The 72,089-nt window shown below is 40.2% G+C and overlaps 1 protein-coding gene across 4 annotated transcripts; it reads right to left on the reverse strand.

Annotated features, from left to right (window-relative positions):
• Positions 1-18,657: 18,657 nt before the first annotated feature.
• On the reverse strand, positions 18,658-57,385 carry LYPLAL1 (lysophospholipase like 1). 4 transcript variants are annotated; one of them, XM_038396156.2, is made up of 7 exons: positions 57,083-57,385; positions 51,920-52,019; positions 45,169-45,267; positions 44,904-44,984; positions 34,007-34,176; positions 19,497-19,612; positions 18,658-18,912 (listed from the first exon to the last, which is right to left on the reverse strand). In XM_038396156.2, the coding sequence occupies exons 1-7, from the start codon at positions 57,156-57,158 to the stop codon at positions 18,673-18,675; spliced, it is 882 nt and encodes a 293-aa protein (XP_038252084.1). In that variant the 5' UTR covers positions 57,159-57,385; the 3' UTR covers positions 18,658-18,672. The 4 variants fall into 4 exon arrangements, with proteins under 4 accessions (XP_038252084.1, XP_043367679.1, XP_038252083.1 ...); XM_043511744.1 differs by lacking the exon at positions 57,083-57,385 and adding an exon at positions 55,851-55,905; XM_038396155.2 differs by lacking the exons at positions 44,904-44,984; positions 45,169-45,267 and having other exon boundaries at positions 57,083-57,377.
• Between the last annotated feature and the right edge of the window lie 14,704 nt (positions 57,386-72,089).

Genomic DNA, 72,089 nt, shown 5'->3' on the forward strand with positions numbered 1-72,089 from the left:
CTCAGCCTTGCTTCATGGACATTAAAAAATGTTTACCTTTTCCAGGCAATTACTTAACTTTCCCAATTATCAAGGAAAATGACCTCATTGTAGGGAGTAAATGTGCTTTAGGTGATCTTCATGGAGGTTACAAAAATACAGGGTTTTTAAAAAAAAAAAAAAAAAGAAATGGGACAGGATTGAAATACTTGACCTGGTGGTTATGATCAAAATGCAGTATTATTAATCTGACCTTCTATAGTGCATTTCATCCAAATCGCTCAAAGCACATTTACAACCAAGTAACTGTGTCTCACAACACCCTGGTGTAATAAGCACAATACTATCCACTTTACTGATGGGTAAACCAGTGGCAACGAGCAGTTAAGGGAATCAATTGAGCTTCCATACAGAGTGAGTGAAAAGTGGACCCTTTGGGTATGTCTACACAGCATTTTGGAGCCCGCAGGAGTGAGTGTCCCAGAATGGGCATACTGGGGCTCACACTAGCACTCTAAAAATAGCTGCGTAGACAGCTTTGAAGCACCCTACCACCTAAGCTTGAACCGCAACTTCAAAGCACTGTCTATGCAGCTATTTTTAGAGTCCCCGCTACTCCAAATCTGTGAATCCAGGCTGGGAGTCTCGCTCCCATGGGCTCCAAAATGTCATCATACAGTCCTACCAGTCTCCTGCTGTAATCCTTAGCCAACACTCGCTCTGGCGCTGCCAAGTACCCAGAGGAATATCTGGGGGTTGTTTGCATGCTGCTGCCATCTCATCCCATGTTGTCTCACCAGCATTTCCAACCATTCCATATGGATGTTATATAACGTGGGACCTTGGAAGTCAAGGGTGATCAACAAAGCCAAGGTCCAACAAGATGACCGGGGGTGTAATTACTTTGTCTCTGGCCATATGCTGATCTATCAGAGCAGTAAGTGCTGTCCCAAAGGCTGGGTGATTCTTCCCGATTTGCAGGGAGCAACAGCCAATTTGTGGAGTGTCTTCCTGGCTAGTGCGGGAGTCTAAATGTTATTTCTAGGGTGATGGGTATGTCTTTTCTGATTCATGGAGTGAAATCCAGATGAGCAGGTACCTGTGAGGGATCAGAACTGGGACCAAATCATGAGGTCAGGGAGTTAAGAGAGTAGGTGTAGCCGAATAGTAATCTGGCTCTTGCCTGCTCCCTTCTACTTTCCACCCAGATGCCTTCCCCCTAGAAAGTTGAATTTCTGCAATTAGGAAACAAAACAAAAACAGTTGGAGACAAGTATGGTGAGGCTGAAAGGATACAGTAAATGCCACATCTGAATGAATGAATGAAACACACACATGAATTTTCCTTTGTGTTTCCTTTCCCCTCCTCCTAGAATTACAATCTATAACACCTCTCCTTAAAATATTAAAAGGACAGGGAAAAGTGGCTCCAAAAGAATGTTATGTTTGGCTTTTAGAGAGAATTGATTAATATGCTAAATTGTCCTAATAAATTGTTAAATACATTTGCATTGAATTCATAAATCACATTTGCAGTGAATTCATAAATCAATGTGTGTAAGGCACTGAAATCATAACTGGCACTACTGTTTTGGCTCAGTTTCCAGTTTTACACCAGGGACTTATTTTCCATTTTTTTCCTCTAAGTTGCTGTAATCGTGTGCTGCAGTAGAACCTAAACTGAACGACATGCACAATAAATGTGCTCCCTCACTGAGACCATACACACATTATAAAATGTAAAATGTTTATACAACCAAGAAGAGAAAAACAACTCAACTGGTCAGATTTATCTGCTCCTTATTGGCTTAACAACAAAGAGTATGTATGTCTTAGGAAGAAGTTTGTGAAGTTTTGCCTATCTGAGAGGCAAAAATTAACTTATCCCCCTCCATCTCCCAAACACCCAGATCTTAAAGATGCCTAACTTTTTGCATCTAAAGTAATGTGAAACGAATGCAAGAGGAGCCACTGGAGTGAGTGGACACTGCACCCTGACCCATGTGCCTTAGGCCAGGAAATAAAGTTCAGTCTCTTACCAGCACTCATGTGTTTTACACGTTTATCACAGCTTGGGCCTTCTGTAACATAAACCGAGAAATCTTCAAAAACCAAAAGCTCAGCATGCAGCTATTACCAGAAGAGAGCTTGTTGAAACAGCAGAGCGGGATTCCATATTATTTATTGTCTCTCATATTTCCATATCAAATACACATAGTTAAAAGTCAAAAGTTGATCTTTCAAAGTTTCACCATTGGGATCTGAATATGCTCATGAGAATTTAACTGGATTTTAGTGGTGATGAACAAAGAGCAAGGGAATCCAGAACCAAAGCTGGAGTGGTACTAACAGTAAATATTTTTTAAAAAATCACCGAGGTAACAACAGTGAGCTAACATCCTGAAAAAAAGGACAAACAAAGTTTAAGGCACTAGTCTGCCACTAGACTTCCTGTGTGGCCTTTGGCAAGTCACTGAATCTTTGTGTCTGTTTCACATCTCTGACACAGGCATAATAGGAACACTCTATTTGCTTTCGCTATTTAGATGATAAGTTTCTCAGAGCAGGAACTCTCTCTTTTTGTGTGTGTTTGTACAGTGCCCAGCACAATGGGACCTGATCTTGCCTGGGTACTCTTGGCACTAATATAATGCACATAATAAATAATAATATTAACGATCCAGTTCTGCTTATTCCCTTTCATCTACCATTGCACTTTAGCTGAAGTAAACAGAGGGATCCTCAAAAATAAAAAGCAGTTTTAAGTACTATTTTACTCTCCCTCCACCCCATACTTTAGAACACATTTAAGCACTAGAATTTTCCTGATATACCCAACAAACACTAAATTCAGAGCATTTGATTTTATAATCCAATGTTCTATACAATGAGTGACTGAAAACTTGGGAACCATGAAGTAATACATCTTTTGATTTGGAAAATTTGACTAACTTTGAATGCACATTAAGAAATGCATACTATTGAGTAGTGTTTTTTTTGCTTTGCTATGAAAATAGCGCTTTCTCCATTAATAACCTATGCTTTTGAAAAAAAGAGATGTTACAGTGCTAGACTTCTGTTTTTAACTGTATTGGGTTTTGGTTGTGTGTGTGTCTGTGTGTGTTTTGTTTTTAAACATTTCTCATAGTATTTCTCTGCAAATGAAACAGACATCTCAACAGAAGAGTCTTAATTGCATTTTCCATATAGCGAGGAAAATAAACCATTATACAATGAGTAACTGGGACCTTGTTTGGTCACCTGAGACACTTGCTTTTCTGCTGTTATGATTCTAAACATTTCGACTCATTTTTAAATGTTCCATGTTTATGATAATTCTAGTAAAATAAACATATTCTCTTGGTCGTGTGGTAAGGGTGCTAAGCCGGGACTCAGGAGACTGGGTTCAATTCTCTGCTTTGCCACAGAGTTACTGTATGACCGTAGGCAAGTCACTTAGTCTGTGCCTCAGTTTCCAATCTATAAATCAGTAGTTCTCAAACTTTTTTACTTGTGACCCCTTTCACAAAGCAGGCCTCTGAGTGCGATCCCATTTATAAATTAAAAACACTTTTTTTATATTTAACACCATTATCAATGCTGGAGGCAAAGTGAGATTTGGGGTGGAGGTTGACAGCTCACAACCCCCCATGTAATATCGTCATGACCCCCTAAGGGGTCCTGACCCCCAGTTTGAGAACCCCTGCTATAAATTGAGCATAACGCTTCCCTACTGCATAGGGGGGTATTGAAGATAAATACATTCAATTTTTTAAGATACTCAGATGCTGTTGTAATGGGTATAAATACCGTAGATAGATAGATATTGATTTCCACTGTTTATGAAGAAATCCATAAAGCACACAATTTGAAAGAGCATATTTTCAGTAGGGTCTCCCTAACTGTGCCTGCACGAGCATCTATTTGCAAGCACAAAGGATGAAATCCACCACTATGCCAAGGACCAGCACAAGCCTATGGACCTCTTTAATCTCAGTGAAGTCCTATTTTGAGGGCTGGAGTGAAAATTATGTTGTGCATACATCTTGCGCTGGTCCTCTGCATAAGGATGAAATTCCACCCAGGACTACATATCGCATACACTATGTTGTAGTTCCCGACATGCAGGTGAGTCCATTCCTGATTGCAGTGGGCACAGACAGGAAGACTCCATAAGATGTTTGAAGCCAACATTTCATATACATCTTACATGTATTAGCTGTAACAAAAACAAAATGTGTCAGGTGTGTAATAGTTTTGGCAGGTGAAAAAATATTTTTATCATGGTAAGAATTAGATGATTAGATCTGGTGCCCAGGTTGGCTAATCGTCATAAGAGTTTTGGAAATTTTTAATAAAACGTTAGAGGTTTTTTAACAGTTGCTTGAAGGAAAGATACTTTGGACTTGTCATTTACAGAGGATTTTAATAAAATTAGCTCAGTCTTCAAAAGCCAGATTCTGCTACCCTTAATCACAAAGAGAAGCAACTTCCTCTGAAACTAACCCCCATTGACTTCAGTAGGACTGCTACTCATGGAGGAAGCTGTTACTGAATAAAGACATGGGCAGCAGAATTTATTACCAACTACAGAATTTTAACAGCTAGGAAAACACAAAACCATAGTTCTCTTTTACCCAAGCCACAAAACACCTTAGATGTGGATGTGGTTGTGCAAATAATAAAACTTTTCAAGTTCAGAGGATTTTAGAAATGGGAAAACAAGGCAGAGAAGTGATTAAAACCAAGAGGGAGCCTGTGTCAGAGCTGGGATGAGCAACTGAGGAGATACTGCCCCGCAGGCTGGGGCTCAATTTGCTGGAGAATGTTCTCTCTCTCCTCCCTCTCCCCCTCTCTTTTTGGTTCTATCACTTATGTGAGGAACACAATAGGCCAACTGAATGGTATTGCGAATCGTGCCCTAAGAAGTAAAGCAGCTAAACAGATCATTTGCAATTAAGTCACTTACAGAATGGCTATACACAACCCACATGTTGAGCTCTGGCTTCCTGCCGCCTGCCCCAGTTCGAAAAATGACTCCAGGAACACTTCTAGAACAAACCTTGTCCTCTTGCCGACTTCTGTGTAGCCTTTGTTTTTACATTCATTTCTAAGTGAAATTACTCCTGGTTGGAATCCAGTAGCACAAAACAAGACAGTCCATTTAATCACATTGCTGCGCTATTTCTTCTGACTTGGGAAAGGAAAATCAGCATTACCAAGAAATGCTCCCTCTTAAAGCTAACACTGTGGTCTCTTGTGAAAGTGCCTGGTTGGTATGGAAGTGTGGGATGGAGTTTGGAAGAATGCTTAAATTCTGGAGCACAATGCAATTGCATCTGTTGCCATTTTATGGGTTTCAAAAGTCACACAACGGAGTGAGCTCTGGACTTATTTAGTGTAGATTTCTCTCATGTTTAGTAACCTCTCCCTGATCAGTATTACGTTTCCTTTCCCCTACAATGGTTTGTATGAGCATCTCCTTCGGGAGATCTATTGACTGAACAAGACTTTAACTGCCTAGTCTATAGGAAAAAGTCCAATGGCAACATAGCAAGTCAGGAAACACTGGACACATCCAGCAGAAGTTACTGGGGGGAAAATTAAATGCCTGTAAAGAAAGTGTTGTAATTTAGTTTTATTCTAGGTCTAAAAGTGGAAAAATTTAAAACTCAGTTGCTCACTGCATTACAGCGGCGCTGTTCAGGGTCTGCCAACATTTCCATTATGAACTGCAATTTTTAGGGGTTTATAACACCACCAGAAAAGCTCTTTGGGATGAAACTGGAAATAAAAGCTCTCTGCCTGAAAACTAATTCCCCCACACACACTCCAGCAAAAACTGTTGCTGTTGGTTTTTTGGGGGGGAAAAGGGGGTATACAGAAAAATTAAATTGGCTTATTTTTAAGCCAAGTACGTGAAAAATAATAAGTGAGGATGTAGTGTCTGATATTGGTTTAGCAAAGTTTTTTAAAGCAACCTATGTCAGTTTGCTGTGTCCTTTTTACTACTACATTTAATGGCTTACCTGAGAGACTGCTACTCCCTCTCCCCTCCACCCCCTCCCCAAACACTGTTACGGTCTGGTCAGCAGAAATGCTAATGCTAGACCCCATCCCTTAATATAACAGAGGGGATAATGGGCAAGACATTCTCCCCATAAGAGGAACAGATTTCTAGAACACCCTACTGTCTCTTTCAGGGCAAGCTGCAGGGCTGATTTGTTTCACTGGGGCTATGTCTACACTACAGCTTATGTTGGCAGCCTTAGCCTCAGCCTTTGAAGAGACAGGGAGGAGTTGAAGTATAAGATGATGAGTGGAGATGGTTCAGGCGTGAGCTGACTGAATGGTGTACTTGGTTTGGTAATTTTATTATTTGTATTGTTGTAGTGCCTAGTAGCCCCGGTGATGGACGAACCCCATTGTGCAAGATTCTGTACAAACACAGAACAAAGAGACCCCGCAAAGAGCTTACAACTTAACTATAAAAGAGACAACAGGTGGATACAGACAGATATATGAAGTACAAGGAAATGGAGACAATATTGGTCAGCATGGTAGACAGGAGGTTAGTGACTATGGACATTTTATTATTATAAATCAAAAGAAAAAATATATAAAAAGTAGGAGAACCAAGAGCCAGATTTTGCTAAGCTTCACCTGCTCTGCGTCACTGACAACACAGAGGTGTAAAATCATCTTAACGGGCGGTTTAAGCAGAGATTGCATCACCAAAGAAGCACAAACCAGCTGAAGTTTACCAATAAATCTGGCCCCAAGTGTTTTCCTGGTAGAGGTCTAAAATTTATTCTTCCCTTACCATTCCTTGTCCATGCCTTTGGCCATCTCTCATTTTGACTAGCTCAACCTCTTTCTGACCTCATTGTCAAGACCTTCCAAAAAAGTTGAAAAAAAATCATCTGCTGCTTGGATCGTGTCACTCCTCTAATCAAATCCCTTCACTGGCTTCCTCTCTTTATGCATTAAGTTCAAGACGTTTGGCCCAAACTGTTTCCAAATGCATGAATAAGAGATTCTCTTATCCAAAAAACATCATAAGCTCACTTAGCCTGACCTTTTGAATTCATCTGGTTACAGTACCTGGTGCACAGTTCTCTTGAAGTTGGATAGTCATTTTGCTGTAAACACCAACACTATTTTTAAAAAATTGCTGCACTTAAGTTCCAAGCACTGGAACAAATTCTGATACCCTTACTCAGACTGAATAGTACCTGAGTTCCCCAGCAGTCCCACTGAAATCAATGGAACCACTGTGGAGTAAAGTGCTACTCCATGAGAGTTAGAATAACAATCCACAAAGGGATCAGATTTTGTTAAAAATGAAAGAATTTTTGCAATCTAATTTACATTTCCAGAAGTGTTCAAAAATCATGAGTCAGCCCCACAAAATCTTGAGACTGCCTTTAAAATCAGGGAGATTTTTTTTTTAAAAGAGACTGCATTTTGGGTTTTCTATTTGCTCCTGGTTTTGTCATATTTTCAAGCTTTTCTCCACAGTCACGATGGCTAGTAGTTTTTTTTTTAAATGAAAGCTGAGATTCTTACATATTCATGTGATGTCAGAAACTAGGGCTTTAAGAAACACATTAAATATTGCTAGTCTTGCTTTAAAATTATGAGAGCTGTTAACAAGGCTGTCATAGTTCAGGGCAACTGCACCTGCATTCCCCCTCCATGTTGCAGCAATGGCATCCCCACTCTTATGCTTCTGGTCCTCAGTCATGGCCTCTCTTTGGTGGAGACGCATCTCTCTCCCTTCTGACCAGGGCATTTCCAGTCTGCACTGTTCCCTGACTGAACTGTGATATCCCCAGCAAAAGACAGGCTACCTAAGCAAGCTTCTTTTATCTTCTCTTCAGAGATGGTACACAGTGTAATTGCCACAGTTATAAATTACCACATAGCTCTTTCTAAGCAAGCCCATTTTATTCTTTGGTAGCAATACTACAGAGAAAACATTCCAAAAACAACAAAAGAACCTGCACACATGCTAATAAGTCTACCAGAGATCACATCAACTCCAACCTACATGGGCTCTGGCCAGTAAGCAGTCCTTTAAAACCCCACACAGGTGTTTTCATGTGGCTTCAAGTTCATAACACCCTTTGCCCAGAACAAAAACCATTATGACTCTGAGTCACTCATTTATCCAGGTAAGGACTTTGAAGAGACCAGGAATAGGTAACCAGCCAGAAAATGGTTTTCTGCTCAAGGCTCAGCTTTAAAAGAATGGATTCAGAGATGGGTCATTTGAATTCCCCTTACCACAAGTATTTCCTAGAAAATCCCCTTCATATGTATTCTCCCAAGAAGTCCTTTGAAGTATCTTACACTTCCTAGATTGCATTAATTGTGTCTTCCTCCTAAGGAAGTTCTATACAATTCCACAACACTACATAAACATTTCCATTACTAATACAATGGATTCCTAAAGCACTTAATTTAGTAAATTTTAACTTAATTTCGTAAGAGTTGGCCATGATATTGTCATATTTGTCACAACTGCATTGCACCATTTATGTTGCTTGCCTACTTTTTTCTATTTCACTCAGCATGGACTGTAAAACATGACTGACCATCTTTCATTCCCCCTTTCCCTCACGAAGACTACTCACGAAAATAAGGTTAAGCGTCTGTATATGTATTTGCAGGACCAGGGACTATATTAGTATTATTTTGTTTCACATGTAATGCTGTCTGAGGTTACTTTACCCTATAAAAATGTTTGGTTAAAGACTGCTGAATGTCATCTTCCCCTCATTCCTTCCTGCCAAGGCAAAAGAGCAATCTGTCAGAGCTGGTTTAAAATAGAGCATTTTCTGTAAACATTTTTGTAAAAAGTGAATTTTTTGTGTATTTGATGTAAGAAAAAAAATCCCCCCCTTCCTCCGCGTACAGTGGCAAAATGGAAAAAAGGAAGTTGAAAGGAGAAAGGACAGGGGGAGGGAGAGAAATAAAAAAAATAATCTGATTTTGTTTTTTAAAAACAAGGACAAAGTGTTTTTTCCGAGGAAAAACTACAATTTGATAAAAACCAAATATTCTCTGGCAAAATTTCCATTTTGTCAAAAAGCTATTTTTTCACTGAAATATTGTTTTGATTAAACAAATTTCAACCAACTCTACTTGTCACATTTCAAAACCTCATGCAATAAGGGCAGCCAGCCTGAAAGCCTGGAATGGAATTCAGCACATCTTAGTGGAGATTTCAATGAAGCCACAAGGGGAAAACATTTAAAGATCCATATGTTTGTTTGGCATGAAACCAAGTTACATTAAATGCTACCATTATTCAGCAACACAAATTTACTCACATTGTGTTCACATGAGGACTAATTTCTTTGCTAGGAGTATTGCTGATGTTTATATAAGTTTATTCTAATGAAAACAATACTTTCCAAACTATGAACAAATACCATACTGATAGCTTTACAGTGGCTTAACCAAAGTATTGGTAGTGCTTCAAAATGGGAATTTATACAATATGCATACTCCCCAATGCTGCACATGCTAAGTGTAATAAGAAGCGCCACTAAATCTCTTATAACCCAAGTAGATTGTACCTAATCTCTACGTTGGCCATGAAAAGTTCTTGGGGTCAGGGGAATTACAAACAATTGTAACCTTGGGAGCCTGCTAGGTCTGAAAATGCTTTTTAAGAAAATCTAATGTGTGTGTCCAGTTCTCTTATGCACTGGACCGTGATGTGAAACTGCCTCATCTATCATGATACTCTCCAGAAATCACTCACTCACTGCCTGTATGGACTAAACATCAACACTCCAAATTTCAGATGTGGAAGTTAAGGGCATTTATATAATCCAGAAAGCCACATGCCACAACCTATCTTGCCAATAAGGCTGCCAAATACTTTCACATATACAAATACATTAGTGATTGAATTGTACTATAAAAACAATAGCACATCTTACGGATTCTACTTGCTAATTCCACGTGGTCTGGTATTAATCAGATGCCTTCAAAAATTATTTTCTTCGTGGGGAAAGTGCTGTTCTTCCAAGAAAGTCACCTTCAGTGTTTCAGATGTGTACATTTTTCCTTACAGAAGCATCTTTTTAAAACACATTTGAGAAAGAGCCAAAGATGATTTAATGATGCACTTACTCAGACCTCTGCAAATTGTCTGTTTTTTGGGTCAGACTTCTGCATACAAATGTGTTTTGGCATTTGTAACCGTGGTATTATCAGTCTTTTCTTTTCAACAAGACAGTTCTGACTTCTGGTTGTGAGTCACACTAACTTATAAGGACAAATGGAATCAGAGAATTCATCATTTCCAAAGAAATGTATGTCAGCACAATATTAAAAGATACTGGCAGCCTCTTGCTTTTCCTTCGATCAGGTCAACTCCCACTGAAGTAATTTGAAGTAAGCGGGTAATGTGGCTACCCGCGTTGTCACTGAATGTATCACAGATAGGTTTATCCTTATTGGCCTTATAGGGTATAGCTACACTGCAGTAAAACACCTGTGGCTGGTCCATGTCAGCTAACTCAGGCTTGTGGGGCTCAGGCTGCAGGGCTGTTAAATTGTAATGTGGACATTCATGCTTGGGCTGGAGCCTGGGCCTGATTGTCTATGCTTCAATTTTATAGCCTTGCAGCCCAAGCATGCGAGCCCAAAGTCAGCTGACATGGGGCAGCCACAGGTGTTTTATTGCAGTGTAGATATACCCATAGTGTCTCACAACATGGCAAAGCCACTGCAGTTCCAAAGCACAGATGAAAAGGGGTGGATGCCAGGAGCCTATGCCGAGGGGTGATCTGTGCTATGCAGACTGCAGAATATGGCTACATATCGTCAGCAAGTGTGCCTGGGCCCAGTAGCTTTTTTCAGGATCTGGTTAGTATGGAGGATCTGCTTCTAAATGAGGCCTCCAAACCTTTCGTTTCTCCCCCAACATGCAGGAAACCAGGAGAGCCAGAGAGGTACTTCCAGCCCCCCAAGATAGAGTAGGGGCTGTGAAATGCTCTGGTCCCACTGCACAGCCTGGGAGAGAACAATTCTGCCTCACTTCATACCCCACTGCGTTACCCAATACTCAGATGAGTGAGGGTTTGATCCTTCTTCCGTACAAGTAAATGGAAAAATTCCTATTAACTTTAATGGTGAAGGATCAAGCCTCTATTGAGACTGGGGGCAGGATTTGGAGCAGTAGGGGCTTGATTTATATAGTTATATATTAGGAATAAGGCTACGATTTTGGTCACTGAATCCGTGACTTCCAGAGACCTCCATGACTTGAGCCTGCAGTGCTTAGGAGCTGCAGGGTCCCCCTCACCACCTGGGAACTGTGGGGGCCTCGAGCTCCCAGACGCAGCAGGCTACAGGTGCCCCGCAAGTCCTGGCTGCTTTGAGTTCCTAGAGTTCCAAACCGGGGCCCCTGCGGGTGGTGTAGTGACCCTGCAGCTCCCCATTTTGTCATGCATATTTTTAGTTAAAGTCACAGAAACCCATGACCTTCTTTATTGCCTGTGACCCATCCATGACTTGCTAAAAATAGCCTTAGTTAGGAACAATTCTATCACAGTCAACAAAGTCGTATCAATGAGAGAAAAGGAAGCGGGCTCAGTGTCAGCTAATGGACAACACAACTCAGTTATATTCATCATTCATTGATCATTTTGGCATTCAGTTAATAAAGGGCAAAGTTCTCTCAGAAAGTGATCTGAAGGTGGGCATTGGTGTTTTTGTTGTTTTTTTAATATAAATGAGGTTTGTTCTTGAACTATATTAACCAGCAAATGAATGATTTAACTTAAATTTAATAATAACCAAAACCAAACATAGAAGCAATGCCCTTGTCAAACTGCAGAAACCCCCTTATAACACTTAAAAAAACAACAATCAAAACCCAAATCTAATAGGTGGGAAAATTAGAGTTCTAACTATACAACACATACTAAATCACTTCATTTGCATTTTTGACATAACTGTGAGTACTGTCCACAAATATGATCAAGATTACTTTGGGTGTCACTGATCCACATAACTAAGGCCTTGGCTACCTACATAGGGAATTTTACAAAAAAATTCCCATTAGTGCTAGTACTATTTCAGCTGGGACAACATCAGAGAGTACTATAGGCTCTGACTGAAGTCAGTGGGACTACTCACATTCTTAACGTTAGACGTGCTTAAATATCTTGCTGAATAGGGGCCCTAGTGTAGATGCATGACCAGTCAATAGAGCAGCGGGTTTAAGTAGCAAAAACTGGCCTGGCTTATCTAGACTGTGGCTCCCTCTGGTTCCAGGTAGCTAGAGAAGGAATGTGCAGGGCTCATGTGGATGTCTCAAACTTTGTGTGACAAGTATATCTTTTCACTACTAGTCAACTCACACTACAGTCTGATTGTCTGAAGCTCCAGGATTAAGACAGCAATCAATAGCTCCACTCCTCTGCCACAATGGAACTCTCTGCAGTGAGTAAAGCTCGACTGTTCAGGAGACAAGGTTTTCTCAGGGGCTGGTCTGATCCTGTAAAATGTACTCCTCCAAGAACTAAGGACCATTACAAACCTCACCACCTTCTGAGGCGAGTGCAAGGACCTTTTTTTTGACATTTTCTTCTCCAACAAACATATAGCAATAGGTATATTTATATTTAAAAAACCCAGAATATACACACTACCAAAACAAGACACTCCACAGCACATGCTTCTTCCTTTGGGGAGAGGATGAGAGAACAAACAACACATGACGGATGTGCAGTCATGCACTACTTAATGCTTATAGGCTTAATGCACTACTGGAAGGCACTCAGATACTACGACGACACGCCTGGTCTATATAGAACAGAACATGCAGCATGGTTACCATCTTACACTTTGCCAAGTGCCTTCAACTACATTAACAAGTGTACCAGTAGGTGATCAACTGTCCTGTGTCTTATATTAGGTTACTTCTCCTTATTCTTGCATTTAATTTAAAATAAAAAACCGTTTCAAGGAGCTTATGCTATATATTCTGCCACCACAAAATACAGCCCCTGTACAAAGCAGTAAAAAGGTCTAATACTTTCACTTATTTTAACTCTAGTCACTGCTTTTTAAATTTTTATTATTTTTAATCCCAGGTTACCTGGATTATTTGGATCTGCTCTTCCATGCCTGGTCCCAGGACCCTGGCTGCCTTTCCAGATGCCATTTGTGGTCCAATAGGGATGTTTAATTCTGACTGTCTCATTTTCTCACAATCAGTACTAAGAGCCAGCAACCAATGTAGGCTGGGATTTCAAAGGAGCCTATCGGAGTTAAATTTCCAAATCCTATCCCATTTCAGTAGGATTTGGGCACATATTTCACTTTGGCTCCTTTGAAAATCCCTGCTGTCATTTCCCCAAGTTTATTTTTATTCATCTTCTCTCTCCTTACCCTACCCCTTCTCTTTAAAATGCTGTGTGGGAGAAGCTCAGAGTTGTGAGTCAAATGCATCCGATGAAGTGAGCTGTAGCTCACAAAAGCTTATGCTCAAATAAATGTGTTAGTCTCTAAGGTGCCACAAGTACTCCTTTTCTTTAAAAGGGAAGCAGACACTTGCTGTTCCAATCCAGCCAATGTTAGCAGCACTTGAGAATAGCTAGGGCATCAGATAAGGGAGTTACAGCTAAAATACACAGACTTAAAAAAAAGTTATATCTATTTTCCTTCACCTAGAAAAAGGGGGGTTAGAGGGTTGTTTTTTGTTTTATTTAGTGACTCAGTCCTGGTTTTGCATCATTGGGCTTTGGTGTCTGGCTTGGACAGAAAAGCGTAATTGCCTAATCAGAGCCTGGCTTTGAACCACCAGTATACCCTGCACCAGACTGTAATCATTTATAAATGCAAGCATCCTGCATGGTAGTGCTTCTCCTGTGGCAAGCTGTCTCAAACACCTAGATTGTAGTGCAGTCGGTTGGGCTACTCCAGGTGCTCATCCCCTCAATCTGTCAGGGAAATCTTAGCATATTAGCACAGTGTATATTAATTGGCACTGCTTTTCCCTCTGTCCTGTACTAAGGGGGACCCACTGGATGCATAGTTCCTGCCAGAGTTGTGCTATCTGTGGGTGGACATGAGGGAGTGGGACGGGCAGTAGCATACACAAGGGGCATCTGTGCAGATGTTAGGGAATCTGCAAATTGAAAACAGAACTATCAGATTCTTCTGGGGTCAAACTACCCAGAAACTGCATGAACTAGTACTTGTAGAGTTTCCTTTCGAGTCCGCATGTGAAGCCATAGCTAGCCATCTTATTAATGTAGGTTAACCCAAGTTCATCTCAGAAAAGGGAAGGTTCAATTTCTCTTCAGATGGGACATTTTCTAAAACCTCTCCCAGCTGTCCTCCTTTGCTTTCCTGGAGCATGATCTTTGACCAGAAAACAGATATCTACTACCTTCCTTCATCCATGTCTTAACAGTTTTCTGGCTAACGATTCCAACAGGTCCCCACTTCCACGCTTTGCCATTTGGATCTCATCTTTGTACATGGAAGTTCTGTTCATCCACTTGGCTCCCTTCATCTGCACAGACTTGTTAAATTGTTTTAAAGATGATTTACTACCAAACCTTGAGTGTTATGATTTAACAGGAGGAGAGATTAATGTAAGTGCAGAACTCATAATTTTGATATTAAAAATAAGGTTACCAGTCATTTTTGGCTTCCCAGGTTGATCAGCTGATTTCAGTTTATTTGTAACTGTCTCTGGCTCCAAGTGTCTGCAGTAACATGCTAATTAGTCAGGAAGGATTGCAGTTCATAGCACCAATCTATTCACACATTTTAAACCTCTTTTAAATACAAATTTATAATTACAGAAGATTAAAAACAAAACACACACTTGTGCTTTGTTTCCAAACAGCACAGAAAACATTTATGAGCCCAAGAGAATAAGCCTAGTTTAAACTAATTTTCTTTTGCTCACTGAATTATGAACCTTACTAAAATAGCGGCAAGCTCCAGCAGGTATCAGGAACCTGAACAGTTAAATCCATTCAGTCATTTTTTCATATTTTCCAAATGGCCTTCAAGCCCAAAAGTGAAATGACAGACTATCTAACTTTGAAAAAAGTGGTATTTGGAAGGACTGCTGAGAACATATGTTACATGCTGGCTAATTGTGTCCTATTCTTCTTCAGTGACTGATCCACGTAAGAGGATAAGATCCTGCTACTGTTAAAAGCTCATGGTGTTACACCTGTGCTTGGTAGCTGACGGTTCTGCTTTTTATCCCTTCTTATGACCTATGCTAGTGGGTCATTAAATATATTTTCTCTCCCCACACCCCCATCAGGAGGAAGCACCTGAAAAAACTGATGTGAACATGCACCCACAGAATAATAAAAATCTAGTTTCCCAAATATTTCCCTGCTATATCCCCATTGCCTTCAAAGTGCACTTGGCCCATTGACATGTGAACATTTTCAGATGAAAGGCAGTAATACATGCATATTTGAAAGTCAAGGATTGGGAATTGGAACTGCTGGATTCCATTCCTGCTATGAATTATTATGTTTCATTTATTTTGATTTAAAGTTTAAAATGAGCCATGTGTACAAAGCTCTAGGTACTCTAACACATACTATACCACTACCACCACCACATTAATTATTCAAAAAGCAACTCTTGACAGTCCACCCGTCTGTCATTCAGGGAAGCACAGCCTTAAACTCCACCCAGAGACCAATAGGCAGCCAGAGGAGATCCCAGAGTAGTGGTTTCATATGCTCCAGTGAGATGACCCTCTCAGCAAGTGAGCCACATTGCTTTCAGCCTCTGAATGGTTTTAAGGTGTAGCTGTATGTAAAGTTAAAGTTAAACACACATATACAGGCTTGTACTGCACTTCACAGAAAGCATTGAGGTTTGTGTTAAAATGAGATGTCTTTAGCTTCAGCACTGATGCTTGTTATGTACTATCATTGTGGTGAAATTTAGGGGTCTAGTTTTGGAACAGCTGTTAAAGCCGTATTTTTTTTGTTTTATTTTAGGTATAGGGAATAATAGAGTGAAAGATGCCATAATGGTTCTTAAATATAGTGTTTTTGAAAAAAAAATCATTCTTTGGGAAGAGCGTCTGTAGAGACTTATATTTTTGTCAACAATTGTATTTTGGAGCCTGCAGGATCACATTTTAAACTAAATGAGGACACTTGAGTCCTCAGTGTGCATTTAAAAGAGCTGTAAATAACGACTGTGGTATAAAGAAACCTTGTGTCCCTGTTATTTATATTCAGCCCTGTGTCAGTGTTTGATAAATCTATTCTTATTTCATTTTTTTCCTTTGTATTTTTCACTTTGCCCCAATTTCCCCTCCCCAAATTCAATAACTTTATTGGCATGACAAGGTATTTGTGTTGCCAAAGTTAATACATCCAAGTCTCTTGCTTAATCTCCTCCTTCCCCCTTTGTTGAAGAGCAGATTTAGGACACTGTTGTATGCTCTGTCACAGTAATCACTGCCAGTATTGGCTATGACTTCAGTGGGGTCAGCCAACTCCACGGGGATGAGAGGTTTCTTTTTACCCTTGTGTGTTTAGCTCTAAGCTAGCTTTCACCTATCTTGAAGAGTAAGTGAAGGAAAAAAAGTGTCAGCATTAAAGTACAAGGCATGTAATTGGCAGTAGCAAGTAACAACTTCCTGCTGCTAAAAATATTTTGCGTTATTTCATTTCACTGGCATTAGCAAGTCAGCAGTCTGTTCTGAAAAACAGGACATTAAATGGCACACAAACTTTACTATTTGAAATAGTAACTCAAAAGCTTTTTTCTTTGCTGCCCTATGTTTCCTAATTATCGCAGATTAAGTTGAAACAGGTGTGTGCTGAAGCAGCTGAGCTAACATTGCCTTAGCACAGCCATAATTACAACCTGTGACAAGTAGTCTCTTAAAAGTGTAATGACGATGCATCAGTTTGGTTTTTGTACTATTTTCTGCTCTTACTACAGTTGCTGTCACGGGAATTTGTTAAGCACTAACATTGGGTGGTAACTCATTCTGGTGACAGGTGCAATGAGACAAAGAGAGATGACAAACTCTTTTCATTCTGCCATTATGGCTTTTTAATGATATCAGAGAGTAGATCAAAGAAATTGGAACAAATATGGTGAGAACAGGAATAGTTACAAAGAAAGGACGGTCACGAGAACCAGGATTCATTTTGTAGTATCAATGGACTACTTTGGTTCCCTTTATTAAACACCATAGCAGACCTGGAGTTTTGTTTATTCCCATTATACAGATTAGAGACCAACTGTGACCAAGGTCAGATCCAGATCTGGATTTCACTACATTTTGGAAGATGTTTGGATACAGATTTTGTGCCCATTTCTACTCTTTAACTATCATCACACCTGTGAAGTAGGTAAGTGTTATCCAACTCCTGAATAGATATGTTATGATTTACACACAAACTGGAAAGGGTTTTGTGTTAATCAGTCTTTATGGTACAAAAAGTCATGAATCGTCCAATAATCTCAAAACTCTGAAAATATTAATTTTCAGAAAATCTCTATGGAACAGGTGCTCTAAGAAGTACACTCTGAAGATTACAGATGGTTAAACTGGTCCACGGGGAGGATATAAGTAACATGTTCAAGGCTTGACTTGGATAGTGAGGTTAGGCCCCTTAGCCAGTGTCTAGCTGAGGTTGGGGCATGAATGAAAGTGAGCAAGATTCCCATGATATGGTGGGTTGCGGCAAGTGGAGATGGCAGAGGTAACATCAGACCCTTTGACTGAGAGAGTACATTGGACATTAATTACTGGGGTTAGCAATCAAGGGGTGACTTTAGATCCCAGCTGCTGTTTGATGACCATATTATAGTAGTAACCATGCCCTGGTTGTGATCTTTTCTTTCAGTTGCGGACTGTGCCACTGCTATCCATACTTTTGTAACTTCCTGCTTAGACAACTGCAGTGCACTCTAAGGGACTACTCAGTGTGTAAAGTTAAGCACACGCTTAAGTCTTTGCAGGAATGGCACCATAATTTTTTTCCTCAAATGTAACTTGCCTTATATTACACACTGCTACATTTGTAGACGGTAAAATTATTTTTATGCTTTTTTTAAAAAAAACTATTACAGCTTTTTCCATCTTGGAATAAAAATAGGATGATCTGGAAAATCATGGAACAATATATATATTAAAGTTTTGAAGAGTTTGGGCCATTTATAAGTATGGTTTTAATACTCTCAGTATCTTCCACAGAATGTTGTACCTTCCATGTTTTGCATATTGGACAGTAAAAACATCAGTAAGTATCAGTACTTTATCATCGTCCAGACTAGGTTGTAAGAAAGTTGTATGTAACATCAGTGTCTATCTGAAGCTGGATTTATAGTTACAAAATAAATGATGCACACTCTTAGGGCTTGTGTGAGATGCAGGCTAGTGTGCGGTAGACACACACCCCAGGTTTCCATGCACTAACTGTCCATATACTAACCATTCCCTGTGCACTTTGATCTACTCCTGTTTCAAAGCAGGGTAGACCAAAGTGCACTAGGGAACTAGCGAGCCAGCAGGATCCACATGGACACTTAGTGCGTGGCAAGCTGGGTTGTATATTTACCTCACACTAGCCTGTTGTGCATTAACTGTTAATGTAGGCAAGCCCTTGCTATACATAAACATGTTATTTTGAAATGTTAAGTTAATGTCATTTATTCATTTGACATGGCTGTCTCCACAGGCAATTTCTTTACAATCCAAGAGCTCAATTTTTCCAGTTCAGTTTTGTGTAACTCATGATTAAGATTTGGAAAACTATGAAAAGATGTTGCTACTCCCAATGATTTTAACATCTTGTTGGTCTCTTCACCCCACGAGTGCAGAACTAACTCATCAGCTGTTCCATGACACTGAAATAATTCAGGAAGGACACTTTCATTTTTCTGTAAAGCCTAGATGGGGAAGAAAAAGTTCAAATATGGATTTTAGAAGATGCAAATGTTGATATATGAAAAACTTTATATATGGAATTCAATGTGCTAAACAAGCTCCGTTTACAACTGCAAAAAGCTACATGCAGCGTTTGATCTTGCTCCACGTAACATGAACAGAAAGATTCATGTTGACCTGAATACAGCAGAATGGAGCCCATGACCTTTATAATTTGCTAGACATTCTCAAATAATAGGTACAATAATTAAAGATGCCATGTAACTAAACAAATAATTTGATTGTCTAATGTTCCATTGCACACTTGGCATACTTTGCACAGTGTAATAGTAGTGAGACTGCAAAAGTAAGCAAATAATGTGTAAAGATAAAAGTCGTTTTCAAGCCTTTATTCCCTGATATTTTGCTTAACAATGTTCTCAGTGCAGAACACTCCCTGCGGTTAATGACCACCTGGAGCTAATCAATTCCACTCCCCAGGAAATGCTGTGCTTCAATTGTTTTTGCCTAATTATCAGTTTATCTTTTTAGGTGGAATTTGTATGCGCTCCAAAAGGTATTTGTAAAAAGACTGGCATTCACTCACCTGGTAAACAGCAGATGTCTTATTGAGAAAGCTAGAAAGAGCAAAGACTCCAGCCACATCTTGATGATACCTGTACGCTAAATGCATTGCCATGCCACCTCCCATTGAAAAACCTCCTAAAACGTGACCAAAAAAAAAAAAAAAAACCACTGGGATTTAGTTATGTCTTGCTAATCTAACATCTGACTTGATTATTTTCACAATATTTTAGATTTTGGAAAAATATCATACATATAACATTTTTATATATATTTTATAGCTTTCTAACTGAATCTTAATTATATATATAAAAACAAACTAAGATTCAGTTAGAAAGCTGGAGAGTTAAAAAGAGGAGGAAAAATTTATAAACCAGAATGGTACTATTTCATAATCCTCTCATTTAATGGTCTCCATCAGCTGTTTGGACATTGTAGGTGTGTGTTTTATAGACAATGCAAAGCAGAATTCCATGATGTGGGTAGGGCTGTTACCTCCAGTTCTTCAGGTGACTTTTCATACTTTGTCAGTCTAGCACTCATGAAGGATGACAGCATATCACCATCACTGTACATAATCAATATTCACACCACTGGACCACCATGCCAGGCAGACTGAGATCCTCTCTTTTTTCACAGGAGAGATATGTCATGGGCGGTGCAGCTGGACAAGCGGAAACACTTCCCCACAAATGTGCCCTACCCCTGTTCTAACAGATCACTCTGAAGGGTAAGAGAATTGATTACTCTCTCTACCCATGGTCTACCTTTTGAGAACAATAACTAGGCTGCCACCAGCTTTTTTTTTTTTTTTTTTTTTTTTTTTTTTTTTTTTTTTTTTAAGATGACAGATACTTGCCTGTTAGGAAATGGACTCTATGACCATCACGTTACTTTCCATGTACACAATGTAGATGGTATTTTATTATTGTATCCTGCTAATAGAGGACATTAGAAGTGAAGCACTTAGGTGGAATGACTGTTCTGTTGAAATCTCTCCCAGTGCACAGACATAAGCTAACAGAGAATGGTTATGACTTATGCTTAATTAGAACAGTATTTTTACACAGTTCACTTATTTGGTGGTGCATTTGATTTTCACCAAGTAGTTTGGTGCTAAAAATAGATGTGACATTCTGAGTTCTGGACTTTTTAAACACAAAACGTACTGAATATAGATTAGAGGAAAAAGAAATACAAATGAAACACAGTATGGTTTTGACTGGGGCTTTTAAAGGCAGAATGGCAGATTGATGTCATAATCCATCCCCTGGGTTGACCCAGTTCCACTCTACTTCTGCCCTGAACAGCATTTACACAAAGCTGCTAGAATGGAAGTTCTGTAAAGACACTGCACTGAGCATAAACGTAACTCTGCACTATATAATTTAGGTATTGTGGGCTTGACTTGGCCACATGTTATGATAGTGTATCCCAAGCCACAGTGCAGAAAAATCTGTCTGGGGATAAGAGCAGCAATGGTGACAGATGATTACAGGCAATCAGTGCTACATCAAAAGTGTGAGGCCCTAGCAGGGGGAAAGGAAACAGCCAACATGCCAGGGGATGCACACATAGGTGCGGGCAGGAGTGGGGGAGACCAGAACGCAACTTAAGACTGCACCTTGTACCACCCCAGCTGAAACCCCCAGCAGAAAACCAGTGCAAATACTGCTTGGTCTTCTCCAGCAGGAAATTTCTTTTTGGGCACAGGATTTCCCACAGCTGTTTATCACACAAAATGCTAAAGTTCAAAGGCAAAACAGAACTCAAAAGACCACCACAGAAAAACTCTCAACTATAAATGCAGGATCATGGAAACATGGAGAGATGGAGAGAGAGACCCTCTCATTCTCAACATTTAGATAAAATGTTACAGCTACCCAAAACTCACTTCTCTAAAACAGCAATGTGTCTTGGCTGAAGTGTGCTTTATTCTCTCTAGTGAGATCCAATTGCTTCTCACCCACTTCCTCATGCCAGCCCGGCATGCCATCTTCCAAACTCATAAAAATAGTGTATTACACTCCAAAAGGTTATTGTATGTGTTTATATCCATACATATAAATACACACACACTATACATGCAGATATACATTGTTCATATGTAAATGTAAGCACATTTTTATGTTTTAGAATCTAGACAAATGTGTGCATTGAAAACCCATTACTAGTTTGTAAATGATTTAATCTAAAATTTTGCACCCAGTTAGTCACACTCTGGCAGACTATCTGCAATTACTCACCAGCAGTCTTTGACAATGCAATCACCTTCTGTGTAGAAGAATATTAGGTAATGGTGCTTTCATGTGGCTCATACTACTATGAGAAAATTTAATACAAAGGGCTAGTTCTTTGAATTCAGTTTTCCATGGGAAAATCTGCACTTTATCACTCAATACCACAGTAGCGTCTGGGTAAATACTATATAGTAAATGCTTCGCAGACAGTGATTTCAACGAGTATTTATACATGAAGGCAAAATATTATGATTCCAAAAGGATAATATTTCAATGTACGTCTAAGTTTGACATAATACATAAAACACATGTTCACTCAAGGAGTTTTTAAAAGACTAGAAATATTAAAATGAAACAAAAAATAAAATATACACATTGTTACAGAAAATAAGATCTCATAACCAACACAACTTACAAGATACAAGCAAACATAGATGATAATTACATGCAAGTTTAAGTACTAATTATCTCAGTAGAAGGAAAGATAGCATGGAACATGCAAGACTTACAACATTACTAACCAGATTCTGTTGTGAGTATCCATCAAGATCAATGATGCACGTACAGATGTTTTAATCTTAGATGTGCAGACCACTCCACTCCCAAGGAGTGCATAGAGTATCATTAAAATATTAGAATTTGCCAATAGGTTCCACACAGAAAATATCTGCAAGTATCACAGACTTTCCCTTATAACTACAATTCGAGAGATCTGTGGTTAGTGCTTTGTAACAGTTAGTAAATGTTGGCTTTATAATGGATTCTGCTGCATATCAAGAACAGTGATCAAAAAGCAATATGCTCCCCTGTGGCCCTGATTTAGCAAAGCACTTAACTGTGTGCCCTAACTTTAAGCATACAAGTAATCCTATTGACATCAAAGGGGTGACTCACTAGGGATGTAAAATGTTAACCGGCTAACAGATAGGCATGAGGCTTAACAGTAAGCATTTAATTCCGGTTAGCATTTAAACTCTGCTGCAGGACTCTACCGCGGGCGCCCCCATGCCCAGGGCTCTGCGCAGGGCCAGCAGCCGGGACCCCGGGGCCGGCAATGGAGCCTAATGGTTAAACATTTAACCACTACAATTTTAATAGTTTAAACGTTTACTTGATGCGAGAGCTGATGGATTCCTTCATCAAGTAGTTGCTAAACCGACTAGAAGGGATGTCATTTTAGATTTGGTTTTGGTGAGTAGTGAGGACTGCATAGAAGAAATGGTTGTAGGGGATAATCTTGGTTCAAGTGATCATGAGCTAATTCAGTTCAAACTGAACGGAAGGATTGACAAAAATAAATCTGCGACTACGGTTTTTGATTTCAAATGGGCTGACTTTCAAAAATTAAGGAAATTAGTTAGGGAAGTGGATTGGACTGAAGAATTTATGGATCTAAAGGTAGAGAAGGACTGGGATTACTTTAAATCAAAGCTGCAGAAGCTATCGGAAGCCTGTATCCGAAGAAAAGGGAAAAAATTCATAGGCAGGAGTTGTAGACCAAGCTGGATGAGCAAGCATCTGAGAGAGGTGATTAAGAAGAAGCAGAAAGCATACAGGGAGTGGAAGATGGGAAGGATCAGCAAGGAAAGCTACCTTATTGAGGTCAGAACATGTAGGGATAAAGTGAGACAGGCTAAAAATCAAGTAGAGTTGGACCTTGCAAAGGGAATTAAAACCAATAGTAAAAGGTTCTATAGCCATATAAATAAGAAGAAAACTAAGAAAGAAGAAGTGGGGCCGCTAAACACTGAGGATGGAGTGGAGGTTAAGGATAATCTAGGCATGGCCCAATATCTAAACAAATACTTTGCCTCAGTCTTTAATAAGGCTAAAGAGGATCTTTGGGATAATGGTAGCATGACAAATGGGAATGAGGATATGGAGGAAGATATTACCATACCTGAGGTAGAAGTGAAACTCAAACAGCTTAATGGGACTAAATCGGGGGGCCCAGATAATCTTCACCCAAGAATATTAAAGGAACTGGCACCTGAAATTGCAAGCCCATTAGCAAGCATTTTTAATGAATCTGTAAACTCAGGAGTTGTACCGTATGATTGGAGAATTGCTAATATAGTTCCTATTTTTAAGAAAGGAAAAAAAATGATCTGGGTAACTACAGGCCTATTAGTTTGACATCTGTAGTAAGCAAGGTCCTGGAAAAAATTCTGAAGGAGAAAATAGTTAAGGACATTGAAGTCAATGGTAAATGGGACAAAATACAACATGGTTTTACAAAAGGTAGATCGTGCCAAACCAACCTGATCTCCTTTTTTGAGAAAGTAACAGATTTTTTAGACAAAGGAAACGCAGTGGATCTAATTCACCTCGATTTCAATAAGGCATTTGATACCGTGCCACATGGGGAATTATTAGTTAAATTGGAAAAGATGGGGATCAATATGAACATCGAAAGGTGGATAAGGAATTGGTTAAAGGGGAAACTACAACGGGTCCTACTAAAAGGTGAACTGTCAGGCTGGAGGGAGGTTACTAGTGATGTTCCTCAGGGATCAGTTTTGGGATCAAACTTATTTAATCTTTTTATTACTGACCTTGGCACAAAAAGTGGGAGTGTGCTAATAAAGTTTACAGATGATACAAAGCTGGGAGGTATTGCCAATTCAGAGAAGTATCGGGATATCATATAGGAGGATCTGGATGACCTTGTAAACTGGAGTAATAATAATAGGATGAAATTTAATAGTGAGACGTGTAAGGTTATGCATTTAGGGATTAACAACAAGAATTTTAGTTATAAGCTGGGGACGCATCAATTAGAAGTAATGGAGGAGGAGAAGGACCTTGGAGTATTGGTTGATCATAGGATGACTATGAGCTGCCAATGTGATATGGCTGTGAAAAAAGCCAATGCGGTTTTGGGATACATCAGGAGAGGTATTTCCAGTAGGGATAAGGAGGTTTTAGTACCATTATACAAGGCACTGGTGAGACCTCACCTGGAATACTGTGTGCAGTTCTGGTCTCCCATGTTTAAAAAGGATGAATTCAAACTGGAACAGGTTCAGAGAAGGGCTACTAGGATGATCCGAGGAATGGAAAACTTGTCTTATGAAAGGAGACTCAAGGAGCTTGGCTTGTTTAGCCTAACTAAAAGAAGTTTGAGGGGAGATATGATTGCTCTCTATAAATATATCAGAGGGATAAATACAGGAGAGGGAGAGAAATTATTTAAGCTCAGCATCAATGTGGACACAAGAACAAATGGGTATAAACTGGCCACCAGGAAGTTTAGACTTGAAATTAGATGAAGGTTTCTAACCATCAGAGGAGTGAAGTTTTGGAATAGCCTTCCAAGGGAAGCCGAGGGGAAAAAGATCTATCTGGCTTTAAGATTAAACTCAATAAGTTTATGGAGGAGATGGTATGATGGGATAATGTGATTTTGGTAATTAATTGATCTATAAATATTCATGGTAAATAGGCCTAATCCCCTGAGATGGGATATTAGATGGGTGGGATCTGAGTTACCCAGGAAAGAATTTTCTGTAGTATCTGGCTGGTGAATCTTGCCCAAATGCTCAGGGTTTAGCTGATCGCCATATTTGGGGTTGGGAAGGAATTTTCCTCCAGGGCAGATTGAAAGAGGCCTTGGAAGTTTTTTGCCTTCCTCTGTAGCATGGGGCACAGGTCACTTGAGGGAGGATTCTCTGCTCCTTCAAGTCTTTAAACCACGATTTGAGGACTTCAATAGCTCAGACATAGGTGAGGTTTTTCGTAGGAGTGGGTGGGTGAGATTCTGTGGCCTGCATTGTGCAGGAGGTCAGACTAGATGATCAGAATGGTCCCTTCTGACCTTAGTATCTATGAATCTATGATGCACATGTTTAAAATAGGCAACCACCTATTGGGCCCCAATTCAACAAGGCTTCTCCAAAACGAGCACCTGAGATCCTACACCAAAACCTGCTCTGATGGGGCTGAAGTCTACTTCCGTAATAGGTCCGCCACCCATATGTGTCCTCTCTGAAAGTCAACCACTATTAACAGAGAAGGATATGGATAAAGTGAAATTTTAGGACATAGTGCCCAAGTGGAGGAAACCTCTTGTCCTTGAAATAGCTAGTTGTGAGCTTCCAGCTGAAATCAGAACCAGTCACATCCTCACTTTCCAAATAAAGAACTTGAATCAAGGTTGAGCTCTGCATGTGTGATACCCATGTTAAAAACGAGAGATTTAAGGCAGGCTGTTCTCTAGAACTTCAGGTGCAGTATAGAGTAACTCAATCACTTAAGTGCACGGTGACATAACATGGGAGGAGCAGGCAGAGACTGTGCTTCCCATAAATATTTTATTCCCTCTCAAGGAAGATTAAATCCCAACTACTGCCATGTTTCAGTGGCAAGTAAATAAATTCTTTCATATACAGTTTATAAAAGGGCTTTAGGATTTTTCATAATGAGATGTTCTGTCTACATGTAAGATCTTCAGACTTGATTCCCCTTAAACCTTTAAATTTCAGTGAGGCTACTCCAAATAGACACCTGAGAGATGAGAATCAGAACCATATGTGAAGCAAAATCTGTTGCTTCAATCACTATGCTTAAACCCAGGAATCGATCAGTTTGCTTACTATAATACTTCAGTTATATTCATTTCTTTGCATTACTCACAACCCACTATTCACTCATCAAACAATGGTTTGGGTCTCAAATCTGTAAATGAATGCTTAATTTCATGACCCACAATGAAGGATGCTTTATCTAAGGTCTCTCTTAGAAGTGCTCTGTATACCAGCCAGCATGTTAATTTATCTTCTGATCTCCCTTGTTACATTGTGTTTGATTTCCTGTCTCTGACTTCAAAATGTTCAGTTGTCTTCGAAAGTGGAAGAATATATTTTTCTCAGTCATGCAGACTGCACCCCATAATGGGCTCTAGTTTTGTCTCAATGGTTTTCTGAAATCAGAGACTGAAAAATGTACTAGTATATTTGTTGTAGAAAATAATCTTAGATTTACAGTAGAATGGACAGGTGGCCAGTTAGGTTTTTCCATCTAGCTTTAACATGTTCAAAGCCACTTTCCTGGAAACTATTCTACTGACCCATAGACCTATATTGGGTCAGACGATTGGCCCATCTAGACCAGTATCCTGCCTTCTAACAGTGGCCAATGCCAAGTGCTTCAGAGGGAATGAACATAACAGGTAATCATCAAGTCATCCATCCCCCTGAATATTAGGAAGCGTTCCCTAATAGTCAACTTAAACACTCCCTTTATTTCACCAAGTTACTCCAAATTTAGCACCATAAATAATTCTGCCCTTACTCCTTGATGTTTCAGTGCTCTGCAGCGCTAAAGCCTAGATTCTTCTCTCTCTCGCTGGTGTAAATCATGAGTTGCTTCCCTGAGTCATAATCACGCACTGGTGTAACCCCCTTTGATCTAAGTGAGAGGAGAACCAGGCCCTTAATCATCACTTAGCCAAATTACGTATATTCAGCTTTTTAGAATCTTTCCTCATTAGTCAAGCCCTTCTTTGATAATTTTTCCGGCTCTTCCCTGAATTTCTTCAAGTTTATCAATACATCTCTGACAATGAGTTGGCCAGAAATGAACATAATATTCCATATGTAGTACACCAGCATAGCATGAGGAGAGACAATTACCTTCTTGCCCATTTTACTGCCATGATGCACTGTATATTCAGGTCTAATTTTCTGTCCACTCTTTCAGCATTACTGATTCCCGGATTTATCCTTGCCATTGAATATCTGAATTTAGGATAATTATTACTCAGAAGTATTAGCCTGTATTTTTCCAAACTGACGCTCATTTTGTTATTTTCTCCTCATCTTTCTGCCGTCTCTAGGGGCGATTTGGGCAATTTCTCTTTCCCCATTGGTGAATGCAACAAAATATCCTAATAAGTGACCTGCAAAGAGACTCATGTACTCTTTACTTCCTTGTTTCAAATCAGTATTTCCATAAGCATAAACACACTACAGTATCCCACCTAGACACTTCCCCCAACCTGTTACAGTTTGCCTTGAGCTGAACAGCAAATATCAAGTAAGCACTAAGTACAAAGGCATATAATGAGCATGTGGCCACTAGCTGAACTGCAATAGTGGGTGCAACAGGAGAGAAAGTGCCTTGACAAGACAACATAACAATAGCTTATTATTGTACATATGAAAAATTACTGTGCCCCAGAACTAATAAGGCATACGATTGAATATTACAACAGTGGATGAATGTTAACAGGATAGCACATTTTCTTTATCTACTCCATACAAAGAACTTCATGAACATAATTGTCTTTTGTCAGTTCTTCAGGGCAAGGACTTGTTTATCTGTAAAGCATTGCTACATAACTCCTACGCCTATCCCCTAGCAATACTGAAATGTACAGTTTAGAATCCACTACAGTTCTGTCCTCTGTTTGCTGTTCAGTAATTTTTTAATGCCTTTACAAGAATAAAGGCAGCTTCCTTTTGGTAGCCAGAAACTCTCTCTTTTTACAAATTGGGAGCATGAATAAATTTGCTGTACAGTTTTCTCTCCTGACAAAACACTCAAACAACATGACATGTTTTCAGCAAACAGCTAAGTGGTACAAGTTCTACGTTTTTATTGTAAAAGTGATACTTTTTTTTGCTGTATGTATTGTTTCATGTTGGAACTCAAAGAAATTTTGCCACATTTTCACTTGATATGAATAACACATTTTCATAAGACTACAATTTTTGAAGTTCATTGGCAGAAAAGTAAAGACCAGCAAGAAAATATCCATTTGTCTTTTACCTGATTATCTTATTACAACTATGGTTTAACCCCTATTTCTGTATGCCTTTATGAAGATGAGACCATAGATGTGGTACTGGGAAGATATCTGTCAAACATAACATTAATTTCTTACTGCTGGTGACCAGTCCACACAGACAGACCTCTGCAACCATTTACTTCAGTGGGGAAGTGCATGGGTGTAGGGATCTGCTCTCACTGATCAGGATTGAGGGTCAGCTTTGTCACAGTTAATTAAATGTGCTTTTGCTGATATAGCTTATACTAGCTCCCCAGCTGAAATAAGCTATACTGGAAAAAGAACCCCCCCCCCCAGTATAAATGCATTTACATCTGAGCTTTTACTGGTATAAAAGTGTTATTAAAAACAATCCTGCCACCACCACCACCTGCCTGCACTACACATTGTTATATCAAGCAAAAGTTTCTAGCATAAACCTGGCCTAGCACATGGCAATGGCCTGCAACTATAAAAGAAAAAAATTTTCTGTTAACAGGAATTTTAAACAGTGGAACAATATTGCCAAGGGAGTTTTTTTGGGGCCTTATGTGACAGATTAGATTAAAACCTCCATTTATTTCTACCTTTCCAGCCCCCTGCACCAACTTTGTTCCCTATGAGTCTCCAAGCCTCCCTCACAAACCCACATTTTAAAATCTGTATCTCACTCACATCTTGTACCTTCTTCCATGAAGCTTCATCATTTGTGAGGTTGTCTCCCTTCTCGTAAGCATCAAACCACCTTTGCTCTTTTCAGCTCCCTCCTAAAAAAAGGGACCTCTTATTCCGGGTTGCCTTTCAGAGATGATCCACCAAAAGTAACTAACACAATGTCAAGCCTGAACCATCATCTAGTATATCTGTACCATATTAGGTTTATTGCAGGAGTGGGTGGGTGAGATTCTGTGGCCTGCATTGTGCAGGAGATCAGGCTAGATGATCATAATGGTCTCTTCTGACCTTAATATCTAGGAGTCTATATTGTGTGTCTCATTTTGGCCCTAATCTCAAAGACATATGAGCATGAATAGTTTCATTTCAACTGGGTACATTTGAAGGATCAGGATTTACATGCAGCAGAGACTATCTTCATGTAAATCTCTATGAACCTGAGCACCCAGGTGGCACTAAAATAAAATTAAAACAAACCAATAGTAATAACTGGTTGAAATATTTTGAAACTATGTCAAAAAATTGACATTTGTGTAATTTCTCACACACACACACACACACACACTTCTTTTTAAGCCAGCACTAATAATAAAACATTAGTATACAGAATAATATTGCATGCCAACTGCAAGATGACCCAGAAGGTTTTTTCCAATCCTAGCATCAATGATTGCATGAGCTTATGGAAATGCTCCAACAATGGGACACTGACAGGTACATGGCAAGCTGGTGATCCAAATGCTAGAACAGATTCAGGATTGCTGATCATCATCTGGTTGGTGGTACCCAAGTATTATAAAATTCATATTCTACTTGCTCAAAGCAACATTGACAAATCTGAGAATTGGTCCAAATTCAACATGATGAAATTCAATAACGGTACATGGAAAGTACTACATTTAGGAAGGTGAAAAAAATCAAACGCATAACTACAAAATGGGAAATAACTGGTGAAAAGGATCTGAGGGTCACAGTGGATCACAAATTTGAATATGAATCAACAGTGTGATGCGGTTGTGGAAAAGGCACTGGGATGTATTATATTAACTGGAGTGTTGTATGAAAGACATGGGAAGTAATTATTTTGCTCTACTTGACACTGGTGATGCCTCAGTTGGAGTACCATGTCCAATTGCGGGCACCGCACTTCAGGAAAGACATGGACAAACTGCAGAGAGTCCAGAGGAAAACAACAAAAATTATCAGAGGTTTAGAAAACCTGACCTATGGGAAAACATTAAAAAAACTGGGCAGGTTTAGTCCTGAGAAAAATACACTGAGGGGGAATCTGGTCTCAGTCTTCAAATACATTAAGGGCTGTTCGAAAGAGGACTGTCATCACTTGTTTCCCATGTCCACTGAAAACAGGACAACAAGTAATGGATTTAATCTGTAGCAAGGGAGATTTAGATATGAGAAAAAACTGTCTAACTACAAGAGTAGTTAAGCTCGGGAATAGACTTCCAAGGGAAGTAGCAGAATCCCCATCATTAAAAGTTTTAAAGAACAATTTGGACAAACATCTATCAGGGATGTTCTATGATGCCCATTATATGTTATCAATAATAAATACATATTTTAAAAAATTAGTTGAACTATAAAGACATGAACATGGCTGAACTGAGTAACTGCTGATTTTATTGCTGTAACCCTTGTCCTTCCTTACTCCAACCTTTCCCTACTGTTTGCTAAGCCTGGTCCCTGTACCAAGCATATCTAACTTAGACAGGATGACCAGGTGTCCGGTTTTCGATCCTGGCAGCTCTGGTCAGCACCACTGACCGGGCCATTGACTGTCCAGTTAGCAGCACCATGCAGGGAACCACAGCCAATAGGAACTGCGGGGGCGGCGCCTGTGGATGGAGCAGCACACAGAGCCACTTGGCTGTGCCTCCATATAGGAGCTAGAGGGGGGACATGCCGCTGCTTCCAGGAGCTGCTTAAGGTAAGCACCGCCCAGAGCTGGCACCCCTGACTCCCTCCAACTCTCTGAACCCCTCAATCCCAGCCCAGAACACCCTCCTGCACCCCAAACCCCTCATCCCCAGCCCCACCGCAGAGTCTGCACCCCCAGCCACAGCCCTCACTCCCCCCATACCCCAATCCCTGCCCCAGTCTAGAGCCCACTCCCACACTCCGAACCCCTCAGCCCCAGCCCGGAGTGCCCTCTTGCATCCCAAATCCCTCATCCTCAGCCCCTAATCAGAGCCCACACCCCCAGCCCAGAACCCGTACCTCCTCCCACACCCCAACCTCCTGCCTCAGCCCAGAGCCCCCTCCCATACTCCGAACCCCTCAGCTCCACCCCCACAGCCCCCTCCTGCACTCCAAACCCCTCATCCCTGGCCACTGGATGCCTAGCTGGAGCCCTCACCCTCCTTCTACACCCCAGCCCCCAATGAGCGAGTGAGTGAGGGGGAGATGGAGTGGGCGGGACATGGACAGGGCCTCAGGCGGGGAAAGGGAGTTCGGTTTTGTGGGAGTAGAAAGCTGGCAACCCTAAACTTAGAATGCAAATCTTTCAAGACCTATGACTTTCTGTGTGTACTGTAAACTGTGTGTACTAGCAGAGTTTGGGTGCTGTAAAAATAAAACAAATCAGTAAAGACAAAGAAATTGAAGTATATGATCTTGTGGCAGACATTATTAGTTACCTCCATCCACTGCTGGCACGTCTGTTTGACATTTCTCCTGTTCACACAGATAGGATGAAGGAAGATGAGAAGAATAGGAATGGGTGGGAGTATGACCAGTGGTAAATATAAAAGCTGTCACATTTTGGGGTGAAGGTTTTTGTGAGGTGCTGCGTGCGCGCGCACACACACACACGTACGTAAAATTCTACTTCGTCATCTTCACGTTCAGATTCTACAGGAATGGGGCAGTAGAACCCAACCCTAAATTTACCTCTGGAGAGCTCTGTAGTAAGTGTCCTTACATGAAGGACAACATACTTCATCTTCCAATAATTACAAAAGATGCAAGATGAGAGAACTTGGAGGCTGGAGACATAAAAAGCCTTGGCTGTAGGTGAAGTTGTTTGCCCAGCATGTTTTAATGATTTATTGTTGATTTTTCATCTCTCAGTACTTACAATGCCTTCTTTCTCTGGGATGTCTAGTGCCAAGATATTTCTTCCCCCATCCCATTTTCACACATACTGAGAGAGATGACTATGCCAATATTTACAAGAGATGCAGCCCTTTCATGTTACTTCCACCATGGTCCAGTAGCTATGTAAGAAGTCTAGCAATAAACAAAAAAGTGGTTGTGTCTCATGTTATTGTTATAGTACAAGGGGTCAGGAATCATGCATGTGTTTTTTGGCACATGATCAAGTCTACAGGACTGTTATTGAAAGTTTATTTTCACTGGCAGCTTATACAAGTGACTACAGGTGGCAAAGACCAACGTGCTTGGATCAGCACTTCTGTGTATACAGAAAGTGACCTGTAAAACTAGGAAAGTAGTAGGAAATCAAAGGGGGCGGGGAGAGAAAGAGGGGAGGGAAAGTCAGTTTTTGCTTAGGTATTCAAACATCATAACTGAACGTTAGAGCAGGCTTCAACATTAATTGACATCTCATTTTTAAATCCAAGGATCTTTTTGAAATTCACACAGAATCAGGGTGCTTGTACTACAGTGGTGGGTGTAGTATAAAAAACCGAGATATGAACAGAATAAAAATTATTCTCAAGTGTTCTAAAATTTCAGCATGATTTGCATATTTTAGGATCTGCCTAATTTGGCATTAAACATAAACATAAAAACAGTCAAATTTGACCCGTTTTAACATTCCTTTGTATCTTTAATATCCACAGAATTCTACTTCTAAGATTATTTTTAACCAGTAACAGCAAGACCCAACAATAACAAATCAATTATGCACACAACTGAACGGGGAAGGGGGCATTTGGCAAGAAAATGGCTTCCATTTTCAAGTTCTGGATTGGGTTATTACTACACAACAATTGACGGCTTATCTGCCATTTTAAGTCTCACTCTCTCCTTTATTGACTCAGTTGTCTAATCCCTCTACTCCTTCTTTCCACAGAACAATGTCCCACATGGCTCACCACCACCATTCAATTTCCCTGCATCTGCGCCACTGAACATCTCTGGAGAAAGTCTCCTGAGTAACAATGGCTTCCACAACTAGAAGCTTGTTCTCTTTGACTTCCTTGTCAAACAGCACTCTACCTCCCCCCACTTCATATCCATGAATCAGCTGCCTGTTCACCACCACCATATCCACTCTTAAAATGCTCTCCCTCCTCCAGGTAGAATGTTGCTGGCATCTCTTTGAAAATGGCAACCACAGCAGTAGAGAAGATACAATGTGTAACTATTTGTGTTGTCTAGATGCTTATTGAAATAAGAAACTACATTGCCTTTGAGAGAACTCAAGACTTGCATTCTTCAGAAGCCATCTAAATATGAAGAGTCCAGATAGACATAGCAAAGTAAGAATAGACTAGACATTGTTGACTGGTATTTAAATTTCAATGATATATGAGCAATTCAAAAAATAAACAAACAAAAACCTTATGTTTAATTTGATGGGACAACGTACCCAGCAAGCCAAATGCTCCATATGTTTAAACCCACAGCACCCCAATGAATTCAAAGCAGTTTTACGGGTGAGACAGCCTAATCTGACCTACCAAGGGCTAGGTCCTGCAATGCACAGAGTGCTCTCAACTCTGAATGAAGGTCATCTGAGATCTGGGGTTGCTCAGCATGTGCAGAGATTGCTTGTCAAACTTGCAGGATGGAATCCAATGGGAACCCAAAGTGAGAGGCTCTCTCATAAGCCTAAAAAAAAAAAAACCATAAAAAAACCCTTACCTAAAATTATCTTATTCTTGCTGATGCCATTTTTAACCTCCTCATCAATCACGTTTGTAAGCACCTGACACATTGAGTCAATGGATTCAATGTGTTCTGGGCACTCATTAGATATCTTCCATCTGTCAAACCACACAGTGGAGAGGGCCCCTCTCATAGGTGTATACGGTCTGGGGGAAAAGAAAAGAAAGGTTGATTAAAAATGTATGAAAACAAAGGCACTCAGTATAACCACGGTAAATAACATACAATTTGGTGACTGACTGAAAAAGGAGAGGAGGAATCAATTAATTGTGTCTCAATTCTAAATGTGTCTAATTTAAACGTTATTCACCACTAGCTATACAAAGTCTCTTTGTACATCAAGGACTATCCTTAAAGGGTGAGGACATTTAGAAAACGGTTTAAAATACAAATGCAAGTTTCAGTCAGCACAAGGTCATGGCTGCATAGTTTCATATACTAAGTCTTTTTAGAGCACAACCCTGCCAACAGATCTGCAGGTGTGACTCCTATTCCTGGGCATATTTACTGCTGAAATAAATGGGAATAAGGGGTCAATACATTCTGATCTATTGTCTATGAGTTGCAGAATCCTCAGGTCACATACTATGTATGTGTTGTGGGCGGGCTCTGATTTTATATCAGGAATAAGGCTGAGATTTTTTCAAAACCACCTTGGGGATTCAGAGGCAGAATTCCATTGAAAGTGATGGGAGGGTTTTGTGATTTTTTATTAATCTTTTAGGCACCTATGGAAATTTCAGAGAGAGAGAGAGAGAGAGAGAGAGAACGAACATGAGTGAGTGGTGAGAGATAGTTTATCTTAATAATCCAGATAACTTTATAAATAAGGTTGAAAAACACACCTTTGCTTATCTTGTCAGCGTGCAGGTTGAAATTAGAGATGTAATTACACTTTTCTTTGCAAGACTGTAGTGTCAAATTAGTATCACAAATACCTTACATACACTGTCCAAAACTCAAATAATCAAGGAAGTTGCAATTCAAAGGAGACACTTTTTTTTATGATGATGATGATGAATTGGCCCCTAAAATCCCCAGAAAGATGATCTAATTGTCTTACAAAGGTAACAATTCAATATCAAACCTACTGCACTGAGGTCAGTGTTTCATGTCAAGGGGGTCAAAACCAAGACCCCTAAAATCCTTAATTGCTAAGTTTAATCAAGAGGCACATTTTTCACTCTAAACTTAAACTCAGAAAAGCTCAGATCAGATTACAATAGTTGCCTACAAACAGACAGCCTTTGATAAATTTGTCTGGCTGGGAACCCACTGAAAATGAAAATGAAGCCTTCAGTCTTTTATCTGGATTTTCTCACTACTAAGGTTTAAACAAAATTCCACTAACAATCCCAAAAATGCTTAATGAAGCAGCAAATTCTGCCCTTATTTATACCATTGGGTTTGCACATGTGTGAAGTAGAAGGGTCTATTTCTAAACCAGAGAGACTATGACACTCCAGAGCCCTAATTATGCACCAGGACCCCATTGTGCTAGCCACTATAAACACAGAACAAAAAGACAGTCCCTGACTTAAACAGCTTACAATCTAAGTATAAAGAAAAGGAAATGCATCTGATGAAGTGAGCTGTAGCTCACGAAAGCTTATGCTCTAATAAATTTGTTAGTCTCTAAGGTGCCACACGTACTCCTTTTCTTTTTTGCGAATACAGACTAACACGGCTGCTACTCTGAAACCTGTCATTAATCTAAGTATAGGCACTTAGATGCTAATAGGGTGATAAGTAATAGTCAACATCGGTTTGTCAAGAACAAATCACGTCAAACCAATCTACTTTCTTCCTTTGACAAGGTTACTGGCATAGTGCTGTAGACATAAATTATCTTTATTTTAGTACAGCTTTTGACATGGTCACCAGGTGGGGGTGGAGCTTGGGCTTCAGCTTCAGCCCTGGGTCCCAGCAAGTATAATGCTGGCCCTGGTGACCCCATTAAAATGGGGTTGTGATCCACTTTGGGGTCCTGACCCAGTTTGAGAACCGCTGGTCTAGAGAAAAGAAGACTGGGGGGGGCAGGGGTTGATAAGTCTTCAAATATGTTAAGGGCTGTTCTAAAGAGGACTGTGATCAATTGTCCACTTCCACTTCAGGTAGGACAAGTAATGGGCTCAATTTGCAGCCAGGGATATTTAGGTTAGGTATTAGGAAAAACTTTGATTATAAGGATAGCTAAGCACTGAAACAGACTTCCAGTGGAGATTGTGGAATCCCTGCCAGTGAACATTTTAAAGAACAGATTAGACAAACACCTGTCAGGGATGGTCTAGGTTTACTTGGTCCGTCCTCAGTGAAGGGGGATGGACTAGATGACTTCTCAAGGTCCCTTCCAGCCCTTATATTTCTATGATTCTATAAGAGAAGAGACTACATTCTCGAATGAATTCCTACAGGAAAATGATAGAAGACAAAGCACCCCATCACCTGGGGGTGAACACTTTTCACAAAGCGATCACTCCATACCTGAGCTCTCAGTCCTCATCCTTAAAGGAAACCTGCACAACATTTTCAAAAGACAAGCCTAAGAGCTTAAATTCATAACTCTGCTAGACACCATAGGCTGACTCCGTGGGTGCTCCAGGGCCGGGGTAGAGTAGAGCGGGGGCTGTGGCCTTGAGGAAAGGGGTGGAGTGGGGGCAGCGCCTGGAGCAGAGCTGGGGGTCGAGCACCACCTGGCGCAATGGAAAGTTGGCGCCCGTGCTAGACACTAAAAATCATGGACTGAATAGGGACACTGGATTTATGACTTATTACAACAATCTGTCCCACTACTAATCCGTCCTTTCTTTTTGTCCTATGACTGCAGAGGTATTAACACACCACACCACCTTAAAAGGTCTCTTAGAATATGTACTAACTACCTATGCTAAACAATCTGTTCCACCTTGTATTTAGCTGTGATGCTTGGAGTACCTTTCCCAGACCTGAAGAAGAGCTCTGAGTAGCTTGAAAGCTTGTCTCTCTCCTCAACAGAAGTTGGTCCAATAAAATATATGACCCCACCCACCTTGTCTTTCGGATAGGCAGACAGACAGATGCAGGAATATAACATGTCTATACAACCCAGATCTAGGCACAGGATTCAGGAAAGCACATTCGAGTTCCACTGCCTTTAATTTGCTTAATTCAAAGTTAATCATGTATTTAAAGAAATATTGCTATTAAACACATCACTTATCAGGCCTTAGTTTGGATTCCAAAGGATAAATAGTGATTGTTTATTAAAATAAAGGAAGATCAGCAAACAGTATTCAATACACAGAAGCAGCTCAACTGAAATCTATTTAAGAAATTTTGTTCTTTGCTTCTTCTATTAGGGACTTTACCATTGCTATTTATTTTACATGGAAGGCACTCAGATACTATGAGGAGTAGGAGTATAAAACAATTTGGGATAGATATTATTCAAGTACTGGTTATAGGCCCTTTCTCAAAAACCTTGGCATCAATGCTTATGGTAAGCACTGCTATTGACAATGGAGCAAATGCCAAGAGACTTCACCTCCTAGAACCAATGGATTAATACATAGGTTGTTAGAAAGAAAAACAAAAAACAAAAAAAAACACATGTAAAAGTTTTTTAAAAGAACTTTGTCCTATGGTAGCAGGATTGCCCCCACATTTACATGGAAAAAGCATGTGTGGATATTGCTGAAATATCCGTAACAAATTTAGTGGTATACACAAAATAAACAAACAAAACCACACAACACAGCACCTTTTCTTTGACTTTCCCCTATACTGTTTGTTAGCATAACAAACCTTTTAAAGTTGGAAATATGTCCCCATCCCCTTTGATTCCGTTTCCCTTATTTGGTAAATGATTTAATTTGTCAGCTTAGTGGTCCCTTGCTCTCAAGTGGGGAAGTATTGCGCCCAGTTTTTGGGTGCCTCCCAATACAGAAAGGATTTGGACAAATTGGAGAGAGTGCAGTGGAGGGCAACAAAATGATTAGCGGGCTGGGGCACATGACTTATGAGGAGAGGCTGAGGGAACTGGGCTTATTTAGTACGCAGAAGAGAAGAGTGAGGGGGGTTTGATAGCAGTCTTCAACTACCTGAAGGGGGGTTCCAAAGAGGATGGAGCTCAGCTGTTCTCAGTAGTGGCAGATGAGAAAACAAGGAGCAATGGTCTCAAGTTGCATTGGGGGAGGTCTAGGTTGGATATTAGGAAACATTCTTTCACAAGGAGGGTGGTGAAGCACTGGAATGTATTACCTAAGGAGACGGTGGAATCTCCATCCTTGGAGGCTTTAAAAGCCCGGCTTGACAAAGCCCTGGCTGGGATGATTTAGTTGAGGTTGGTCCTGCTTTGAGCAGGGGGCTGCACTAGATGACCTCCTGTGGTCTCTTCCAATCCTAATCTTCTATGATTCCTGGCTAAGGCAGCCAACAAACACAGAGTCTAGGCCTAGTCTCTTTGCTGGGGCAAGCCACAAACAAAGCACAGGCCTTCTGGCTTAGGGGTGAATAGACCACAAAACCAAGGGTGGGGTTGGCAGCAGAAGGGTAAGGGGACCTGGGCTCACCCTACTCCACCAGGTCCCAGCCAAGGGCCCTAACAGTGACAAAACTGGAGCAAAGTCTGGTTTTCCTGGGCTCCTTCCTACCCCATTCCAGATGCAGGGCTCCATAGTCCAAAGGTGCTCCGTCTCCTCACAGTACAGGGCTGATGGCAGTCCCGACAACACGTGCCCAGGATAGGTCTCCTCCAGGGGCAGGGAGCTGCACAGCACAGTTTCAATTTCAGAGTGCTGCAGTGGGCTGGAGACATCTGCCTCCTTCTGTGGCTCCCACTCAACTTTATCCTTCCTGCCCCGCCCTGGTACTTCTGGTGAGGGGGGAGAGGTGGGGAAGATTTGGCTGCTCCCACCAAGCAGAGTGTAATGGTCCCTTGTTCTCAAGTCTGGAAGGAGGTTACTCTGCCTCACTACACTTATTAATCAGGAATTACAGCCTTGTAGCTAAAGAATGGTGGCTATGAATCAGGAGAATCAGATTCTGCCACAGACTATCTGGGTGACCATGGGTAACCATGAATCTTTCTATGCCTTTATCACCCAATCTCTGGAGTTGAGATAATGCCACTTACCTATATCACAGAGGTATTGGCAGGCTAAATTAACTGATATTTAAAGAAATGTGCATTGAGATCCTGAAATGGAAGGTCCTATAGATGCAAAGCATTTATTATTTCCCCATGCAGCCTCAAAAATCCCTAATTTTGATGATGCCATTAACAGAAATGTGAATAACTGTGAGAAACCAGTCATATATTTGCAAGCCACTCCACTTTTAACTCTCTTTTCACAATTACTGTGTTGCATGTAGGTACCTGACGTGACAAAAACCTAGGCTGAAGACATGGGAAGATTTTTGTGTCATTAAACCAGAATGGTAAAAACATATATTATTATTAATTCTCTTATCATAGTGCCTTGTGGTCACAATCCAGCACCCCACTCAGCTAGGTACAGTGCATACAAAGAACAAAGAGAGCTCACAATCTAGGTATAGGACTAGGGACAACAGATGGATACAGGCAGACTGACGGGGGACTACAAAGAAACTATGGAATATTTTAATACATTATATATGTTTGCTACAACTGAAGATGGATTTAAAATTAAAGATTTCGAATCATGGTAAAATCCATAATGTAATATGACTGTACAGTTGATCAAACCTGGGATTAAGGGTCATAACATGCAATCTTTATAAAGCCCCAGTGAAGGAGATAGGAGATTGATCCATTTAAAGAGCACAGGAGCAGACCCTCAAATGGATTGCCAGAATATTTTCTGTTGTCACAAAGATGTCCTCACAACTAAATTTAGTTTCTCAGAAATACAATAAAAAACTCACATAAAAGAATCTTACTTTTCAGCTTTAACACTACATCCTACTGGCACATCTGTTTTAGTCATTCACCTTGTTCCTTAAATAAATCCCTTTATTAACCAATATAATACAACTCAGACATTACCACGGTAAACAAATATGTTTGGCAAGGAACTATCTGCACAGCTCCAAGAATAGAGCACAAAATTTTTTCTTTGTGGTTTAACTGTACGAAAAAAAGACCCCAATGTTACAGTAACATGAGGAGGTTGCCTTGAAATGTACAAAAAAAAACAAGGAAATTTAGAGTGCACTGAAAATTTAGTTCAACACTGATCCTCACTGGACATCATTGCAACAAGGCTCTGAAGCAAAGCAGCTCCATGCCTGCAAGCTGTGTGAGCAGTTAAGGACAGCGTCGGACCACACTGTGTGTCTTAACTTAGATTTTCTTGCCTTTGAGAGTTTTAATCAAACCCTTACCATTACTCCCAACAGATTTTTGTGGTTCAAGTTTGTTTTTTTTAAATGGCTTTGAAAGCAAAGGCCCCATGTCCCTGTAAGCTCTGTTTTTGAAACTCTCTGAATACAAATTTATGGTCCCCTAGCAAAATGTGTTTTAAAATGTGGATTTACTTTCTGTAGTGATTTTTTTTAAAACAGAAGTTATATGAAGTACTTTGGAGCACATGAAAGACTCAACCCTTCAAAAGAAAAAAAGCTTCAATTCAACCTCAAAACTCTGGCTTGTTTAAAGAACACAGCCTACCTCTCTCCCACCTCCTCCCCCCAAAACAAGCATTGGAAATGCAACATTATACAAGTTGAACTAACTCTAAACACTAAAAAAATGGGGAAGAGATAAACAGTGCTAAGGAACCCCAGGCACCCCATAAATGGAATCTTTAAAATGCTTCCAAATGTCTTCACATCTCGCCTGCATTGTTGTATCTGAATGGATTATTAAGGGATTTTTTTAAGTGTGCATTTTTCATTATAATTGCTTGTTCAGGGGAATATATTAGGGACTGAATCTATGCTAATCCATAATTTCAAGATAAGAATTCAAAGTAGCACACATGGATCCAGGAATCTGAACGTATGGTATAAAAAAGAAATGCATTATGAAAACCTGTAACTGACTGACATCCACAGCAACTCACTTTAATCGTTTACATTTTTATTTAAACACAAAAGGTAGTTGTCATGCAGATTAAGGGCCAAATTCAAAGGTAATGAATGAAGAAGTATAAATTAGACATCCTTTAAGTAATTTAGAAATACTTTAGTAATGTGTAAATCTAAGTTGGTGTAATTTATACACCGATGTAGAAAACATAAGTGAAAGCAGGGAGGTAATTTATATCTTTTGCAGCTCTCTGGAGAGTAGATTACACCAATTTAGACTCCCTTACACCTGGGCTGCCTTAAAATAAGTAGGTCTAAATGAGTTTAAATCAATGGAGTGGGAGTCTAATTTATGCCATTTTAGGTATCACCTTTAAATTAGTCCTGCAAAATGTAATTTGGAAAATATTTTTAACATAAAAATAACTCAGTATTATTGGTACTGTATTGATTAGTTAATAAATAATTGTACTTGCACTTGTACAACATAAAACTTAAAAGATTATGTGAAAAAATCAATCAGCTAAAGCCTAATTATAGCAAGAAGGTGAATGCCTCAGGTAAGCAGGGTAAGATGGCATATCATTAATTTTAAATATTCCTACTTTCCTTTCTGCTGGTACAGAAGTGCAGTCCAATCATGGATTATTGGCTCCACTCTCTGTGTGACTAGCACTCTGCTGATGAAATCACACATGCTACAAACCCAGGTAGAAACCTGGAGCTGGCCTGGAAAGGGCAAGTACTAGCTATGCCTTTTGCAGAAGTTTTTAAAATGTTATAATGAGACCTTGCTGATGTGCCACATGGCATGGGAGCTGGGACTCTGTTGCGGAGCTAAGAACCCTGTACAAAGAAAGAGAAAGGTAAACTTTAAAAGTTAGTAATATGCTGATTCTCCCCCCACCCACTTTATTCTGATTGGGGCTCTGTACAAGACATTATAATGCTGGATTTTTGTTGGCTTACATTTATATGCAAGAAAGATCACAGGCAACAGAGCAGGGTGCCAGATGAAAGTGTTTAAAGCTCTAGGGTGAAATCCGGGCAGTGTTGAAGTCAATGGATGTTTTCCCATTGATTTCAACGGAGCCAGATTTCACCCCAGTGCCAAATTTTTTGCTGGTGCAATTTGACTCATTGCAGTAATTTCCAGCAGCAGAGAATTTGGCACATCGTTTTATCTGTTTATTTTTACTTATTTAAATTCAATCTACTTGAATGAATAAATTTATGAGAAGAGGGGAAAAAACTTTTTATTGCCCTTTTTCCCTAGTTTAACTTTTTAAACTATTTAGGATGAGTTTTGCAAACTCTTACACCCAGGAATAAAGGCACTCAATGCATATAATGGTTTGCAGGATCAGGCTCTCTGTTTAATATACTTGGTTAAAAAAAACTACACAATATTCCTGTATCAAAATCCTAAAGCCCAGGGTACATTTCATGCCAAATTTATAAGCCCCTCAAAACCAGGATTTATTTTAGAAACATGGACAAACACATTCCTATTGTTAACAGGGCAGCCTTATGGTGCCATACTGCACCAATAGTTACTGCATTAGATATGTGTCAGGAGAAGTTCAAGAAAATTAGACTTGAAAGTATACTTAAACAAAAGGGGGGAAAGAAAAGATTACCTATATACATATCCAATTTTCAAACACTTCTAAACTAGGACCCCTCACCATTAGCCCTGACTCATGCATGCTGTTCCACAGAACTCAGTGGGCCAGATTCTGATTGGTTACATTAGTGCAATCTATACTGGAATTGCTCTGGATTTACACCAGTGTAAATGAGAGTAGAATGGATCAGTTGGAGTAGTTATGTAGCAAGAATTTAGAAGGCTATGGGTATTTTTGTTGGGGGAGGGGAGAATCCGATTACTTTATACACAACTCCTGACAATTCTGGCTATTAAATCTTTTTTTTCCACTGGATGTAATTTTTGCCTGAGAGCAAGGGGACACACATACACTAGTTTTATATTTTTAAAAAATCACTCTTTTTTAGACTAGACATCAAACAACATTGAAAAAGGAGGAAAAAGCTTTTAATCTCACTTTTGCAAACCCTTGCTGTTTCATAGCTAATCTCCGCTAATGACTGGAAGATCCACTGCACATTAATTAAATACTATGAATTAGTGAATTCTTTTTTTTAAGTTAAGTATAGTACATAAAAATTGTTTAGCTTTAATTGTATGAGAATCTTTCTTAGCCTACCAGTAAATGTTTGACAGTACATCTATAAAAGTATTGACATTTTAATAATTTGAGGCTTCACTGGGATGCTATGGAAACAAGGTGCACCTTTCCATAAGCAACACCCCCTTCCAAGTCAGCACAGAATATACTTAGGCAGGAAAAAATCAAATGCACAACTACAAAAGGGGCAATAACTGATAATCCTGCTGAAAAGGATCGGGGGTTATTGTGGATCACAAACTAAATGCGTCAACAATGAGATGCAGTTGCAGAAAAGGCTAATATTCTGGAGTGTCTTAACAGGAGTGTCATATGTAGGACCTGGGAGGCAATTGCCCTAAGCTACCCAGTATTAGTGAGGCCTCAACCTGTCTCCAATTCTGGGTGCCACATTCTAGGAAAGATAAGGAGAAACTGGAGAGTGTCCATTGGAGGGAAACAAAAACAATAAAAGGTTTGGAAAACCTGACCTATGAGGACAGGTTTAAAAACTGGGCATGTTTACTATTGAGAAAAGAACACTGAGTACAGTCTTCAACTATGCGAAGGGCCGTTAAAAAGAGGACAGAGACTGTTCTGCACATCCCCTGGAAGTAGAACAAGAAGTAACCAGCTTAATTGGCAAGGGAGATTTAGGTTAAATATGAGGAAAAACCTTTTACTTGTAAGGATAAACACTTGGATAGGCTTCCAATGGAGGTTGTGGAATCCTCTTCAGCGGAAGTTTTTAAGAACGGGTCTGACAAACACCCGTCAGGGATGATCTAGGTATACTTGGTCTTTCCTCAGAGCAAGGGATGGACCAGTTAACTCTCGAGGACCCTTCCAGCCCTACACTGCTATGATTCTATAACATAGACCTATGTACCACTTAAGTCTCTTTCATATCTTAAAATACAGCATAAGTGGGACTTTAAGTGGTGATGCACAGACCTCATACAGGCCCTCTGCAAAGTGGTGAATTAACCTTTAAATATTTACTGGTAAGTGGAGTAAGGCAATTAGGAATTTTTGGCAAGAGTTATGTGGTTTGGAGGGAATTAGTGGGCCAATATCCGCTTTTAAATAACTGCAGCAGTTTAAATCCCAAATAACTCCACTGTAGCATCTTTTAGAGGTAGTGGAAAAACAGATTAAGTCTGCAGGATGCTAGGAGTTACTCGGAATTTGTATCACTGCAACAGAGCACTATTCTGCCCAGCGAATTTTATACCATAGTATTATTTTATTGTTTTGGATCTTTCGGTCTGCAAAGCACATCAATTTTAAAAATTTCTACACAATTGTAGTATTTACTATTTGAGTTCAAATGGTCTTCTCAGAGACCACCTCCACCCGAGCGTCCTCCTATTGGTGACTCTAAACTCACTGTCATTTTGCTGAATGAATATGGCCAGAAACATACCAGAAACTCTATTTGGAACACTGGAAGGCACTTCTAAGCCATGCTCTGAAGTTCAGAACAGCAGCTTTCCAGAACTGATGGCAAACAATGTAGAAGGGATTGGCAGATGACATAGGGACTCAACAGACTAATCACAATGAAAAAACCTAATATTTACAATGAGAAAAACATAATGAAAGCTTTAAAATAAATAATGTAACATACATCTCAAACCCCCATAACTTGCTGGGAAACAACATGAATAATGCTGCAACAGCAGAATTCTTACCCATTCCCAAGGTGGAGATAACAGGTTTCCCGCTGCACTGGGAAAAAGTTGAAATGAAGAGAAATGGGAGGAAGAATGCCACTAGAGTATGGATTAAGGAATAAGGAACCTGAGACAGAACCATTATTATACACTGCTTTTCCTCCCTCAAGGTATCTGCTGGGCAAAGATGCATTCACTGTATGCATGTATTTCATATGGGTATGTTATCCTGAACATTAAACGGTTCACGTACTTGCTGCAGCACGTAAACCACAAAGGATACATGAGAAATGAAATGAAAAGATATTCAATCTGCAAAAATATGCTTTCTCCATGCTGCAGAATAGTGGTATAGTGTAAACTCCAAGATAGGTCTTGATATCTATGTGGTCAAAATAAAGAGAAACAGCTTGACAATATCTGAAATCCGTCTATGCGTCCATCAAAATCCCACTTCTACAAAGCTCCTTTGTTTTAAATTTATGAATGAGGTTAGGGCTCATGAAACTGAGGGATTAATAACATTTGCTTGAGCCAAACATAGTACGAATAGGCACAGTGCATGCTCCCCCATACAGCTCTGCCAATCCATCTCAATCTTGACCTGCAATAATCCTGCTGCTTTTCCAATCCTAGGCCTCTCACAAGCAGAGACTGCTGCCAACGTAGCTGAATGGTGCCAAACTGTCTGGGGTTTTTGTGATGTGGCCAAATGGGGACTAGTATGAAATGAAACTCACCTCCACTCATCAGCAAAGTGAAGATTTGAACCCAGGTGAAACGCTGGAACACTAGCCCGTAGTACTGAACAGCCTTTAGCAACCCATATACTTCCAACAAAGGAAGGACAGTGTATTTTGCAAAATGTGTAACTGCAGAGTGGTCTGTTGGCCATGAGAAGATATGCTAGTGGATGTCAAAAAGATCCACAAAATAGTCCAAATTGTGTATTTACAGTTTACTTTCCGACTTACAACGGGAAAGACTGTCTGAAGGGAATACTAAACAGCGCAAAGAAACTTTGACCTAGATTTTTCAAGAGAATTATAAAGGTAAGGTATATTTATTAAAACAAGCGGAGCCTCAATAGTTTTAACTTTACCACATTAGCTGCTGCAATGCCAATTTAAACTATCACTTTCTTTCTTTTTTTTTAGGCTAAACTGGGTGGTATTCAGTTCTCCTGATTTAGATAGTCAATAGAAACCGAATGTTTAAGTCACAGTGGTAGCTGAAACAGTATTTAAAGCTGCAGCCATGCTGACCCAAATAAAGAAGAAAAAAAGGAAACCCTTTGCCTTTAAAACTGTGAGTGCAGAAGTTGCTTTAAGTATTGCATCAGCTACTAGGGCTACAATTTAAACCCTTGGTTTTTAATTAAATCGTGTGCATTAACATTACTGGGGGGGAATCCTAATTCAATTGTGTTTAACAATTTAAATCTGGCTACAGAGACATCAATGCTGGAAGAACGCTAAAAAAGAAGTTAATTGAATGATCCATTAAAATAAAACGACAATCATCTTTTTCAATATTTTAAGCTTATACAGAGATAAAACAAAATGCTTCTAGGAAAAGGGAAAAACTAAAAACAAAAACTTGTAAAATGATTTGGCCTCAGCTACATGTCTGTGCCTTCTGGAGTCTATCACATTAATTTTCCCCCAACTTCAACAAAATTATCCACTTCTTATTTTATTAAATTAGGGTTTGATAAATGCATGCATTTCTTTCACATTAATAAACAGGGGCCCACATGCTCTCTGTATCAGAGCATTTGTTAGTACGTTAGAAAGTGGTGTTAGATATACATAACAATATTTTCATCATCTGAAAAGGAATAATGCAAGAACTGAAGTCAGACTGACCATGGACTAAGTAGCTTGCTCTGGGACCCGGCAGCTATTGCAGTGCCTTTATAAAATTTGGTGCAATTTAATGTCAAGAACAAAAGCTAAACAGGAATGTGGCTGAAGTACTTGTCATTGGAAGGGTTTGTTTTGTTTTTTAAAAGAACATTAAAATAAGGCATTGCATGGCTCCGAAGGCTGGTGACAAATAAAAAAAATCTAGTGCCACATCAGTAATGACTGAAGCTATCATTGGATGACTATTTGGTAGTACATTCCCACTTCTTAAAGGACAAGTGACCAATTAAAAAAATCCACCATGTCACTAACTGGCAGTCATCTTGGTAGTCACAACGGATACAACAAGGAATGAGGGCCAAATCCTGCAAGGTGCTCAGTGCCCTCAACTGGAGTCTTCAGTCAACTTCTTCATTCAAATGACTTTTATTTAATCATCTTCTGATATCAACATGTCTATCGACACCCGAAGCCAGAAAACAGTTGAGACCATCAGCACCTCAAAGTGAAATACCCCAGCAGATACATTGGTAAGGATGTACAAGGAAGTTGCTGTCCATGTTATACTTGTTCTGGGGATAGAAGGCCGTCAGTCTCCTGGGTGATTAATTTAGTTCCTTATAGCAGAATTATTTCCATATATGTATATATATTTTAAAGTAAAACAAATGTTAAAATTATACTTTGTTTTTAGCAACTGAGAGCCAGACACGTTATACAAACTTATTTTTAAAGCAGACAACTCGGATATTTGAAGGTGGTCAGCTTCCATTACAGAAGAGTGTAATAAAAAAAATGATAATCTTTCTCTGGGTTTTTTAAACCTTCTATAGAGCAACAGAATTATATCCCTTCTACAAACTAGCTAAAAACAACTATAAAAACTGATATAATTTATTTAGCATCTTATCGCTTTAATCCCTATTATATAAGGCTTTTCCCTGAAGAGTTTTACTCTTGGGGGAATTCTGCGCAGCAGAAAAATCCCTCACAGATTTTCTTTACCTTCCGCAGAAAATGGTTTCTATGGGGAAGCAAAGAGAAGCTGCATCAGTGCTCACTCACCCCTCCCTGGCAGCTCAAACATGTCTGTTTGGGCAGCCGGGAGAGAGGTAAATCATTGGGTGGAGCGAGGTCTGGGGATGCCCAGACTGCCCAGGGATGTCTCGGCTGGGTGGGGGAGGGGGAGGAGGATGGAGATGTAGTTCCCCCTCCACCTTCCCTTCCTTGCACAGAGCTGCTGAGGCTGGGTTATATCAACCACCAGAAATTTCTCCTAACTGCAGGAAGCTCTGCACAGCAGGGAGGAGATCTGGGTGCAGGGTGGGGGTGAGGCTCAGTGGGGTTGGGGTTCCAGGTGCTGGAGGGGAGTGAGGCTCAGCGGGGGGGGATGGTGGCGGGGGGGGGGGGGTCTGGAGGCACAGCGGTTGGGCGGATAGGGGGAGCAGCTCCTTGTATAGTGATTCCTCCCCACATCCGTGCACCCAGAACCGTGCATTGGGGCCCCCCGCCCCACCCCACCGAGCCCACCAAACTCACACCCCGCTGAGCCTCACCCCCCGCATCAGGAGCCCACCACACCCAGAACCCCCCTACCGAGCCCCTACTCTGCTGAGCCTCACCTCCTGCATCAGGAGCCCCCACACCCAGACCCCCACCCCACTGAACCCAAACCAGCTGCACCTGACACCCCCCACCAAGCCCCACTCCCTCAGCCCTCCCCCCGAGCCCTAACACCTTCACCTGGACTCCCCTGCAGAGTCCAATTACCCCTGCCCCTAGAACCCCACACCAAGCCTCTGTGCAGCCAGATTCCTTCCCCGTACTCAGACCCCCCACAAGCTGCCCACACCCAGACCGCACCACACAGAACCCTGGTACTCAAGGGAATTCTGTGCCAAAAAAATTGAAAATTTAAAATTCTGCAAAGTTCTGCAAAATAACATAGTAACAAAATAGCAATGTAATCACACCCTTTTAAATTATTTTGGTAATTTATTTCAAAATACTTGTCAGCAAACATTTGAAAATGGTTTGATTATATCGTGTTATTTTAACAAATAAAATACGCAGATTTTTGCCGAACTTTAAAATATTTTGAACAGAATTTTTAATTTTTTTGGTGCAGAATTCTCTCAGGAGTAGAGTTTGCCTTGTATCATTCCTCAATCAACACTATATAATTTTATATTTTAAAAGTTAATCAGGCAGAATGAATATGTTTTTAGGATTTTATTCTGGAGTATGTTCTTTGGTTGCTTCAAAGGAGTTCGGTCTATGATAGTTGGTGAGTTAAGCGCCAGTAACTCCTATAGGAAATAGGAGGGGGAAAAGCAATTATTTCAGTACTAGGATAAAACAATTTAAAAAAATTCCAAGACAGCATGATAAAAATTATACAAGTTCTACTGCTTGTCAGGTCCCTTAAAAATTCAGGCAACGTTTATAGGCATGCCTAATTTCTGAAGCTTCTTTTTGCTTTTAATCATTAGGGTCAAAACTGCCAATAAGTGTTATGCTCTGATGCACAACTGTGGATTGCTAACCTGCACAGAACTACTTGGATGTCAACAGAGCTCCACCCAGACACAATCATCCCCTTATAGGTTATCAACCATAGGATCAGGGCCTCAGTATACCTGGACAGGTACTACTGGATAATTTAAGGCCTGATTTTCAGAGGTACTGAAAACCTTAACTGGTGCTCAGTACCATGGGAAAAAGAAATCAGTCCATATATTTAGGTTCCTACATATGGATGGAGGAGCCTACCATTTCTCATTCCAATTTGACATTTTTGGCCTTGATTTTTCTCTTCTATGGAAAGAGGGAAGAGAAACCATTACAGACTTTATGAAGTGTATAACATGCATTAGATTTAAACACCAAAATAACTTTTGCTTGGCCAGTATAGGTTTTTGTTATTTACATTGCAACCAGTAAAGCATACATTTACAAACTTCTTTTGTTTGTATATAGCTCCAAACAGTGGCAAGCATTACTGTACTTAAACGCATCTGTTTTATTTCACTGTGTCAGTTAATGGTGCTTAACAGGAACAAAGTGGCTGTAAAGCAATATTCTGTAATGTACTTCTCAGTTACCAAAGACAAATGCACTACAGGTATTTTTCTTTGGATATATCCCTTTCACACAAGGAGAACCGAATGGAAAAATCCTGCTGAAAGCTGCAAAGTTGAATCAAATCATGCTTGACCTCAGTTTGCTTTGGAAAAGAATAATGAGAGTAAACTTGACTGAAACAGGGCAACTAATTATTCATACTTTTTACGTTACAATCTAGGATCTTTTTTACATGTCATCTTTATTGATACCTTACAATCTGTGTCCAAGTAAAAAAAAAAAAAAAAAGCTCCTTGGTAAATCATAACATGGACTGATCTAATCATTTACAATGTTGCCTATAGCTGTATTTATCTACAAAAAAATAAAATAATAGGGCAAGATTGTGCCTTTGGATACCCTGGAATGGGAAAGTGGAACTTTAGTGGCCAAACAGATGTGGCCCGAGGCATTTTGCCCACATAAGACACACACAGGAAGGCTGAAGGAGGAACATTACAGAAGTTAATTCTAGCAAACCTGCATCTACTGCCAATATTCATGCAGAGGATGGAGTCTTTTGGGCCCCACGGATAATGCTAGCTGCACACTTAGCCTAGCGTCAAGGGAGCAGTATGTTGTTTGAATAAAATCATGCTCATAGTGGAGCTGACCTATTGAACTACCTCCCTTAAATCCCTCTATAAAACACACTTCTTCCACAAAGATTTTCTGCAATGTCCTGTGCAAGTTTTCTCAACAACCCCGAGTTGCTCTCATCCATATACAATGAGTCTGTTATGTTGCATACATAATAACTAGACTGTAAACTCCTTGGGACAAGGACTGTTTCTATAGAGATATTTGACGAGCCAAACAAAATCTCGACTGTCTTTTTGTCTGTGTTTGTACAGAATCTAGCACAATGGGGTACCAGCCCATGATTAAAGTTCCTAGGTGCTACCGTATTACAAATTATTATTATTAATAATAATTCTTGGTTTTGTACCACCTGAACCATTTCAATAAAAACTCTCTCAAACTTCTGGTCCTTGAAAGCCTACATGAGATGTCACAAACCCCACCCCATATATATATTTAGGACAAAAGCTTTCAACGTTGGTACCTAAAATTGAATACTTCAATCCCTATTTAGGCCCAGACTCAAAAAAACACTTACACATTCGCTTCAGTCTCACTGACTTCGATGGAAGTTCTTTCCTGAATCAGGTCATCAGACATTCAAATAAGTGGCCTGATTTTTCAGAGGCACTTGGCTTATCTCTGAAAATCAGGCTATTTATTTGGATAGCTAAATTTCAGTGCCTAGCTTTAGGCAATCAAGTCTGAAAATGCTGGCCCTAGCTTGTAAGCTCCTTAGGGCAAGTACCATTAGCTCCCTCTATTTCCTGTATACCACTAAGCACATTGTGGCTCTTTACTATGACTAAACAAATAATAATGGGGCTTGCAAACGCAGGCACCTTCGATGAGGAAACTGGACTCAATTTTTATTGATTCTGTGCCCAATTATTCTAAATTAAAAACGAAAGCAACCTTGTGATTCAAATGTTTTAATTTCCAGTGCTATCACCAATAGCTGAAGATGATCCTTGGATTGCTCCTAATTATATATTTATTTCAAGGCAAATACTCCTACCAGTCACACAGGACTACTGTTCGTCAGAACCAAAGTGTGATATTATGTATAGCGAAACATTTGGTTAATTCTGGTAATAGATTTATGGAAACAATTATAGGTATGAAGGTAGCCTAGAATATGATTTAATAAAACATGGTTACAGCATGTCATAGAAAAATCCCTATCTATATAATTCTTGTGAAGAATTCAATTGTAATGTGGACAGGGCTTTAATGTGAATTAGAAGTGTGTGTCCTACATAAAATCTCATGCATTTAAAAATAGGGTCCTGTGGTTGCAAAGCATTTCTGAGCTCCAAGTATCACCAAAAAAAAGTACAGAAAGAATTGCAAAAACGAAGCATTACCTGTACCCAAAGGTATAAGAATATTTTCACAACAATGATTTTGTCAGAAGATTAGAGGAATTTAGTCTTAGTAGTAAAAGGCATTGCACAATACCTGGCAGGAGCTGTTGGATAAATTACTTTTATATGCTGGAAAACCAAATCCTGATTCAGAACTTGTTTGATCCACGTTCTTACTCCTGGGCCAGTGTCCCCTGCAAACACAAACAGACAGGAAATGTTATTCCACATATTTATAGGTAACACCATACAATGCCAAAAATATTTATACCTGAAATTCACTTAATTTACAAACTCCATCCTGCAAGCTGCTCAGCAACTTCTAAAAGTACTGAGAACCCTCAGTCCTCTTTGAAATCATGACGTACTCAACACTTCTCTGATCACACTCTTAAAGGGGCTACATACTATTGCTTTTATAAACATTTTGCTACAGCATTACTGCCATTGATTTCCCAATTGGCCACAAAAATCTTGTATCCTTCTTATAACCTAGATAATTATCCACTGATAGTAAAGTGATAAAAAACCCACAGGGGAATGCAAGAAAATACAAAGTAAAAAACAAACCAAAAAGCTTGTCAGTTGGTGTCCTCTTAAAAAAGATGCATTTTATTATTTTCTTCATTTTTTTTAATTACAAAGGTTTTAAATGAACAGTCCTCAAAATAATAACCGTATAATTAAATGTGATGTTTTTATTAGAAATAGACTAAAATCTCAGATCCAAATTCCCCTGAACTCTTGGTAAAAAGGAGTTCAAAATATGAACCCAGATCCAAACATCTGGCTCCTAGAATTATGACAGGCTACTCAAAATCCAAACCAGTCCCTTTCTTGAAAGTTGGCTGAGATCAGGGTCTGAATTTTGTGGCTCCAGCAAACACCCAAAAACAGTTGAGTCCATGATCCTACAAGCAGGTGTCCACATGTGTGGATCCTTGCAGCCTTCAGTGTTTTCAAAGTGCCTCACAAACATCAAACATCCATCCATTTTCTCCTCCTTTCAAGCTCTTATCTTCAGCAAACATCTGCAGTGTTCTCAATGTATAACTCAAGTTTTGCCTTTAACCTACCCAACGCTCATCCACACATACAAAAATGTCTAACTTTGAGTTAAATGTTTCTTTAAATTGGAGCTAGCTGACTAGTCAGGAAAGTGGGTTGAAGCTCTAGGGGTACTGACACTCTAGCAAATAAACAATGGGGAAGCAAAAAGAAAAGGAGTACTTGTGGCACCTTAGAGACTAACAAATTTATTTGAGCATAAGCTTTCGTGAGCTACAGCTCACTTCACTTTTCTTTTTGCGAATACAGACTAACACGGCTGCTACTCTGAAACCTGTCAAATGGGGAAGCAGTATCTTGAGTTACAGAAACTGATCAGCAGCAAATCCAATCACTCTGTGCTACTAATCCAAATCACTGTGTATCTGAAGTATTGTTTGACAGTATAGTCATTCTCAATGGAGCCAGGCTAACCTGAGTGGAGTAACTCCATTGTATGCACTCAAGGTAACTGTTGCAGTGAAGACAAGCCATCAGGTGGAAAAGGCTTTTTATTGCTTTAGGTTTCAAAAAAGAAAGCCCCGAGATATTATTTACAAAATAAAATGTAAATAGATACTACTGGGATTATGCTTCAGTTAATGAATGGAAGGCAAAAGGACCCTGTCCTGCTATTGTTTACTGCCAAGCATAAAATGTACTATGAATGGCCCTATTTATGTCAAATCGTAAATAACTCACATTAGTAAGCGTCGACAGTCTTTCCAGGATTGGGCCCAAAAATTGTACAGTGTTTATTTTGACTTTGCCATTTTTTAAAAAAATCTATATACAAATTAAAGACGTATCTAGGAACCCATTGTGGATTTATTCCTGCAAACATGCTCATGAGTAACTTCAATCATGTGACTAGTTTAGATCAAAGCAAATCTTGTTCTCAACAATCAAATTTGAAACATATGGGTTCTCTGTCTAAGATACACTATTAACAAAATACCTTTAAAAGCTTGAAAATAAAATTCCTTTCCCTACATATATCTTTCCTTCATTAGGGGATGTAAGACTTGATTTTGCAAATCAAAATTAAGTGTGAATGCTTATAAGCATTTGCAGGATTGGGGCCATAGATCTTTATATGTTTACTCTGTGATACAGGAGATATCACATCTCCCCTTTCTTTACCAACATTTCATGAGCTTTGAGCAGGAGCATGCATAAAGCTGGGAGCCAGGGCTTGTATACACTACCACTGTATTTTCCACTGAATGCATCCGATGAAGTGAGCTGTAGCTCACGAAAGCTTATGCTCAAATAAATTTGTTAGTCTCTAAGGTGCCACAAGTAGTCCTTTTCTTACTACCATTTATATCAGTATAACTTATATTGGTCGGGGTGTGAATAAGCTCCTCTTTCTCCCCCTCCTCCCCGAGTGACTTAAGTTACACCAACCTAAGCTTCGGTGTGGACAGTGCTATGGCAGCAGGAGAGGTTCTCCTGCCAACATAGCTAATGCCTCTGGAGAAGATGGTTTTATTATGCTGACGGAAGAGCTCTCTCCCATCGGCATAGAGCATCTTCTAGTGTAGACCAGCAGCTGTAGCGCTTCTAGTGTAGACTAGCCCTTTGTCTGTTTGAACAGCTTGCAGAAGATTCATTAGTTAAGAGACTTTGATCCTCATGTACCAACTGCCATCATCGCCCTAACATTGTCATAATTGCCAGGGCTCCCATTTGGATGCAACTAATTTCTGTTACGTAAAAAGCACACATCAAAAAGTGCTGGACTTCAGACATTTTTACATAATATTTTAACACTATCTTCTCTTCTGAACGGTACTAAGAAGAATGAATAATGCACAACCAATGCACAATTCAGTTTCAGGGACCTATTTTTGAAAGCCTGTGGCTAAAATCAGCTAGCTGTGGTACCGATTGCTACCTTTTCCTTTTAAAATAAAAATACAAGTTTTAATTTCCCTTTCAACCATGAGTGGTCAAACTTCTCCGACCCTCCATGTCTCTCTCAGACACATACACAGAGTTGAGTATCTGTCTACAAAATGACTCCAGTGTCTTAAGACCACCGCTTTTCTTGCTGAACTACTATATTGCTTGATGCTAATACTGGATTTACTGCATTGGGAGTTCTCCACTACCTTCCCATTCAATCTGGGGTCAACTCATCTTTGTATTACAATTAACTGGTGGCAACCATGAAGAAAAAAAATGGATTAATGGGACTGCTACTGAGCTGTTGCTCTGTCCAGAGGGCATCAATGCAGTGTAACATGCCAATGCAGTGCAACTACGATAACTGGCTATCCCTGCTTTGGAACCCACCCTGCAGAACTGTTAAAATAAAACCAGATAAAAGAGCACTCTTACTTTTCCTTACAGCTCCATTGTAAATATTATGAGTAGAGTTATAACAACAATGAAAAATTGTACAGTACTTAAACCACTTATGGAATCAACCTCTAACCATAATCTTCCCCCTCTTCTAAAAAATAGGAGGAAATTATTTCCTCCAGCATTAAAGTATTAGAGTTAACAGGAGAAGCGGAGCATATTGCATTAACTCCCCTTCATTTGTATGCTTTGTGAAATCAAAACAGTTTTGACAGTCCTGGTTTAATAAACTAAATTCAAACTGGATTATAAAAATAAAAACACATATGAATACTTTGTCAAATCAAATATAAACATCATAATTATACATATATATCAGTAAAATAACTTTAAGAGATCTAATTCAAGCACTGACAGATGCTTGTAGACACCACAACAGAATGGATTCCTAAAGCCTCAATCCAGCAAACCCTTATGCATACCCTTAATTAATTAATTAGAGAGTCAATTTCAAGATTACACTTCACCTGAAGTTATTTTTTTACCCTAATATTATTACAAGCAATACCTAAAATGACTATAACTTATAATGGAGGAAATATTTTTTCAGTTTGTTCACTCTGTGAAATTAAAAGCATTTTTTCATATAATTAGTTTAAATGTTTCACCTGTGTCAGGCAGGAACGGGGTTGGGGATTTCAAAAACATTTACATGATACAGGAGCACCAGTCCCAATGATTTAGGCACTTTTGAAAATGTCACCCGATCCTGTAAATTTTTGTGCACACAAATAATTTTTTACTTATGAAGCAAAACGAAAAGGAGTACTTGTGGCACCTTAGAGACTAACAAATTTATTAGAGCATAAGCTTTCGTGAGCTACAGCTCACTTCATGCATCCGATGAAGTGAGCTGTAGTTCACGAAAGCTTATGCTCTAATAAATTTGTTAGTCTCTAAGGTGCCACAAGTACTCCTTTTCGTTTTGCGAATACAGACTAACACGGCTGCTACTCTGAAACCTTACTTATGAAGGTAATCCCCTGCATGAATTCAGTTATCCGTACACCTAAGGCCTTGTCTAGACTAGGATAAATATTATATTCGCTAACACATGTCTTTAACACACATTGAACTGGTCAAGTTCAAGCTGAGGAGAAGCCTCAGCTTTATGTGTGCATGTTAAAATACATCCCACCTTGTCTACACTAGACTTTTCAAATACCTCACTTAGGATGTGTTAGCTACTACACCTTTAATCCTAATCTAGACATGGCCTAAGTGTTTGCAGGATCTATAGCCAAATGCATCCGATGAAGTGAGCTGTAGCTCACGAAAGCTTATGCTCAAATAAATTTGTTAGTCTCTAAAGTGCCACAAGTCCTCCTTTTCTTCCTGTTATTTGTGTGCAGATTGCAGCAGGCGAGAGAAACTGAGGAAATTGTGGGTGTAAAACCACATAAACTAGCATGGGAATTTGGGAGCAGGCACAGAACCTCAAACTCATTTTAACTCAGTTTTTGAAATGTCTAGATTTCAAACCAGCAGAGTCCCGCTACTGCCCCTATTGCCATTTTACAGGTGAAGAATAATGAGACATGGGGGGGGGGGTAAGGGTCTGCTTTTGAGCCCGTACCCACACCAGTGATCTCATTAAAGTTAAGGGTGCCATTCACATCAGTAAAGCCCAGAGCCTCCAGCCTAAATTCAGGATGGCCCAGACCTGTGCACTAACCACTACCACACACCCCTAAGGCCCCAGCCCAGCGCCTCCCCTGCAGAGTGGGGCAGGGCCCCCGTGGCTCGCCCCAGCCCAGCGGCCCCCACCCCTGCAAAAAGCAGGGCCCCCGGGCTCGCCCCCCTGCAAGTGCCTGGGGACACAAAGCCTTGAGGCCTGCACCTGAGCCGTGCAGCAGGATCACCGAGGCGCGGTGCCTGCCCGCCGGGGACACGACGCTCCGCCGCAGCGCGGCCATGACCGCGGCTCCCCTCCGCCAAGCGCAGGGCGGGCGCCGCTTCCCGTCCCGCGCCGGCGCGCGCTCGCTGTCTCCGCCCCGCCGGGGAGGCCTTCGCGTGGAGGTGGGGCGGCCGCGCGCCAGGCCGCGCGTTGCGCGTGAGGCGCGAGCCAGGGGCGGGCCTGGGGAGAAGGCGGGGGAGCCGCGGGAGGCCTGAGTCCTTCCCTCACCCGGCCCGCTGGAGCCCCCTCGTCCCTTCCCAGCCGCTCTCCTACAGAGCCCTCCCCCACTCGCCTGGGGGTGGGGCTCAGGCAGGGCTGTGCCCGCTTTCCCTATCGCCTTCAGCTCTGGTTTGATCTGAGGTAGAGCTGCATGGGCACCAATGCCCGGGGGACCCTCCCTAGCTTGCCTAGGCACGTAGGGGGCCATCTCCACCGTGGTACAAAAAACAACCACCACCACCAGCCAGGGATGAGCCTGACCCCTAAAACTGGAGAGCCGACAGCGTGTACTGATTTCAGAGTAGCAGCCGTGTTAGTCTGTCGCTGCAAAAAGAACAGGAGGACTTGTGGCACCTTAGAGACTAACAAATTGATTTGAGCATAAGCTTTCAGATAGCTATTTCCCATAAGGTGGCAACCCTATCCTCGGGTGGGCATGTACGCCGATGCTTTGGAGCCCCACACACCCTTGTGACTCGTTGCAATAATGGGTTTTGTTCCCAAGGGAGCAGAGATCAGGGCGGGTATCCGCTGCAGTGAGCCACTGGGGTTCCAAAATTCCAAATGGGGTTGGCGGCAAGACAAGGGACAGATTTTTCACGGAAATGTCATTTTTTTTTTCAACCTGCCGTAGCTGCCACTGTGTGATTTTAAAAAATGGGGTTCTGGGGAAAAACAAGTGGTAGGAGGTGAAGAAATGGCAAAGGGACTGAGAGAAGGAGCAATGCTATCACCACAAGTTCTAGAAGATTCAAAGCTAAAGATTCTCATTTTCTCATTAACAGGCACTGAAAGAGAGGACTGATCCTGAGTCCCTGGCTGATCATTGAACTTTTTTTCTCTTTACTTTGAAAAAACAAAACAGGAAAAGAGAACAACACTGAATTTTGCGACTGTCACTTTGGATATTTCGGATGTTTCCCCAAGCCCCCTACGAAATAAAGTTTCATTTTGTAAAACAGGTCCCAAAGATCAGCATAGACACCACTATATAGTTAGAACAGCAATGAGCAGGAAAATGCACCAAACTGGGATGCTTAAAGTGCTAACTATCATTATTATTAACCCCTGAAGCCGCATTGTGTGTTGCGTTCAGAATTTTATATGATGGGTTCAGGGTTGCCTTTAATAATCTATCAATACTATTGTCACAGTTCAGGGCATCTTTGGCCCCTCTCTCTGTTCTCTCTAAGTGCACCCCCACAGGTGACAGGCTTTGTGTCTTCACTTCCCTCTGGGGTGGAAGCCCATGATTCTCCCACTCACAGGCTATGTCTTCACTAGGAATGCTGCAGCAGTGCTGCTGTAGCACTTCAGCATAGACAATCGCTTCAGTGTAACACTCGTTACGGTGATGGGAGGAGTTCTCCCATTGCTGTAGTTAATCCATCTCCCTCAGAGGTGGTAGGTAGGTTGAGGGAAGAATTCTTCCATTGACCTAGCGCTTTCTGTGCTGGGTCAGCTTAACTGTTGCTCAGAGAGGTGGATTTTTCACACCAGTGCACAACATAGCTGGGACCACCTAACTTTTTTATGTAGACCTGGCCTCAGACTGGTTCTTGGACTACAGCCTCCTATGGACCAACCAGGACTGCTCAGTAGGCCTGACTAGGTTCAGTACCTGCAATTCTTCCCTTTAGGAGCTGGTAAATACAGTGACCCAAACAACAGCTTCCTTAAAACAAAGTATTGTTTCATCTAAACAGGAACACAGCATAGGAAGAAAAAGATTTTTTAACACAATAAACACTTTTAACCCATATCTGTTTTACCTAATGCTTTAGGTAAGGCTGGTTTATCCCAGGTGCCTCACCTCTTGGTCTGCAGAGGACAGTCGGCATCCATGCAATCTCTGTCTCTGTCTCTCCCTTGTCTTCAGGTGTAACCCTTTTATTTACTCCTAAAGTCTTTGTCAATGCCCTGTGTCTCTTGAACCTGGTTACACTGTTTTATGTGGTCCACAGAGGTCCAGGGGGAGGAACAGGTGTATACTTCAAAGCAATTGATGCTCTGCATTAATCTTATAGATATCAGCAAATGGGTCTACATGCAAGTATTGTCTGATTTCTAGTTTACATGCTGTCTATTCCTGTTGGAATTAATCCATTGTAGTTGTATAGGAAACCACACAATAACAATCTAACAGATGGATGTATAATATAAAATAATTCAGGCATCACCCACTTCCTTCACAACTATGTGCTAGATATGTTGGTCTGAGTATTGTCAAGATGTTTACTGCATGCATATATTGGGTTAATTCAATATCCGGGTGGTCAGGAAATGGACCCAAGAAGATGGACAATAGGGATCCCCACATAGGAGCTCTGTGGCAACACCCAGGATTATTAACTGTAATATTCTATTTCCGCCTGTTGGAGGGCTTGCCAGACTGGCTTTCCTAGGACTCAGTCACACACATATACACTTCCATGAAGGAGGGGAGATCAAAAGCCAGGGGGATTTAAAAATATTGCATCCTATCGATCGGGGTAGATGGCTAAGGCAGAGAAACTGACCCCCAGGCTTCCTGGGATGCTTTGAGGAAGCTTCCCCTGCCTAGATCTTCATTTCAGGATGGTCAGATTTAAAGTAAAATAAGCATTTTGTTATTTTAAAATTCTCTTCTCCCATTATGCTGTGTTCCTGTTGTTACAATTAAACAATATTTGTTTTTAAGAAGCCTGTTTTGTGTCACTGTATTTACTACTGGTCACAGTCCCAATGGGAAGAGTTGGAGGTGCCGAACCCAGTCTGGCTAGCTGAGCAATTGTGGTTGGTACACAGGGGGTTAAGTCTGAGACCTGGTCTGCGAGTGGGAGAATGCCAGGATCCCATTCCTGAGAAAGGTGAAAGTGAGAGGCCTGTATCATAAATATAAAGGGAAGGGTAACTACCTTTCTGTTTACAGTGCTATAAAATCCCTCCTAACCAGAGGCAACATCCTGTTACCTGTAAAAGGTTAAGAAGCTCAGCTAACCTGGCTGGCACCTGATCCTAAGAGCCAATAAGGGGACAAGATACTTTCAAATCCTGGGGGGAGGCTTTTGTTTGTGCTCTTTGTTTACGTGGTTGTTCTCTCTTGGGACTGAGAGAGGCCAGACAGAAATCCATCTTCTCCAACCCATCCTAATCCAAGTCTCCAATATTGCAACCAGTATAGGTAAGCCTGGCAAGGCTGATTAGTTTATCTTTTGTTTTATGTGAATTTTCCCTGTGTTAAGAGGGAGGTTTATTCCTGTTTTCTGTAACTTTAAGGTTTTGCCCAGAGGGGGTTCCTCTGTGTTTTGAATCTGAAAACCCTGTAAAGTATTTTCCATCCTGATTTTACAGCGGAGATTCTTTTACCTTTTCTTTAATTAAAATTCTTCTTTTAAGAACCTGATTGATTTTTCATTGTTCTTAAGATCCAAAGGTTTGGGTCTATGTTCACCTGTAAAAATTGGTGAGGATTATTATCAAGCCTTCCCCAGGAAAGGGGTGTAGGGCTTGGGGGGATATGTTGGGGGAAGACGTATCCAACTAGTCTCTTTCCCTGGTCTTTATGTAAGATGGTTGGTGGTGGCAGCATAGGGTACAAGGACAAGGCAAAGTTTGTATCTTGGAGAAGTTTTTAACCTAAGCTGGTAAGAATAAGCTTAGGGGGTCTTTCATGCGGATCCCCACATCTGTACTCTAGAGTTCAGAGTGGGGAAGGAACCCTGACAGCCTGTCACCTGAGAGGGTGCACTTAGAGAGACCAGAGGGGGTCAAAGGTGCAGCTAGCACCAAACCATGACAGTTGATATGAACCCACCCTTGCTACCAGAACAAATCAAACCCCTGTCACTTCCTTCTATTTGAGACGGGCTCAGAAGCTTTCATTGTTGTTCCCTTTCCTCTGTTTTAATCTATTTATAGAATACATTTTAGATTTGTGGTTTCTATATTTAGAAATGTCATACGGTAGGCAAACTGTGGAGCAAACAGTAAAGGAGGTTTGTTCCTTTCATGTAGCTATACATGTCTGGAAATGTAATTAAGTTTCAGTGTGACCAGGTGTAGTTTTACAGATAAAGGCCCAGTTGGCAAATGAACTGAGCGGGACCAGGTGATAGAGACTTTGCTTAGTAATTCTTCAAGGTATATCTCAAAGTGAGGGACCTAGACAGACCCAACATTGTGAAAGGCCCAATAGACATTGCCAGTTTTGCCCGCCCTTAAATCCATCCCTGTACATAACTACTTTGATGCTTTTGGTAGCTCTTACTGTTCTGCGGGTCTGAATACCTTGTGAGAAGACACAGGAGTTTTCATGTATTGCACTGTGTCCCTTGCCCATTTTCATGAAGCATGTATACTTTCATCAAGACCATAAGAATATTTTGGTGCTGTGTAGGATTAACTACTACCATGGTGATTTGAGGTCCAAAGCATTTAAGTAAGGACAACCAAACAAATCCCAATACTGCCATTTCACTGGCCAGGTGCAGGGTGATCCAGGGGGTGAATAATGAGTTTATAGTTTAGTTTTGCAGTTCATCATGAAGTATTTGGCAAGCCATGGGGCACACCTGTTAGTCCTTAAAAACGTAATGAAACCTTAACCCCTTGAGGTAGTATGTTATTACCTTAACAATGGCTGTGGGTTATGTAGGTGAAACATCAGTGTATGTGTAACATGAAGAACCTGGAGCGCCATTTCCTATCATACCTAGGCCATCAAATCTGTGGGCATCACTGTGACTTGCAGTGGCACATGTAAATGGCATGCTGCATATCTAAGATATATGCAAATATCTTCACTGTGTAGCCAGAAGCATTAGCTGTTCTAAGAGGTATTGTTCCTCTTAATATTATACTTAAAGAACATCAGGCTTAGTTGTGGTCACATGTTCCCCCTAGTTCAATAAGTAAATAGAAAAAAAAATTTCTGCATTTAATGGAAATTGAATGAATTTACTTTAATGGGCAGAGGATCGAATTTAGCTGTTTGTCAAGCTTTATAAGATTACAGTTGCACAACACAAGAATGCAAAATTCCAGTAAAGTAGTGGTCACCAAGAAAAGAGGCAAATGCAGTGATCAGCGTAAAAAGTAAACATTTGTCACCAGTTATTATCTGAGATACTAGTTATATTCTATTCAAAGAACAGAGAAATAACTGTGATATTTCCCATATTGATATTGTTGATAAATGTTGACTTTTTAAATGGGTTAATCAGGAAACATCAATTATTATCATAAGACATATTCATATTTTTAAATGATGCTTATTTATTAATAGCTTTACTTCACAGTTCATGATTCTGTTTGTGGGTAAATTCTAGTGCTCATAAAAGTGAGGGGTTACCCTGGGCAAAGGTAGGATATTGCTATCTGGCTTAGCTATGGAGAAAAAGATTGTCTCTGTCTCAGCCTCTTGTTTTTGTTCTTTGAAATTCAGACAAAACCGAGGCAAGTCCAGTTATCTTTAAAGGTAGAGAATTACTCTGTGTCAATGAGTAAGACTAGATGCCAGAGCCAAACTGGAAAAAAAAATCTTGGGTTTGTTTGGCAATGTATTGCTTTTGCATGTTTTAAATTATTTTTTAAAAAGTGAGAGGGGGAGGCACAGTCTTGGCACATGATTTAATTGTTTATTTTTTATTAAAAACCAATTAAAGGCTGTCATTAACTTTCCTTGAAGTCAATGGAAGGATCTCTATGGGCTCAATGGGAAGGCTGTAATACCCTTCAAACATTAGAGATTCCAACACAAGCAATGGAGGTGGATGCTAGCCCAGCTGGTTCCCTATGACACTATTCCCCTCTGTCCCCCATGCCCCACCCCTCAACTGCAGTCAAGCAGACCTGAGGTGACCTAGCATGGACAGCACGAGGTCGATGGAAGAATTCTAACCCATGGTTTTATCATGGAAGTTATGGGCATTGCAAGCATACAACTTTACTAATCAGGAGAAGGTTAAATTTGAACAGATTATTTTAACAATATAATAATAACCCTCAAGAAGTATAGCCACTGTGCTAGTAGTTTGCAAATTGTGTAGGACTGAGCAATTTATACTGCATGTTCTGATGTAAAAAAAATTGTCACTCATAACAGACGTATAATATGTCTTCAAAGGGTTTATTGTATTCCACAATATTAATAAAAATAATTCCTTCCTACACCACTAAAAACCAATACATTTTCTGTTGAGAGCACTGCTATTTTTTCCTTTCACTGCATATACACGGTACAGGTATTATTACATTTTTTGTCTTAAAACAAACTCTACATAAACATTTAAATGAAAACATAGGGGCATATTTGGCTTTGGTCATAGCTCAAAATTAATATTCACTTTCATTATTCTGCTTCTCAGTATTGAATGCCACTCATCGTGCTCTCTGATATATATGTACTAATTTTCACCCTAGTCAGAGGAATCCACAAGAGTTTGATCCATCTGTAGCTTTTTGATGTTTTTTTCTCATTTAAAGTGGTTTTGCACTTCAAAGTTAATTTTAGCTGAAAACAATAAGCTGCAGAGTACTTTTTATATCCGGGGTATGTAACATCTAGCCTGCTATAATTACATACAGGGATCTGAGTCTCTCTCTCCCCCCCCCCCCTTTGCTCCCACCTATAGAAATCAAAATGAAAATCTAAATGCCCTATTTATTGAAAAATACAATTTGTGGTCAGCTTGTATTCATTCAACATTTTCTTTTTTATGAGTCAGTTGGCCCACAGGTGCTATATAGATTTTTTTATTTCTAACGGGTCTATGTTTGCATGCAGATGGAGTTGATATAAGCAGGGATTCTGGTATGGAAATTAAGCATGAAGTATATGTTGGGACATTGTCCCTGCCACTACCACCACTTGAAGGTCCCATGATTAGCATTTGGTGTTCAATCCAGGTAAGTTAAGTAACAATAGATATCATTTTATTGCTTTTTTCCAGAACAGAAGGCATCAGAAATAAACACCAAATATCTCTGATTCTTTCCTATCCTTTCTTCCTCCTCACATCCTTGCCTCAATTTTTGCCTGTTCATTCTTCTTGTGAAGGCCACCATACTGGTTACAATGATTAGACACAAATAAACTACCTCCTGAACTTTGCATTCCCAAAACAGATTCAAAGAAAAGGAAAGCTGTGGCATTGCTTTGATCTACAATTCACATGGGGTGTCTTCTTTATTAGTCATCTCTTTTCAGTAAGTATCATGGCTTACCTGCATGAGGAATTTTAGCAAACATTTCCCACCAGAGCTGCTGCACTTCTGGTAGCAATTGTCTACTAAAATTCTTCAGTGTAGACTTTGCTCTGATGGTCTATGGTCAAGAATACCTTCTCTGGTAGGTCATATTTCTACACTGGCTTCAGTAGCACTCTAGTACAGTCTGCACTTCTGGGCACTCATTGTTTCAGCTAAAATAAACATAAAAAATAGTTTTCCTCAAAATTTTTCATGGAAAAGTTTGACTTTTCAATGAAAAACCAAAATATTTCAATTCTGAAATGTGCCACAGTACCTCATTGGAGTTGTAGTTCAAACAAAGTAGTTGGTATCACCAACGTGCTTATCAAAGGGTTTATACAGGCAAATGCAGAAAAAATCCCATTACCTAAGCCCTTTCTAATCATCAGTCAATCTTCTTTTTCTCCAACCTTCTATTATTACATCACTTGCCAGCACAAGCAGTTTCTATAAGCTCTTTGGTGCAGGGACTGTCTTTTTGTTCTGTTTGTACAGTTTCTGGCACAATGGGGTTCTGGTCCATGACTCAAGCTCCTAGGCATTATTGCAGTACAAATTAATACACTAGTAAGAATTCATTAATAAAGCCCCCTGAGTTTGCTGAAACATTCTCCTTTAGGGTTGAAATGTTCTATGATTTCTTTCTTCATAAAGGTGATATATTTTTAATGTTTGGATAGAATTCCTTCAGCAATTGTTGAGTTATGGGAAAGTGGAAAAAATACTTTACCCACAGTAAAATAATTCTAACCATGCTTATTTTGTACAGGGTTAAAACAAAAATGGCTGAAGCGTGTACCTTGGAAATGTCCTCAAGGATGCATATGCTTCCCTAAGTTTTGTGTCAGGAAGGCAAAAAGTATAAATAATTGAAAAATCACTTCTGAGAATGCTCGATGGACGTGACCTAAAATTTTAGCAGAGCTCAATGAAAGCTCCTCCTTTCCCTTGTGACATTATTGTACATTTTCTCTTCCCAGACTGACTGGCCAAGAGGCTACTGCTGTCAGACACTTGGGGGGATAATTTGAATGAGGGAGACTGTAAATTTCTCACTGAAGCACACATAGCAAAATCCCTTAAAACTGCCTTAATATCAGGGATAGGAAAAAGTCACTGACGCACACACAAAAATCGGAGATTGATGATTTTAATTTCTTTCCCCATTTTTGGCTGCACTCTGAAATACTCTGCAAATTCTGATCTTTTATTATGAAAAAATTAAGCTTCTATTTTTTTTCCCATTGCAAATTAACAGCTGTCATCCTGTAAATCAATGTTCTTCTCCTCATTAGCTCAGCCTAGGGGAAAACTAACTCCAGCTAAAGAAATAGCAGCAAACAAGGGAACTCACCTCTCCTTTGCCCCTTTCCCCTCAATGAGGTGTGAACATCAACACCTAATTAGTACCATTTAAATGCTAACATTATTGAAGTATAAGTGTAGCCATGTCTGTCCCAGGATATATGAGAGACAAGGTGGATGAGGTAATATCTTTTATTGGACCAGCTTCTACTGGTGAGAGAGACAAGCTTTCAAGTTAATAGTCTACTGTTACACTCTACCTTGAATAGTCCTTTATATGTGCTAACTAGTTGTGCTAAACAATTTGTTCCACCTTGCATTTTGCTGTGGTGCTGGGAGTTCCTTTCCCAGATATGAAGAAGAGCTCTGTGTAAGCTCAAAAGCTTGTCTCTCTCACCAACAGAAGTTGGTCCAATCAAAGATAATATCCACTCACCTTGTCTCTCTAACATTATTGAACACAGGCAAGTTCTCTCACTCTCTTTTTCTCTACTCTTGTCTACATTAAAGAAATTCAAACTGGCGTCACTAGATAAACGTAGTTGTATACTGGTGCAAATGCCTAATGCAGGGATTCTTGCCCAGTTCAAAGCAGGGTTTACACTGGTGCAACTTAATCTAGTAACAGAACAATTGGGGCTGAGGTAATTTGTGCTTCCCCAATCCTAATGTTGCAGCCATGCATAAGAGGGCATTGCATTGCAGCATCTGGAGATCACTGGAATGCAGCAGCACACTGGTCATGGCCCCTTCCCTCTGACATCCTCTATACCAGGAACTCTGAGGGGGGATAGTGCAGAGGCAGGATATCTTATTTAACTCACCATCTCAGGCCAATTTTAAGTGCAGTGCAAAGCAAACTCAGTGGGCCTAAAATTAAAGTCCTTACTCTATAAAACTCCATTTGAGAGTTTTACTTCAATGAGAGGTTTGCCTGAGCAAGCATTTCAGCATAGGGTCCACAATATTCATTATTTAAATCTATCCATTTAGTCATAAGTCATGCTTTTGGGCCCAAGGATTCTTGATCTGAAACTCGGTGTTGCAAACTCTTGTGATTTTATTGTGACTCTCATAATATTTTGTATTTTTCTTAAAGATCCTGGTCCAGGATCACATAATTAGATGAGGACTTTTGTCTTTGCTTTTAAAAGTATGACGTTGCACTCCATAATGTTTTAGGGAAATATGCTTATGAGTGTGAATATGATATAACTGGAATATGCTTTATGCAGAAGGTCTCCTGTAAGGTATCATTACAAAGCTTATGATCTACTGAGTGTGTTCATCCCATTTGTTTGTATGCATTATTTCTATGTCTGGAGTTAGGAGAATAAGATATAAACTTGTATTACTGATGTAAACATATTAAGTGGAAGCCATTAAGGGTGCTTCAGAATCAGTTACCTGTAAATAGCTCTGTTAACTTGCAAACCTTCCTGGGTACCTGCAGGCCAGCTATAAAATGGGATGGAACAGAACAAAGAGGCTGCCAATCATGAGAACACCCGTGCTTTTCACCTAAGGTATCTGCTGGAACTAACAAGGACTGTACTGGGGGAATGATATGGGCCCAGACTAAGAAGGAGTCTAATCTGTGAAAGAAGCTAATTGGAACATCTCAGAGGGTGAGATTTTACTTGTAAACAGAAAAGGAGTACTTGTGGCACCTTAGAGACTAACAAATTTATTAGAGCATAAGCTTTCGTGAGCTACAGCTCACTTCATCGGATGCCTAATGAAGTTGACAGATTTCCACTCTATACGGCTAAATTCAGTGCCTTGCATAATCACAGGTTTCAGAGTAGCAGCCGTGTTAGTCTGTATTCGCAAAAAGAAAAGGAGTACTTGTGGCACCTTAGAGACTAACAAATTTATTAGAGCATAAGCTTTCGTGAGCTACAGCTCACTTCATCGGCATCCGATCTGATCTGATACTTGTAAACAGTTTCTTAATGTATTAGGCTTAGACTTGCGTGTTTTTGCTTTATTTTGCTCGGTGACTTACTTTGTTCTGTCTGTTATTACTTGAAACCACTTAAATCCTACTTTTTATACTTAATAAAATCACTTTTGTTTATTAATGAATCCAGAGTAGGTGATTAATACCTGGGGGAGCAAACAGCTGTGTATCTCTGTCTATCAGTGTTATAGAGGGTGGACAACTTAAGAGTTTACTCTGTATAAGCTTTATACAGAGTAAAAGGATGTATTTGGGGTTTGGATCCCATTGGGAGCTGGGTGTCTGGCTGCTGGAGGCAAGTAAACTGTTGAGCAGTTTTTGGTTAAAGTCTGCGTTGGACCATGGACCAGCCCTGGGTCTGCGTTGCAGCAAGCTAACATATCTGGGTCAACAAAGCAGGGTTCTGGAGTCGCAAGCTGGCAGAGAAAATGGGATCAGAGGTAATTTCAGCACATCAGGTCACAGTCCCAAGGGGGTCTCTGTGACTGAACCTGCCACAAAAAGAAAGTAAATTTCTAGCACTCTTGATTGCAGAGAAAAGTTTGAAAATATAAACCCTAAAGGCTCTAGACCCAGAAGGCAAAGAAAAAGAATTCAGATTTTTTTTCCTTTTTAAAGGTCATTGTTTCTGTGCCAATCTCATGATTTTTTGGGTCCTGACTCATATTTGAATGCTGAGGGTTGACATTAGGGTGACCAGACGTCCCGATTTTATAGAGACAGTCCTGATATTTGGGGTTTTGTCTTATGTAGACACCTATTATACCCCACCCCCATCCCGATTTTTCATACTTGCTGTCTGGTCACCCTAGTGATCCAATGAGAGCATAGTGCTATGTAATGCAGCAGTTCTTAAATTATTACTAAGTTTGCTTTTCTACGTTAGTACTAGATTCTGATCTCACTTACCCCACTGTCAAGCTGGAGGAACTCAGGCTGACAACAGAGATGTCAGATTATAACAGAGATGGTAATTTGGTGCATGTCTTCTTGACTCACTACTGTCTAATATCATGACAATATCCATGGCACTGTACCTACAGAAAGCACATTTTTATTACATAGGATGAAACTGTTATAGTAATGCCCAAGTTTAAAATTGTTTTTTTAAGTAGGGTTGCCTGGCATTTGATTTTCGACCAGAACAGCCTGCCCCACAGCCCTCCTGCACCCCAAACCGCTCATCCCCTGCCCCACCCCAGAGTCCAGACCCCCAGCCGCAGCCCACACTTCCTCCCACACTCTGAACCCCTCGGTTCTAGCCCAGAGCCCCCTCCTGTACCCCAAACTCCTCATCCCCGGCCCAACCTCAGAGACCTTCACCGCCAGCCAGAGTCCTCATCACCCTCCCCACACACACATACACACACTCCAACCTCCTGCCCCAGCCTGGGGCCCTCTCCCAAACCCTGAACCCCTCATTTCTGGCCCCACCCAGAGCCCGCACCCCCAGCCTATACCCCCCCGAACCCCAAACCCCTCATCCCCACCCCCACCCCAGAGCCTGTACCCCCAGCCAGAGCCCTCACCCTCCTCCCGCACCCCAACCCCCTGACCCAGCCTGGTGAAAGTGAGTGAGGGTTGGGGAGAGTGAGCAATGGAGCAGAGGGATAGAATGAGTGGGGACAGGGCCTCGGAGGAGGGACAGGGCAGGAGCAGGGTAGGGGTGTTTGGTTTTGTGCAGTTAGAAAGTTGGCAACCCTATTTTTAACAGTATTTTGTTAAATTTGCCCATTTGGGGATCCAACAGGTAAAATGTTCTACAAATTTGTATCAGTTTAAGAAACATATGTTAAATAAAGAACTCCCTGATAGACCCTTCTTATTGCCCTCCTCTCACTTTTATTCTACTGGGACCTGATTCTTATGGCTTCCACATTTTGACATTTATTTTTCGAAAGTGGGGCGTAGGTGTAAGTATATTTTTGCCAATTTATGTGATGCCATAAAACAGCATTTTTCATTTTTCAACACTTATTAGCTCAGCTCCCCAGCTGTGCAGCACCACACCCTGGTGTGAAACTTAGAGGCATAATTCTGACAAGTTTATATTGGCCTAAATTTATAGCATTTCATCTGGGAAAATGAGTATCTTGTTCACATTTCCAGTGCAATTTTGTGATTATTTGATAAGATTGACTCATAACCTTTATAACACTGAAAAATACAGGGCATTATAAGAAAATTGATGCAGAGTGCAGTAGGCAAAAGGAAACAGTTATTAGAAAAGAATATGAACTATCCACTTAAATATTGTGTGTTTCTTGTAACACACAGAATAGCACATTGCTTCATCAGAGAAAGTGTTTGTAAATATTTCTGGTTGTGAAACATTGCACTGTGTTGGCTGATTGCAGTCTAAACATTCAAGATAAGGAAACTACACTGTGGCTTATCTTTTTCATGTAAAACGTAATATACAAAAGGGGTTTCCAATGCATTTTTATAAAAATAATATATGCATTTAATGTTGAGAGTTAGCACAATGTATAAACTCATTAAGCCATCTTTTATTATTTTTCTCAATAGCTTATACTGTATCCCAAAACTGCAGGTTTGATATCTTATAATAAGATAAGGTCTGGATGTACTGTGCAAGGTACAAGCAGTAATAAATGCCAAATGTAATAAAGCTTAATAAGATGGCTGTTCTCTATTGATTTGATTTACTTGGACTTTATGTTTTTACTTTTAACCTTCTGTTGTTGGACTTCAAGTCATGGCCATAACATTAGCATTTGACCTATTAGTATCTTGAGAAATCTGAGGGTTGGATGTCTCAGAGGACTGATTCAAACCCACTTCAGATTGCTAGTTACTCATTGCTTTCTGATGGGAATGTGAAATGAACTAGTGTCCTCAGCTCTGTTACTACTGGACATTTATCCACATCATACAAATTACTACCACAGTTAGCAATAACAAAAACTCTTCTTGTCACCCTCAGCAGAGAAGCTAAAGAAAACTGAGGAACATTAGCAGGTCAATGTAGGGAAGCTAGATTGGCCACTGTTAATGTTGTAACTTTTCTGATCCTAGATGTGCCACCATTATTCCTGTACTCATGTAAGCACTCAGCCATGCGAGTAAGGGATGCACATCATTCTGTGTCAGTCTGACACTTTTCACTAGAACCTAGTTCACTCAAAGATATTCTAAAAATAAAACATTTGAGCAATAATGAACCAGGATAACTCAACAAGCACTACTGTACATACAGGGCCAGGTTTTCAGACAATGTGCAAAATCTCAGTTAAATCAGTGCAAATTCACACTGAATCCACTGAAGTCTAGGTTTGCTCTGATGCAACTGAAAGCATAATTAGGCCCTTGGGTGTCTAAGAAATATTTACGAAGGGTTTATGCGTATGTCACGTGTTGTGTGAAGAAATACTGCACAAAATATGTGAGTATTTTTTAGTGCCCCAATGTCTGGAAATGTGGCCTTTATTAGATATGTACAGATATTATAATAAAAATGGATATGTGAAGATGAATATCCTTGTGAAGAATTGATTGGTCCATGCACTCAAATATTTGTGTTATGAAGATCTTGGCTTGGATTTTTATTACACTACAGTTAGCCTATGTTTTCAAAATGACTTGCATAGCATCTCAGATTCAAAGGGCATCGCTTAGCTCAGTAAACTCCTCTGCAAACTGTGCCTGGTGCTAATGAAACCAAATAGTACATGAGACAAATACTCTTTCACTGTCCCCAGTGTGCATCTGACTTTGGGAAGTTCTGAAAGTCTGAATATGCTAATTACTCTTTCCTTTGCTCTGGTAGATGCTGTTTAACTCTAGAAATTGGCTCAGGGATCTGCATGTTTTTGTGATGTGCTAGTTGCCATCTGCTTTGGAGATATTCCCATGCACTTTTGTTGATGCAACAGTTATAGTGTTTTCAAATGTTGATACTATGAAAATGTAATGTGATTGGACTTGGACAGGTGCCTTAAACAGACCACCCATCATATTTATTTTGCTGCCAATCAGGTCAGACAAACTCATGGGTAGAATGTTGAAGTACTTTGAATATTCCAGATAGTGAATAATTTACATTTCATTTCAAAAGATCTTCTTAACCTTCCTACAAAATTCCTGCTTAGCTAACTAGAAGTCAACATTATGGTCCTGTTTTTCAGAGTTTCTTATAGTTGACTAAGATTTTATTTTTACTCACAGTGATGATTTTTTTTTAATTGGCTTACCTGGGAAGGTTTATTT

The sequence above is a fragment of the Dermochelys coriacea genome, chromosome 3, assembly GCF_009764565.3.
Source record: "Dermochelys coriacea isolate rDerCor1 chromosome 3, rDerCor1.pri.v4, whole genome shotgun sequence".
Lineage (NCBI taxonomy): Eukaryota > Metazoa > Chordata > Testudines > Dermochelyidae > Dermochelys > Dermochelys coriacea.

Coding starts and splice junctions, on each gene's coding strand:
- LYPLAL1 (XM_038396156.2), bottom strand. CDS start 57,158: ATGGCCGCGCTGCGGCGGAGCGTCGTGTCCCCGGCGGGCAGGCACCGC. Junction 45,268..51,919: donor TATCCAACAGCTCCTGCCAG/GTATTGTGCAAT, acceptor TTGACCACATAG/ATATCAAGACCTATCTTGGA. Junction 44,985..45,168: donor CTTTTCATTTCATTTCTCAT/GTATCCTTTGTG, acceptor TCCATACTCTAG/TGGCATTCTTCCTCCCATTT.